Below are 72089 nucleotides of genomic sequence, written 5' to 3' on the forward strand. Positions count from 1 at the left end.
ACTGGAATATTATCCCCTGTTTATTAGTGATGACATCGAATTTAACAATTGATCGGAATATTAAAACCTGTATATTAGTGATGACATCTAATTTATCAATTAACTGGAATATTATCACTTGTGTATTAGTGATGACATCTAATTTAACAATTAACTGGAAGATTATCAACTGTGCATCAGTGATGACATCTAATTTAACAATTAACTGTAATATTATCACCTTTGTATCAGCGATGACATCTAATTTAACAATTAACTGTAATATTATCACCTGTGTATTATTGATGACATCTAATTTAACAATGAACTGGAAGATTATCACAGTGCACTAGTGATGACATCTAATTTAACAATGAACCAGAATATTATCCCCTGTGTATTTGTGATGACATCTAATTTAACAATTAAGTGGAATATTATCCCCTGTGTATTAGTGATGACATCAAATTTAACAATTAACAGGAATATTATCCCCTGTGTATTAGTGATGACATCTAATTTAACAATTAATCGGATATTATCCCCTGTGTATTAGTGATGACATCTAATTTAACAATTAACTGGAATATTATCACCTGTGTATTAGTGATGACATCTAATTTTACAATTAACAGGAATATTATCCCCTGTGTATTAGTGATGACATCTAATTTAACAATTAATCGGAATATTATCCACTGTGTATTAGTGATGACATCTAATTTAACAATTAACTGGAATATTATCCCCTTTGTATTAGTGATGACATCTAATTTAACAATTAACTGGAATATTATCACCTTTGTATTAGCGATGACATCTAATTTAACAATTAACTGGAATACAATCCCCTGTGTATTAGTGATGGCATCTTATTTAACAATTAACTGGAATATTATCACCTGTGTATTATTGATGACTTCTAATTCAACAATGAACTGGAAGGTTATCACAGTGCACTAGTGATGACATCTAAGTTAACAATGAACCACAATATTATCCCCTGTGTATTCGTGATGACATCTAATTTATCAATTAACTGGAATATTATCCCCTGTGCATTTGTGATGACATCTAATTTAACAATTAACTGGAATATTATCACCTGCGTTTTGTCGATGACATGTAATTTATCAATTATCTGGAATATTATCCCCTGTGTATTATTCATGACATCTAATTTAGCAATGAACTGGAAGATTATCACAGTGCACTAGTGATGACATCTAATTTAACAATGAACCAGAATATTATCCCCTGTGTATTTGTGATGACATCTAATTTAACAATTAAGTGGAATGTTATCAGCTGTGTATTCGTGATGACATCAAATTTAACAATTAACAGGAATATTATCCCCTGTGTATCAGTGATGACATCTAATTTAACAAATAATCGGAATATTATCCCCTGTGTATTAGTGATTACATCGAATTTAACAATTAACTGGAATTATTATCGCCTGTGCATTAGTGATGACATCTAATTTAACAATTAACTGGAATATTATCCCCTGTGCATTTGTGATGACATCTAATTTAACAATTAACTGGAATATTATCCGCTGTGTATTAGTGATGACATCTAATTTAACAATTAACTGGAATATTATCATTGGGGATTTGTGATGACATCTAATTTAACAATTAACCGGAATATTATCCCCTGTGCATTTGTGATGACATCTAATTTGAACAATTAACTGGAATATTATCCCCTGTGTATTAGTGATGATATCTAATTTAACAATTAACTGGAATATTATCACCTGTGTATTAGTGATGACATCGAATTTAACAAGTAACTGGAATATTATCACCTGTGTATTAGTGATGATATCTAATTTAACAATTAACTGGAATATTGTCAGCTGTGTATTAGTGATGATATCTAATTTAACAATTAACTGGAATATTATCACCTGTGTATTAGTGATGATATCTAATTTAACAATTAACTGGAATATTATCACCTGTGTATTAGTGATGACATCAAATTTAACAATTAACTGGAATATTATCACCTGTGTATTAGTGATGACATCTAATTTAACAATTAACAGGAATATTATCCCCTGTGTATTAGTGATGACATCTAATTTAACAATTAATCGGAATATTATCCCCTGTGTATTAGTGATGACATCTAATTTAACAATTAAAAGGAATATTATCACCTGTGCATTAGTGATGACATCTAATTTAACAATTAACTGGAATATTATCACTTGTGTATTAGTGATGACATCTAATTTAACAATTAACTGGAATATTATCACCTGTGTATTAGTGATGACATCTAATTGAACAATTACCTGGAATATTATCCCCTGTGTACTAGTGATGACATCAAATATAACAATTAACTGGAATATTATCCCCTGTGTGTAAGTGATGACATCAAATTTAACAATTAACTGGAATATTATCCCCTGTGTATTTTTGATGACATCTAATTTAACAATTAATCGGAATATTAAACCCTGTATATTAGTGATGACATCTAATTTATCAATTAACTGGAATATTATCCCTTGTGTATTAGTGATGACATCTAATTTAACAATTAACTGGAAGATTATCAACTGGGCATCGGTGATGACACCTAATATAACAATTAACTGGAATATTATCACCTTTGTATTAGCGATGACATCTAATTTAACAATTAACTGGAATACAATCCCCTGTGTATTAGTGATGACATCTTATTTAACAATTAACTGGAATATTATCACCTGTGTATTATTGATGACTTCTAATTCAACAATGAACTGGAAGGATATCACAGTGCACTAGTGATGACATCTAATTTAACAATGAACCAGAATATTGTCCCCTGTGTATTTGTGATGACATCTAATTTAACAATTCAGTGGAATATTATCACCTGTGCGTTAGTGATGACATCTAATTTAACAATTAACTGGAATATTATCACCTGTGCATTAGTGATGACATCTAATTTAATAATTAATCGGAATATTATCTCCTGTGTATTAGTGATTACATCTAATTTAACAATTAACTGGAATTATTATCACCTGTGCATTAGTGATGACATCTAATTTAACAATTAACTGGAATATTATCACTTGTGTATTAGTGATTACATCTAATTTAACAATTAACTGGAATGTTATCCCCTGTGTATTTGTGATGACATCTAATTTAACAATTAACTGGAATATTATCACCTGTGCATTAGTGATGACATCTAATTTAATAATTAATCGGAATATTATCTCCTGTGTATTAGTGATTACATCTAATTTAACAATTAACTGGAATTATTATCACCTGTGCATTAGTGATGACATCTAATTTAACAATTAACTGGAATATTATCACTTGTGTATTAGTGATTACATCTAATTTAACAATTAACTGGAATGTTATCCCCTGTGTATTTGTGATGACATCTAATTTAACAATTAACTGGAATATTATCCCCTGTGTATTCTTGATGACATCTAATTTATCAATTAACTGGAATATTATCCCCTGTGCATTAGTGATGACATCTAATTTAACAATTAACTGGAATATTATCACCTGCGTTTTGTCGATGACATGTAATTTATCAATTATCTGGAATATTATCCCCTGTGTATCAGTGATGACATCTAATTTAACAATTAACTAGAATATTATCACCTGTGTATTATTCATGACATCTAATTTAGCAATGAACTGGAAGATTATCACAGTGCACTAGTGATGACATCTAATTTAACAATGAACCAGAATATTATCCCCTGTGTATTTGTGATGACATCTAATTTAACAATTAAGTGGAATGTTATCAGCTGTGTATTCGTGATGACATCAAATTTAACAATTAACAGGAATATTATCCCCTGTGTATTAGTGATGACATCTAATTTAACAATTAATCGGAATATTATCCCCTGTGTATTAGTGATTACATCGAATTTAACAATTAACTGGAATTATTATCGCCTGTGCATTAGTGATGACATCTAATTTAACAATTAACTGGAATATTATCCCCTGTGCATTTGTGATGACATCTAATTTAACAATTAACTGGAATATTATCCGCTGTGTATTAGTGATGACATCTAATTTAACAATTAACTGGAATATTATCATTGGGGATTTGTGATGACATCTAATTTAACAATTAACCGGAATATTATCCCCTGTGCATTTGTGATGACATCTAATTTGAACAATTAAACGGAATATTATCCCCTGTGTATTAGTGATGATATCTAATTTAACAATTAACTGGAATATTATCACCTGTGTATTAGTGATGACATCGAATTTAACAAGTAACTGGAATATTATCACCTGTGTATTAGTGATGATATCTAATTTAACAATTAACTGGAATATTGTCACCTGTGTATTAGTGATGATATCTAATTTAACAATTAACTGGAATATTATCACCTGTGTATTAGTGATGACATCAAATTTAACAATTAACTGGAATATTATCACCTGTGTATTAGTGATGACATCTAATTTAACAATTAACAGGAATATTATCACCTGTGTATTAGTGATGACATCAAATTTAACAATTAACTGGAATATTATCACCTGTGTATTAGTGATGACATCTAATTTAACAATTAACTGGAATATTATCACCTGTGTATTAGTGATGATATCTAATTTAACAATTAACTGGAATATTATCACCTGTGTATTAGTGATGACATCAAATTTAACAATTAACAGGAATATTATCCCCTGTATATTAGTGATGACATCTAATTTAACAATTAATCGGAATATTATCCCCTGTGTATTAGTGATGACATCTAATTTAACAATTAAAAGGAATATTATCACCTGTGCATTAGTGATGACATCTAATTTAACAATTAACTGGAATATTATCACTTGTGTATTAGTGATGACATATAATTTAACAATTAACAGGAATATTATCCCCTGTGTATTAGTGATGACATCTAATTGAACAATTACCTGGAATATTATCCCCTGTGTACTAGTGATGACATCAAATATAACAATTAACTGGAATATTATCCCCTGTGTGTAAGTGATGACATCAAATTTAACAATTAACTGGAATATTATCCCCTGTGTATTTTTGATGACATCTAATTTAACAATTAATCGGAATATTAAACCCTGTATATTAGTGATGACATCTAATTTATCAATTAACTGGAATATTATCCCTTGTGTATTAGTGATGACATCTAATTTAACAATTAACTGGAAGATTATCAACTGGGCATCGGTGATGACACCTAATTTAACAATTAACTGGAATATTATCACCTTTGTATTAGCGATGACATCTAATTTAACAATTAACTGGAATACAATCCCCTGTGTATTAGTGATGACATCTTATTTAACAATTAACTTGAATATTATCACCTGTGTATTATTGATGACTTCTAATTCAACAATGAACTGGAAGGTTATCACAGTGCACTAGTGATGACATCTAATTTAACAATGAACCAGAATATTGTCCCCTGTGTATTTGTGATGACATCTAATTTAACAATTCAGTGGAATATTATCACCTGTGCGTTAGTGATGACATCTAATTTAACAATTAACTGGAATATTATCACCTGTGCATTAGTGATGACATCTAATTTAATAATTAATCGGAATATTATCTCCTGTGTATTAGTGATTACATCTAATTTAACAATTAACTGGAATTATTATCACCTGTGCATTAGTGATGACATCTAATTTAACAATTAACTGGAATATTATCACTTGTGTATTAGTGATGACATCTAATTTAACAATTAACTGGAATGTTATCCCCTGTGTATTTGTGATGACATCTAATTTAACAATTAACTGGAATATTATCCCCTGTGTATTCGTGAGGACATCTAATTTATCAATTAACTGGAATATTATCCCCTGTGCATTTGTGATGACATCTAATTTAACAATTAACTGGAATATTATCACCTGCGTTTTGTCGATGACATGTAATTTATCAATTATCTGGAATATTATCCCCTGTGTACCAGTGATGACATCTAATTTAACAATTAACTGGAATATTATCACCTGTGTATTATTCATGACATCTAATTTAGCAATGAACTGGAAGATTATCACAGTGCACTAGTGATGACATCTAATTTAACAATGAACCAGAATATTATCCCCTGTGTATTTTGTGATGACATCTAATTTAACAATTAATCGGAATATTATCCCCTGTGTATTAGTGATTACATCGAATTTAACAATTAACTGGAATTATTATCGCCTGTGCATTAGTGATGACATCTAATTTAACAATTAACTGGAATATTATCCCCTGTGTATTAGTGATGACATCTAATTTAACAATTAATCGGAATATTATCCCCTGTGTATTAGTGATTACATCGAATTTAACAATTAACTGGAATTATTATCGCCTGTGCATTAGTGATGACATCTAATTTAACAATTAACTGGAATATTATCCCCTGTGCATTTGTGATGACATCTAATTTAACAATTAACTGGAATATTATCCGCTGTGTATTAGTGATGACATCTAATTTAACAATTAACTGGAATATTATCATTGGGGATTTGTGATGACATCTAATTTAACAATTAACCGGAATATTATCCCCTGTGCATTTGTGATGACATCTAATTTGAACAATTAACTGGAATATTATCCCCTGTGTATTAGTGATGATATCTAATTTAACAATTAACTGGAATATTATCACCTCTGTATTAGTGATGATATCTAATTTAACAATTAACTGGAATATTATCACCTGTGTATTAGTGATGACATCAAATTTAACAATTAACTGGAATATTATCCCTTGTGTATCAGTGATGACATCTAATTTAACAATTAATTGGAATATTATCCACTGTGTATTAGTGATGACATCTAATTTAACAATTAACTGGAATATTATCACCTGTGTATTAGTGATGACATCAAATTTAACAATTAACTGGAATATTAGCCCTTGTGTATCAGTGATGACATCTAATTTAACAATTAACTGGAATATTATCCCCTGTGTATTAGTGATGACATCTAATTTAACAATTAACTGGAATATTATCCCCTGTGTATTGGTGATGATATCTAATTTAACAATTAACTGGAATATTATCACCTTTGTATTAGTGATGATATCTAATTTAACAATTAACTGGAATATTATCCCCTGTGTATTGGTGATGACATCAAATTTAACAATTAACTGGAATATTATCACCTGTGTATTAATGATGACATCTAATTTAACAATTAACTGGAATATTATCACCTGTGTATTAGTGATGATATCTAATTTAACAATTAACTGGAATATTATCACCTGTGTATTAGTGATAACATCTAATTTAACAATTAACTGGAATATTATCACCTGTGTATTAGTGATGACATTTAATTTAACAATTAACTGGAATATTATCACCTGTGTATCAGTGATGACATCTAATTTAACAATTCACTGGAATATTATCACCTGTGTATTAGTGATGATATCTAATTTAACAATTAACTGGAATATTATCACCTGTGTATTATTGATGACATCTAATTTAACAATTAACTGGAATATTATCACCTGTGTATTAGTGATGACATCTAATTTAACAATTAACTGGAATATTATCACCTGTGTATTAGTGATGACATCTAATTTAACAATTAACTGGAATATTATCCCCTGTGTACTAGTGATGACATCAAATTTAAGAATTAACTGGAATATTATCCCCTGTGTGTAAGTGATGACATCAAATGTAACAATTAACTGGAATATTATCACCTGTGTATTAGTGATGACATCTAATTTAACAATTAACTGGAATATTATCCCCTGTGTACTAGTGATGACATCAAATTTAACAATTAACTGGAATATTATCCCCTGTGTGTAAGTGATGACATCAAATTTAACAATTAACTGGAATATTATCCCCTGTGTATTATTGATGACATCTAATTTAACAATTAATCGGAATATTAAACCCTGTGTATTAGTGATGACATCTAATTTAACAATTAACTGGAAGATTATCAACTGTGCATCGGTGATGACACCTAATTTAACAATTAACTGGAATATTATCACCTTTGTATTAGCGATGACATCTAATTTAACAATTAACTGGAATGCTATCCCCTGTGTATTAGTGATGACATCTAATTTAACAATTAACTGGAATATTATCACCTGTGTATTATTGATGACATCTAATTTAACAATGAACTGGAAGGTTATCACAGTGCACTAGTGATGACATCTAATTTAACAATGAACCAGAATATTGTCCCCTGTGTATTTGTGATGACATCTAATTTAACAATTCAGTGGAATATTATCACCTGTGCATTAGTGATGACATCTAATTTAACAATTAACTGGAATATTATCACCTGTGCATTAGTGATGACATCTAATTTAACAATTCAGTGGAATATTATCACCTGTGCATTAGTGATGACATCTAATTTAACAATTAACTGGAATGTTATCACCTGTGTATTAGTGATGACATCTAATTTAACAATTAATCGGAATATTATCCCCTGTGTATTAGTGATTACATCTAATTTAACAATTAACTGGAATTATTATCACCTGTGCATTCGTGATGACATCTAATTTAACAATTAACTGGAATATTATCACTTGTGTATTAGTGATGACATCTAATTTAACAATTAACTGGAATGTTATCCCCTGTGTATTAGTGATGACATCTAATTTATCAATTAACTGGAATATTATCCCCTGTGTGTAAGTGATGACATCAAATTTAACAATTAACTGGAATATTATCCCCTGTGTATTATTGAAAACATCTAATTTAACAATTAATCGGAATATTATCAGCTGTGTATTCGTGATGACATCAAATTTAACAATTAACAGGAATATTATCCCCTGTGTATTAGTGATGACATCTAATTTAACAATTCTACGGAATATTATCACCTGTGTATGAGTGATGACATCTAATTAAACATTTAACTGGTATATTAACACCTGTGCATTAGTGATGACATCTGATTTCACAATGAACCAGAATATTATCCCCTGTGTATTAGTGATGACATCTAATTTAACAATTAATCGGAATATTATCCCCTGTGTATTAGTGATGACATCAAATTTAACAATTAACAGGAATATAATCCCCTGTGTATTAGTGATGACATCTAATTTAACAATTAATCGGAATATTATCCCCTGTGCATTTGTGATGACATCTAATTTGAACAATTAACTGGAATATTATCCCCTGTGTATTAGTGATGATATCTAATTTAACAATTAACTGGAATATTATCACCTGTGTATTAGTGATGACATCGAATTTAACAAGTAACTGGAATATTATCACCGGTGTATTAGTGATGATATCTAATTTAACAATTAACTGGAATATTGTCACCTGTGTATTAGTGATGATATCTAATTTAACAATTAACTGGAATATTATCACCTCTGTATTAGTGATGATATCTAATTTAACAATTAACTGGAATATTATCACCTGTGTATTAGTGATGACATCAAATTTAACAATTAACTGGAATATTATCCCTTGTGTATCAGTGATGACATCTAATTTAACAATTAATTGGAATATTATCCACTGTGTATTAGTGATGACATCTAATTTAACAATTAACTGGAATATTATCACCTGTGTATTAGTGATGACATCAAATTTAACAATTAACTGGAATATTATCCCTTGTGTATCAGTGATGACATCTAATTTAACAATTAACTGGAATATTATCCCCTGTGTATTAGTGATGACATCTAATTTAACAATTAACTGGAATATTATCCCCTGTGTATTGGTGATGATATCTAATTTAACAATTAACTGGAATATTATCACCTTTGTATTAGTGATGATATCTAATTTAACAATTAACTGGAATATTATCCCCTGTGTATTGGTGATGATATCTAATTTAACAATTAACTGGAATATTATCCCCTGTGTATTAGTGATGATATCTAATTTAACAATTAACTGGAATATTATCACCTGTGTATTAGTGATGACATCTAATTTAACAATTAACTGGAATATTATCACCTGTGTATTAGTGATGATATCTAATTTAACAATTAACTGGAATATTATCACCTGTGTATTAGTGATGACATCTAATTTAACAATTAACTGGAATATTATCACCTGTGTATTAGTGATGACATCTAATTTAACAATTAACTGGAATATTATCACCTGTGTATTAGTGATGACATCTAATTTAACAATTCACTGGAATATTATCACCTGTGTATTAGTGATGATATCTAATTTAACAATTAACTGGAATATTATCACCTGTGTATTATTGATGACATCTAATTTAACAATTAACTGGAATATTATCACCTGTGTATTAGTGATGACATCTAATTTAACAATTAACTGGAATATTATCACCTGTGTATTAGTGATGACATCTAAGTTAACAATTAACTGGAATATTATCACCTGTGTATTAGTGATGATATCTAATTTAACAATTAACTGGAATATTATCACCTGTGTATTAGTGATGACATCTAATTTAACAATTAACTGGAATATTATCACCTGTGTATTAGTGATGATATCTAATTTAACAATTAACTGGAATATTATCACCTGTGTATTAGTGATGACATCTAATTTAACAATTAACTGGAATATTATCACCTGTGTATTAGTGATGACATCTAATTTAACAATTAACTGGAATATTATCACCTGTGTATTAGTGATGACATCTAATTTAACAATTCACTGGAATATTATCACCTGTGTATTAGTGATGATATCTAATTTAACAATTAACTGGAATATTATCACCTGTGTATTATTGATGACATCTAATTTAACAATTAACTGGAATATTATCACCTGTGTATTAGTGATGACATCTAATTTAACAATTAACTGGAATATTATCACCTGTGTATTAGTGATGACATCTAATTTAACAATTAACTGGAATATTATCACCTGTGTACTAGTGATGACATCAAATTTAACAATTAACTGGAATATTATCCCCTGTGTGTAAGTGATGACATCAAATTTAACAATTAACTGGAATATTATCACCTGTGTATTAGTGATGACATCTAATTTAACAATTAACTGGAATATTATCCCCTGTGTACTAGTGATGACATCAAATTTAACAATTAACTGGAATATTATCCCCTGTGTGTAAGTGATGACATCAAATTTAACAATTAACTGGAATATTATCCCCTGTGTATTATTGATGACATCTAATTTAACAATTAATCGGAATATTAAACCCTGTGTATTAGTGATGACATCTAATTTAACAATTAACTGGAAGATTATCAACTGTGCATCGGTGATGACACCTAATTTAACAATTAACTGGAATATTATCACCTGTGTATTAGTGATGACATCTAATTTAACAATTAACTGGAATATTATCACCTGTGTATTATTGATGACATCTAATTTAACAATGAACTGGAAGGTTATCCCCTGTGTATTAGTGATGACATCTAATTTATCAATTAACTGGAATATTATCACCTGTGAATTAGTGATGACATCTAATTTAACAATTAACTGGAATACTATCCCCTGTGTATTAGTGATGACATCTAATTTAACAATTAACTGGAATATTATCACCTGTGTATTATTGATGACATCTAATTTAACAATGAACTGGAAGGTTATCCCCTGTGTATTAGTGATGACATCTAATTTATCAATTAACTGGAATATTATCACAGTGCACTAGTGATGACATCTAATTTAACAATGAACCAGAATATTGTCCCCTGTGTATTTGTGATGACATCTAATTTAACAATTCAGTGGAATATTATCACCTGTGCATTAGTGATGACATCTAATTTAACAATTAACTGGAATATTATCACCTGTGCATTAGTGATGACATCTAATTTAACAATTAATCGGAATATTATCCCCTGTGTATTAGTGATTACATCTAATTTAACAATTAACTGGAATTATTATCACCTGTGCATTAGCGATGACATCTAATTTAATAATTAACTGGAATATTATCACTTGTGTATTAGTGATGACATCTAATTTAACAATTAACTGGAATGTTATCCCCTGTGTATTAGTGATGACATCTAATTTATCAATTAACTGGAATATTATCCCCTGTGTGTAAGTGATGACATCAAATTTAACAATTAACTGGAATATTATCCCCTGTGTATTATTGAAAACATCTAATTTAACAATTAATCGGAATATTATCAGCTGTGTATTCGTGATGACATCAAATTTAACAATTAACAGGAATATTATTCCCTGTGTATTAGTGATGACATCTAATGTAACAATTCTACGGAATATTATCACCTGTGTATGAGTGATGACATCTAATTAAACAATTAACTGGTATATTAACACCTGTGCATTAGTGATGACATCTGATTTCACAATGAACCAGAATATTATCCCCTGTGTATTAGTGATGACATCTAATTTAACAATTAATCGGAATATTATCCCCTGTGTATTAGTGATGACATCAAATTTAACAATTAACAGGAATATAATCCCCTGTGTATTAGTGATGACATCTAATTTAACAATTAATCGGAATATTATCCCCTGTGTATTAGTGATTACATCTAATTTAACAATTCACTGGAATTATTATCGCCTGTGCATCAGTGATGACATCTAATTTAACAATTAACTGGAATATTATCACTTGTGTATTAGTGATGACATATAATTTAACAATTAACAGGAATATTATCCCCTGTGTATTAGTGATGACATCTAATTGAACAATTACCTGGAATATTATCCCCTGTGTACTAGTGATGACATCAAATATAACAATTAACTGGAATATTATCCCCTGTGTGTAAGTGATGACATCAAATTTAACAATTAACTGGAATATTATCCCCTGTGTATTTTTGATGACATCTAATTTAACAATTAATCGGAATATTAAACCCTGTATATTAGTGATGACATCTAATTTATCAATTAACTGGAATATTATCCCTTGTGTATTAGTGATGATATCTAATTTAACAATTAACTGGAAGATTATCAACTGGGCATCGGTGATGACACCTAATTTAACAATTAACTGGAATATTATCACCTTTGTATTAGCGATGACATCTAATTTAACAATTAACTGGAATACAATCCCCTGTGTATTAGTGATGACATCATATTTAACAATTAACTGGAATATTATCACCTGTGTATTATTGATGACTTCTAATTCAACAATGAACTGGAAGGATATCACAGTGCACTAGTGATGACATCTAATTTAACAATGAACCAGAATATTGTCCCCTGTGTATTTGTGATGACATCTAATTTAACAATTCAGTGGAATATTATCACCTGTGCGTTAGTGATGACATCTAATTTAACAATTAACTGGAATATTATCACCTGTGCATTAGTGATGACATCTAATTTAATAATTAATCGGAATATTATCTCCTGTGTATTAGTGATTACATCTAATTTAACAATTAACTGGAATTATTATCACCTGTGCATTAGTGATGACATCTAATTTAACAATTAACTGGAATATTATCACTTGTGTATTAGTGATGACATCTAATTTAACAATTAACTGGAATGTTATCCCCTGTGTATTTGTGATGACATCTAATTTAACAATTAAGTGGAATATTATCCCCTGTGTATTCGTGATGACATCTAATTTATCAATGAACTGGAATATTATCCCCTGTGCATTTGTGATGACATCTAATTTAACAATTAACTGGAATATTATCACCTGCGTTTTGTCGATGACATGTAATTTATCAATTATCTGGAATATTATCCCCTGTGTACCAGTGATGACATCTAATTTAACAATTAACTGGAATATTATCTCCTGTGTATTATTCATGACATCTAATTTAGCAATGAACTGGAAGATTATCACAGTGCACTAGTGATGACATCTAATTTAACAATGAACCAGAATATTATCCCCTGTGTATTTGTGATGACATCTAATTTAACAATTAAGTGGAATGTTATCAGCTGTGTATTCGTGATGACATCAAATTTAACAATTAACAGGAATATTATCCCCTGTGTATTAGTGATGACATCTAATTTAACAATTAATCGGAATATTATCCCCTGTGTATTAGTGATTACATCGAATTTAACAATTAACTGGAATTATTATCGCCTGTGCATTAGTGATGACATCTAATTTAACAATTAACTGGAATATTATCCCCTGTGCATTTGTGATGACATCTAATTTAACAATTAACTGGAATATTATCCGCTGTGTATTAGTGATGACATCTAATTTAACAATTAACTGGAATATTATCATTGGGGATTTGTGATGACATCTAATTTAACAATTAACCGGAATATTATCCCCTGTGCATTTGTGATGACATCTAATTTGAACAATTAACTGGAATATTATCCCCTGTGTATTAGTGATGATATCTAATTTAACAATTAACTGGAATATTATCACCTGTGTATTCGTGATGACATCGAATTTAACAAGTAACTGGAATATTATCACCTGTGTATTCGTGATGATATCTAATTTAACAATTAACTGGAATATTGTCACCTGTGTATTAGTGATGATATCTAATTTAACAATTAACTGGAATATTATCACCTCTGTATTAGTGATGATATCTAATTTAACAATTAACTGGAATATTATCACCTGTGTATTAGTGATGACATCAAATTTAACAATTAACTGGAATATTATCCCTTGTGTATCAGTGATGACATCTAATTTAACAATTAATTGGAATATTATCCACTGTGTATTAGTGATGACATCTAACTTAACAATTAACTGGAATATTATCATCTGTGTATTAGTGATGACATCAAATTTAACAATTAACTGGAATATTATCCCTTGTGTATCAGTGATGACATCTAATTTAACAATTAACTGGAATATTATCCCCTGTGTATTAGTGATGACATCTAATTTAACAATTAACTGGAATATTATCCCCTGTGTATTGGTGATGATATCTAATTTAACAATTAACTGGAATATTATCACCTTTGTATTAGTGATGATATCTAATTTAACAATTAACTGGAATATTATCCCCTGTGTATTGGTGATGATATCTAATTTAACAATTAACTGGAATATTATCACCTGTGTATTAGTGATGACATCTAATTTAACAATTAACTGGAATATTATCACCTGTGTATTAGTGATGATATCTAATTTAACAATTAACTGGAATATTATCACCTGTGTATTAGTGATGACATCTAATTTAACAATTAACTGGAATATTATCACCTGTGTATTAGTGATGACATCTAATTTAACAATTAACTGGAATATTATCACCTGTGTATTAGTGATGACATCTAATTTAACAATTCACTGGAATATTATCACCTGTGTATTAGTGATGATATCTAATTTAACAATTAACTGGAATATTATCACCTGTGTATTATTGATGACACCTAATTTAACAATTAACTGGAATATTATCACCTGTGTATTAGTGATGACATCTAATTTAACAATTAACTGGAATATTATCCCCTGTGTATTAGTGATGACATCTAATTTAACTATTAACTGGAATATTATCACCTGTGTATTAGTGATGACATCTAATTTAACAATTAACTGGAATATTATCCCCTGTGTACTAGTGATGACATCAAATTTAACAATTAACTGGAATATTATCCCCTGTGTACTAGTGATGACATCAAATTTAACAATTAACTGGAATATTATCCCCTGTGTATTATTGATGACATCTAATTTAACAATTAATCGGAATATTAAACCCTGTGTATTAGTGATGACATCTAATTTAACAATGAACTGGAAGGTTATCACAGTGCACTAGTGATGACATCTAATTTAACAATGAACCAGAATATTGTCCCCTGTGTATTTGTGATGACATCTAATTTAACAATTCAGTGGAATATTATCACCTGTGCATTAGTGATGACATCTAATTTAACAATTAACTGGAATATTATCACCTGTGCATTAGTGATGACATCTAATTTAACAATTAATCGGAATATTATCCCCTGTGTATTAGTGATTACATCTAATTTAACAATTAACTGGAATTATTATCACCTGTGCATTAGTGATGACATCTAATTTAACAATTAACTGGAATATTATCACTTGTGTATTAGTGATGACATCTAATTTAACAATTAACTGGAATGTTATCCCCTGTGTATTAGTGATGACATCTAATTTATCAATTAACTGGAATATTATCCCCTGTGTGTAAGTGATGACATCAAATTTAACAATTAACTGGAATATTATCCCCTGTGTATTATTGAAAACATCTAATTTAACAATTAATCGGAATATTATCAGCTGTGTATTCGTGATGACATCAAATTTAACAATTAACAGGAATATTATCCCCTGTGTATTAGTGATGACATCTAATTTAACAATTCTACGGAATATTATCACCTGTGTATGAGTGATGACATCTAATTAAACAATTAACTGGTATATTAACACCTGTGCATTAGTGATGACATCTGATTTCACAATGAACCAGAATATTATCCCCTGTGTATTAGTGATGACATCTAATTTAACAATTAATCGGAATATTATCCCCTGTGTATTAGTGATGACATCAAATTTAACAATTAACAGGAATATAATCCCCTGTGTATTAGTGATGACATCTAATTTAACAATTAATCGGAATATTATCCCCTGTGTATTAGTGATTACATCTAATTTAACAATTCACTGGAATTAATATCGCCTGTGCATTAGTGATGACATCTAATTTAACAATTAACTGGAATATTATCACTTGTGTATTAGTGATGACATCTAATTTAACAATTAACTGGAATATTATCCCCTGTGCATTTGTGATGACATCTAATTTAACAATTAACTGGAATATTATCCCCTGTGTATTAGTGATGACATCAACTTTAACAATTAACTGGAATATTATCCCTTGTGTATCAGTGATGACATCTAATTTAACAATTAACTGGAATATTATCCCCTGTGTATTAGTGATGACATCAAATTTAACAATTAAGAGGAATATTATCCCCTGTGCATTCGTGATGACATGAAATTTAACAATTAATCGGAATATTATCCACTGTGTATTAGTGATGACATCTAATTTAACAATTAACTGGAATATTATCATCTGTGTATTAGTGATGACATCTAATTTAACAATTGATAGGAATATTATCACCTGTGTATTAGCGATGACATCTAATTTAACAATTAACTGGAATATTGTCCCCTGTGTATTAGTGATGACATCTAATTTAACAATTAACTGGAATATTATCCCTTGTGTATTACTGATGACATCTAATTTAACAATTAACAGGAATATTATCCCCTGTGCATTAGCGATGACATCTAATTTAACAATTAACTGGATTATTATCACCTGTGTATTAGTGATGATATCTAATTTAACAATTAACTGGAATATTAACACCTGTGTATTAGTGATGACATCAAATTTAACAATTAAGAGGAATATTATCCCCTGTGCATTCGTGATGACATCTAATTTAACAATTAACTGGAATATTATCATCTGTGTATTAGCGATGACATCTAATTTAACAATTGATAGGAATATTATCACCTGTGTATTAGCGCTGACATCTAATTTAACATTTAACTGGAATATTATCCCCTGTGTATTAGTGATGACATCTAATTTAACAATTAACTGGAATATTATCCCTTGTGTATTACTGATGACATCTAATTTAACAATTAACAGGAATATTATCCCCTGTGCATTAGCGATGACATCTAATTTAACAATTAATCGGAATATTATCCACTGTGTATTAGTGATGACATCTAATTTAACAATTAACTGGAATATTATCATCTGTGTATTAGTGATGACATCTAATTTAACAATTAACTGGAATATTGTCCCCTGTGTATTAGTGATGACATCTAATTTAACAATTAACTGGAATATTATCCCCTGTGCATTAGCGATGACATCTAATTTAACAATTAACTGGATTATTATCACCTGTGTATTAGTGATGATATCTAATTTAACAATTAACTGGAATATTAACACCTGTGTATTAGTGATGACATCTAATTTACCAATTAAGTGGAATATTTTCACCTGTGCATTAGTGATGACATCTGATTTCACAATGAACCAGAATATTATCCCCTGTGTATTAGTGATGACATCAAATTTAACAATTAACAGGAATATAATCCCCTATGTATTAGTGATGACATCTAATTTAACAATTAATCGGAATATTATCCCCTGTGTATTAGTGATGACATCTAATTTAACAATTATACGGAATATTATCACCTGTGTATGAGTGATGACTTCTAATTAAACAATTAACAGGAATATTATCCCCTGTGTATTAGTGATGACATCTAATTTAACAATTAACTGGAATATTATCCCCTGTGTATTCGTGATTACAACTAATTTAACAATTAACTGGAATATTATCACCTGTGTATTAGTGATGACATCTAATTTAACAATTAACTGGCATATTATCCCCTGTGTATGAGTTATGACATCTAATTAAACAATTAACTGGAATATTATCACCTGTGTATTAGTGATGACATCTAATTTAACAATTAACTGGAATATTATCCCCTGTGTATTAGTGATTACACCTAATTTAACAATTCACTGGAATTATTATCGCCTGTGCATTAGTGATGACATCTAATTTAACAATTAACAGGAATATTATTGCCTGTGTATTAGTGATGACATCTAATTTAACAATTAACTGGAATATTATCACCTGTGTATTAGTGATGACATCTAATTTAACAATTAACTGGAATATTATCACCTGTGTATTAGTGATGACATCTAATTTAACAATTATACAGAATATTATCACCTGTGCATGAGTGATGACATCTAATTAAACAATTAACAGGAATATTATCCCATGTGTATTAGTGATGACATCGAATTTAACAATTAACAGGAATATTATCCCCTGTGTATTAGTGATGACATCTAATTTAACAATTAACTGGAATATTATCCCCTGTGCATTTGTGACGACATCTAATTTAACAATTAACAGGAATATTATCACCTGTGTATTAGTGATGACATCTAATTTAACAATTAACAGGAATATTATCCGCTGAGTATTAGTGATGACATCTAATTTAACAATTAACAGGAATATTATCCCCTGTGTATTAGTGATGACATCTAATTTAACAATTTTACGGAATATTATCACCTGTGTATGAGTGATGACATCTAATTAAACAATTAACTGGTATATTAACACCTGTGCATTAGTGATGACATCTGATTTCACAATGAACCAGAATATTATCCCCTGTGTATTAGTGATGACATCTAATTTAACAATTAATCGGAATATTATCCCCTGTGTATTAGTGATGACATCAAATTTAACATTTAACAGGAATATAATCCCCTGTGTATTAGTGATGACATCTAATTTAACAATTAATCGGAATATTATCCCCTGTGTATTAGTGATTACATCTAATTTAACAATTCACTGGAATTATTATCGCCTGTGCATTAGTGATGACATCTAATTTAACAATTAACTGGAATATTATCCCCTGTGCATTTGTGATGACATCTAATTTAACAATGAACCAAAATATTATCCCCTGTGTATTAGTGACGACATCAACTTTAACAATTAACTGGAATATTATCCCTTGTGTATCAGTGATGACATCTAATTTAACAATTAACTGGAATATTATCCCCTGTGTATTAGTGATGACATCTAATTTAACAATTAACTGGAATATTATCACCTGTGTATTAGCGATGACATCTAATTTAACAATTAACTGGAATATTGTCCCCTGTGTATTACTGATGACATCTAATTTAACAATTAACAGGAATATTATCCCCTGTGCATCAGTGATGATATCTAATTTAACAATTAACTGGATTATTATCACCTGTGTATTAGTGATGATATCTAATTTAACAATTAACTGGAATATTATCACCTGTGTATTCGTGATGACATCTAATTTAACAATTAACTGGAATATTATCACCTGTGTATTGGTGATGACATCTAATTCAACAATTAACTGGAATATTATTCCCCTGTGTATTAGTGATGACATCTAATTTAACAATTAACTGGAATATTATCACCTTTGTATTAGTGATGAAATCTAATTTAACAATTAACAGGAATATTATCCCCTGTGTATTAGTGATGACATCTAATTTAACAATTAATCGGAATATTATCCCCTGTGTATTAGTGATGATATCTAATTTAACAATTAACTGGAATATTATCACCTGTGTATTCGTGATGACATCTAATTTAACAATTAACTGGAATATTATCACCTGTGTATTGGTGATGACATCTAATTCAACAATTAACTGGAATATTATTCCCCTGTGTATTAGTGATGACATCTAATTTAACAATTAACTGGTATATTAACACCTGTGTATTAGTGATGACATCTAATTTAACAATTAACTGGAATATTATCCCCTGTGCATTAGTGATGACATCTAATTTAACAATTAACTGGAATATTATCACCTGTGTATTAGTGATGACATCTAATTTAACAATGAACCAGAATATTATCCCCTGTGTATTAGTGATGACAATTAATTTAACAATTATTCGGAATATTATCCCCTGTGTATTAGTGATGACATCAAATTTAACAATTAACTGCAATATTATCCCCTGTGTATTACTGATGACATCTAATTTAACAATTAAACGAAATATTTTCACCTGTGTATTAGTGATGACATCTAATTAAAAAATTAACTGGTATATTATCACCTGTGTATCAGTGATGACATCTAATTTAACAATTAACTGGAATATTATCCCCTGTGTATTAGTGATGACATCTAATTTAACAATTAACTGGAATATTCTCACCTGTGTATTAGTGATGACATCTAATTTAACAATTACCTGGAAGATTATCACCTGTCTATTAGTGATGACATCTAATTTAACAATTAATCGGAAGATTGTCCCCTGTGTATTTGTGATGACTTCTAATTTATCAATTAACTGTAATATTATCCCCTGTGTGTAAGTGATGACATCAAATTTAACAATTAACTGGAATATTATCCCCTGTGTATTAGTGATGACATCAAATTTAACAATTGATCGGAATAGTATACCCTGTGTCTTTGTGATGACTTCTAATTTAACAATAAACTGGAATTTTATCCCCTGTGTATCAGTGATGACATCTAATTTATCAATTAACTGGAATATTATCACTTGTGTATTAGTGATGACATCTAATTTAACAATTAACTGGAATGTTATCCCCTGTGTATTTGTGATGACATCTAATTTAACAATTAACTGGAATATTATCACCTGTGTATTAGTCATGACATCTAATTTATCAATTAACTGGAATATTATCTCCTGTGTATTAGTGATGACATCTAATTTAACAATTAACTGGAATGTTATCCCCTGTGTATTAGTGATGACATCTAATTTATCAATTAACTGGAATATTATCCCCTGTGTGTAAGTGATGACATCAAATTTAACAATTAACTGGAATATTATCCCCTGTGTATTATTGATGACATCTAATTTAACAATTAATCGGAACATTATCAGCTGTGTATTCGTGATGACATCAAATTTAACAATTAACAGGAATATTATCCCCTGTGTATTAGTGATGACATCTAATTTAACAATTATACGGAATATTATCACCTGTGTATGAGTGATGACATCTAATTAAACAATTAACTGGTATATTAACACCTGTGCATTAGTGATGACATCTAATTTAACAATTAACTGGAATGTTATCCCCTGTGTATTAGTGATGACATCTAATTTATCAATTAACTGGAATATTATCCCCTGTGTGTAAGTGATGACATCAAATTTAACAATGAACCAGAATATTATCCCCTGTGTATTATTGATGACATCTAATTTAACAATTAATCGGAATATTATCAGCTGTGTATTCGTGATGACATCAAATTTAACAATTAACAGGAATATTATCCCCTGTGTATTAGTGATGACATCTAATTTAACAATTAATCGGAATATTATCCCCTGTGTATTAGTGATTACATCTAATTTAACAATTCACTGGAATTATTATCGCCTGTACATTAGTGATGACATCTAATTTAACAATTAACTGGAATATTATCACTTGTGTATTAGTGATGACATCTAATTTAACAATTAACTGGAATATTATCCCCTGTGCATTTGTGATGACATCTAATTTAACAATTAACAGGAATATTATCCCCTGTGTATTAGTGATGACATCAACTTTAACAATTAACTGGAATATTATCCCTTGTGTATCAGTGATGACATCTAATTTAACAATTAACTGGAATATTATCCCCTGTGTATTAGTGATGACATCAAATTTAACAATTAAGAGGAATATTATCCCCTGTGCATTCGTGATGACATCTAATTTAACAATTAATCGGAATATTATCCACTGTGTATTAGTGATGACATCTAATTTAACAATTAACTGGAATATTATCATCTGTGTATTAGTGATGACATCTAATTTAACAATTGATAGGAATATTATCACCTGTGTATTAGCGATGACATCTAATTTAACAATTAACTGGAATATTGTCCCCTGTGTATTAGTGATGACATCTAATTTAACAATTAACTGGAATATTATCCCTTGTGTATTACTGATGACATCTAATTTAACAATTAACAGGAATATTATCCCCTGTGCATTAGCGATAACATCTAATTTAACAATTAACTGGATTATTATCACCTGTGTATTAGCGATGACATCTAATTTAACAATTAACTGGAATATTATCATCTGTGTATTAGTGATGACATCTAATTTAACAATTGATAGGAATATTATCACCTGTGTATTAGCGATGACATCTAATTTAACAATTAACTGGAATATTGTCCCCTGTGTATTAGTGATGACATCTAATTTAACAATTAACTGGAATATTATCCCTTGTGTATTACTGATGACATCTAATTTAACAATTAACAGGAATATTATCCCCTGTGCATTAGCGATGACATCTAATTTAACAATTAACTGGATTATTATCACCTGTGTATTAGTGATGATATCTAATTTAACAATTAACTGGAATATTAACACCTGTGTATTAGTGATGACATCTAATTTACCAATTAAGTGGAATATTATCACCTGTGCATTAGTGATGACATCTGATTTCACAATGAACCAGAATATTATCCCCTGTGTATTAGTGATGACATCAAATTTAACAATTAACTGGAATATAATCCCCTATGTATTAGTGATGACATCTAATTTAACAATTAATCGGAATATTATCCCCTGTGTATTAGTGATGACATCTAATTTAACAATTATACGGAATATTATCACCTGTGTATGAGTGATGACATCTAATTAAACAATTAACAGGAATATTATCCCCTGTGTATTAGTGATGACATCTAATTTAACAATTAACTGGAATATTATCCCCTGTGTATTCGTGATTACACCTAATTTAACAATTAACTGGAATATTATCACCTGTGTATTAGTGATGACATCTAATTTAACAATTAACAGGAATATTATCCCCTGTGTATGAGTTATGACATCTAATTAAACAATTAACTGGAATATTATCACCTGTGTATTAGTGATGACATCTAATTTAACAATTAACTGGAATATTATCCCCTGTGTATTAGTGATTACACCTAATTTAAGAATTCACCGGAATTATTATCGCCTGTGCATTAGTGATGACACATAATTTAACAATTAACAGGAATATTATTGCCTGTGTATTAGTGATGACATCTAATTTAACAATTAACTGGAATATTATCACCTGTGTATTAGTGATGACATCTAATTTAACAATTAACTGGAATATTATCACCTGTGTATTAGTGATGACATCTAATTTAACAATTATACGGAATATTATCACCTGTGTATGAGTGATGACATCTAATTAAACAATTAACAGGAATATTATCCCCTGTGTATTAGTGATGACATCGAATTTAACAATTAACTGGAATATTATCCCCTGTGTATTAGTGATGACATCTAATTTAACAATTAACTGGAATATTATCCCCTGTGCATTTGTGATGACATCTAATTTAACAATTAACAGGAATATTATCCCCTGTGTATTAGTGATGACATCTAATTTAACAATTAACAGGAATATTATCCGCTGTGTATTAGTGATGACATCTAATTTAACAATTAACAGGAATATTATCCCCTGTGTATTAGTGATGACATCTAATTTAACAATTTTACGGAATATTATCACCTGTGTATGAGTGATGACATCTAATTAAACAATTAACTGGTATATTAACACCTGTGCATTAGTGATGACATCTGATTTCACAATGAACCAGAATATTATCCCCTGTGTATTAGTGATGACATCTAATTTAACAATTAATCGGAATATTATCCCGTGTATTAGTGATGACATCAAATTTAACAATTAACAGGAATATAATCCCCTGTGTATTAGTGATGACATCTAATTTAACAATTAATCGGAATATTATCCCCTGTGTATTAGTGATTACATCTAATTTAACAATTCACTGGAATTATTATCGCCTGTGCATTAGTGATGACATCTAATTTAACAATTAACTGGAATATTATCACTTGTGTATTAGTGATGACATCTAATTTAACAATTAACTGGAATATTATCCCTTGTGTATCAGTGATGACATCTAATTTAACAATTAACTGGAATATTATCCCCTGTGTATGAGTTATGACATCTAATTAAACAATTAACTGGAATATTATCACCTGTGTATTAGTGATGACATATAATTTAACAATTAACTGGAATATTATCCCCTGTGTATTAGTGATTACACCTAATTTAAGAATTCACCGGAATTATTATCGCCTGTGCATTAGTGATGACATCAAATTTAACAATTAACAGGAATATTATCCCCTGTGTATTAGTGATGACATCTAATTTAACAATTAATCGGAATATTATCCACTGTGTATTAGTGATGACATCTAATTTAACAATTAACTGGAATATTATCACCTGTGTATTAGCGATGACATCTAATTTAACAATTAACTGGAATATTGTCCCCTGTGTATTAGTGATGACATCTAATTTAACAATTAACTGGAATATTATCACCTGTGTATGAGTGATGACATCTAATTTAACAATTAACAGGAATATTATCCCCTGTGCATTAGTGATGACATCTAATTTAACAATTAACTGGATTATTATCACCTGTGTATTAGTGATGATATCTAATTTAACAATTAACTGGAATATTATCACCTGTGTATTCGTGATGACATCTAATTTAACAATTAACTGGAATATTATCACCTGTGTATTAGTGATGACATCTAATTCAACAATTAACTGGAATATTATTCCCCTGTGTATTAGTGATGACATCTAATTTAACAATTAACTGGAATATTATCACCTGTGCATTAGTGATGAAATCTAATTTAACAATTAACAGGAATATTATCCCCTGTGTATTAGTGATGGCATCTAATTTAACAATTAATCGGAATATTATCCCCTGTGTATTAGTGATGACATCTAATTTAACAATTTTACGGAATATTATCAACTGTGTATGAGTGATGACATCTAATTAAACAATTAACTGGTATATTAACACCTGTGCATTAGTGATGACATCTGATTTCACAATGAACCAGAATATTATCCCCTGTGTATTAGTGATGACATCTAATTTAACAATTAATCGGAATATTATCCCGTGTATTAGTGATGACATCAAATTTAACAATTAACAGGAATATAATCCCCTGTGTATTAGTGATGACCTCTAATTTAACAATTAATCGGAATATTATCCCCTGTGTATTAGTGATTACATCTAATTTAACAATTCACTGGAATTATTATCGCCTGTGCATTAGTGATGACATCTAATTTAACAATTAACTGGAATATTATCACTTGTGTATTAGTGATGACATCTAATTTAACAATTAACTGGAATATTATCCCTTGTGTATCAGTGATGACATCTAATTTAACAATTAACTGGAATATTATCCCCTGTGTATGAGTTATGACATCTAATTAAACAATTAACTGGAATATTATCACCTGTGTATTAGTGATGACATATAATTTAACAATTAACTGGAATATTATCCCCTGTGTATTAGTGATTACACCTAATTTAAGAATTCACCGGAATTATTATCGCCTGTGCATTAGTGATGACATCAAATTTAACAATTAACAGGAATATTATCCCCTGTGTATTAGTGATGACATCTAATTTAACAATTAATCGGAATATTATCCACTGTGTATTAGTGATGACATCTAATTTAACAATTAACTGGAATATTATCACCTGTGTATTAGCGATGACATCTAATTTAACAATTAACTGGAATATTGTCCCCTGTGTATTAGTGATGACATCTAATTTAACAATTAACTGGAATATTATCACCTGTGTATGAGTGATGACATCTAATTTAACAATTAACAGGAATATTATCCCCTGTGCATTAGTGATGACATCTCATTTAACAATTAACTGGATTATTATCACCTGTGTATTAGTGATGATATCTAATTTAACAATTAACTGGAATATTATCACCTGTGTATTCGTGATGACATCTAATTTAACAATTAACTGGAATATTATCACCTGTGTATTAGTGATGACATCTAATTCAACAATTAACTGGAATATTATTCCCCTGTGTATTAGTGATGACATCTAATTTAACAATTAACTGGAATATTATCACCTGTGCATTAGTGATGAAATCTAATTTAACAATTAACAGGAATATTATCCCCTGTGTATTAGTGATGGCATCTAATTTAACAATTAATCGGAATATTATCCCCTGTGTATTAGTGATGACATCTAATTTAACAATTATACGGAATATTATCACCTGTGTATGAGTGATGACATCTAATTAAACAATTAACTGGTATATTATCACCTTTGTATTAGTGATGACATCTAATTTAACAATTAACTGTAATATTATCCCCTGTGCATTAGTGATGACATCTAATTTAACAATTTATCGGAATATTATCCACTGTGTATTAGTGATGACATCTAATTTAACAATTAACTGGAATATTATCACCTGTGTATTAGCGATGACATCTAATTTAACAATTATCTGGAATATTGTCCCCTGTGTATTAGTGATGACATCTAATTTAACAATTAACTGGAATATTATCACCTGTGTATTACTGATGACATCTAATTTAAAAATTAACAGGAATATTATCCCCTGTGCATTAGTGATGACATCTAATTTAACAATTAACTGGATTATTATCACCTGTGTATTAGTGATGATATCTAATTTAACAATTAACTGGAATATTATCAACTGTGTATTCGTGATGACATCTAATTTAACAATTAACTGGAATATTATCACCTGTGTATTAGTGATGACATCTAATTCAACAATTAACTGGAATATTATTCCCCTGTGTATTAGTGATGACATCTAATTTAACAATTAACTGGAATATTATCACCTGTGCATTAGTGATGAAATCTAATTTAACAATTAACAGGAATATTATCCCCTGTGTATTAGTGATGGCATCTAATTTCACAATTAATCGGAATATTATCCCCTGTGTATGAGTGATGACATCTAATTAAACAATTAACTGGTATATTATCACCTGTGTATTAGTGATGACATCTAATTTAACAATTAACTGGAATATTATCACCTGTGTATTAGTGATGACATCTAATTCAACAATTAACTGGAATATTATTCCCCTGTGTATTAGTGATGACATCTAATTCAACAATTAACAGGAATATTATCACCTGTGTATTAGTGATGATATCTGATTTAACAATGAACCAGAATATTATCCCCTGTGTATTAGTGATGACATTTAATTGAGCAATTAATCGGAATATTATCCCCTGTGTATTAGTGATGACATCAAATTTAACAATTAACTGCAATATTATCCCCTGTGTATTACTGATGACATCTAATTTAACAATTAAACGAAATATCATCACCTGTGTATTAGTGATGACATCTAATTAAACAATTAACTGGTATATTATCACCTGTGTATTAGTGATGACATCAAATTTAACAATTAACTGGAATATTATAACATGTGTATTAGTGATGACATCTAATTTAACAATTAACTGGAATATTCTCACCTGTGTATTAGTGATGACATCTAATTTATCAATTACCTGGAAGATTAACACCTGTCTATTAGTGATGACATCTAATTTAACAATTAATCGGAAGATTGTCCCCTGTGTATTTGTGATGACTTCTAATTTAACAATTAATCGGAATATTATCTCCTGTGCATCAGTGATGACATCAAATTTAACAATTGATCGGAATAGTATAACCTGTGTCTTTGTGATGACTTCTAATTTAACAATTAACTGGAATTTTATCCCCTGTGTATCAGTGATGACATCAAATTTAACAATTAATCGGAATATTATCCCCTGTGTATGAGTGATGACATCTAATTTAACAATTAACTGGAAGATTATCCCCTGTGTATTAGTGATTACATCTAATTTAACAATTAACAGGAATATTATCACCTGTGTATTAGTGATGACATCTAATTTAACAATTAAATGGAATATTATCCCCTGTGTATTAGTGATGACATCTAATTTAACAATTAACTGGAATATTATCAACTGTATATTAGTGATGACGTGAAATTTATAAATTAACTGGAAGATTATCACCTGTCCATTAGTGATGACATCTAATTTAACAATTAACTGGAATATTATCCCCTGTGTATTTGTGTTGACAACTAATTTAACAATTAAGTGGAAGATTATCACCTGTGCATTTGTGTTGACATCTAATTTACCAATTAATCGGAATATTATCCCCTGTGCATTAGTGATGACTTGAAATTTAACAATTAACTGGAATATTATCACCTGTGTATTTGTGTTGACAACTAATTTAACAATTAAGTGGAAGATTATCACCAGTGCATTTGTGTTGACATCTAATTTAACAATTAATCGAAATATTATCCCCTGTGTATTAGTGATGACATTAAATTTAACAATTAACTGGAATATTATCCCGTGTATTAGTGATGACATCTAATTTAACAATTATCTGGAATATTATCACCTGTGTATTAGTGATGACATCTAATTAAACAATTAACAGGAATATTATCACCTGTGTATTAGTGATGACATCTAATTGAACAATTAATCGGAATATTATCACCTGTGTATTAGTGATGAACTCTTATATAACAATTAATCAGAATATTATCACCTGTGCCTTTGTGATGACATCTAATTAATCAATTAACTGGAATATTATCCCCTGTGTATTAGTGATGACATCTAATTTAACAATTAACTGGAATATTATCACCTGTGTATTGGTGAGGACATCTAATTTAACATTTAAGTGGAATATTATCATCAGTGTTTTAGGGATGACATCTAATTTAACGATTAACTGGAATATTATCCCCATTGTATTTGTCATGACAACTAATTCAACATTTAAGTGGAATATTATCCCCTGTGTATTAGTGATGACATCTAATTTAAGAATTAACTGGAATATTATCACCTGTGTATGAGTGATGACATCTAATTTAACAATTAACAGGAATATTATCCCCTGTGTATTAGTGATTACATCTGATTTAACAAATAACTGGAAGATTTTCACCTGTGCATTAGTGATGACATCTAATTAAACAATTAACTGGAATATTATACCCTGTGTATTAGCGATGACATCTAATTTAACAATTAGCTGGAATATTATCACCTGTGTATTAGTGATGACATCTAATTAAACAATTAACTGGAATATTATCCCCTGTGTATTAGTGATGACATCTAATTTAACATTTAACTGGAATATTATCCCCTGTTTATTAGTGATGACATATAATTTAACAAATAACTGGAATATTATCCCCTGTGTATGAGTGATGACATCTAATGTAACAATTAACAGGAGTATTATCCCCTGTGTATTAGTCATGACATCTAATTTAACAGTTAACTGGAATATTACAATAAAAGCAAAATACTGCGGATGCTGGAAATCTGAAACAAAAAGAAGTAATGCTGGATTCACTCAGCAGGTCTGGCAGCATCTGTGGAAAGAGAAGCAGAGTTAACGTTTCGGGTCAGTGACCCTTTTTCGGAACTGACAAATATTAGAAAAGTCACAGATTATAAACAAGTGAGGTGGGGGTTGGGCAAGATATAACAAAGGAGAAGGTGCAGATTGGACCAGGCCACATAGCTGACCAAAAGGTCACAGAGCAAAGGCAAACAATATGTTAATGGTGTTTTGAAAGACAAAGCATTAGTACAGATTAGGTGTGAATATACTGAATATAGAACATCAGCAAGTGCAAACCTGAAGAAAAACAACCTGAAAAAAACAGTGGGTAAGCAAACTGAACAAACTAAGATGAAATGAAATAAATGCAAAAAATGTAAAAAGGAATGCAAAAAAAAAGGAAGAAAAAATAACTAAAAATGACTAAAAATGAAAGTAAAGTGGGGGGCTGTCATGCTCTGAAATTATTGAACTCAATGTTCAGTCCGGCAGGCTGTAGTGTGCCTAATCGGTAGATGAGATGCTGTTCCTCGAGCTTGCGTTGATGTTCACTGGAACACTGCAGCAATCCCAGGACAGAGATGTGAGCATGAGAGCAGGGGGGAGTGTTGAAATGGCAAGCAACCGGAAGCTCAGGGTCCTGCTTGCGGACTGAGCGGAGATGTTCCGCAAAGCGGTCACCCAGTCTGCGCTTGGTCTCCCCAATGTAGAGGGGGGCTGTCATGCTCTGAAATTATTGAACTCAATGTTCAGTCCGGCAGGCTGTAGTGTGCCTAATCGGTAGATGAGATGCTGTTCCTCGAGCTTGCGTTGATGTTCACTGGAACACTGCAGCAATCCCAGGACAGAGATGTGAGCATGAGAGCAGGGGGGAGTGTTGAAATGGCAAGCAACCGGAAGCTCAGGGTCCTGCTTGCGGACTGAGCGGAGATGTTCCGCAAAGCGGTCACCCAGTCTGCGCTTGGTCTCCCCAATGTAGAGGAGACCACACTGTGAGCAGCGAATACAGTATACTACATTGAAAGAAGTACAAGTAAATCGCTGCTTCACCTGAAAGGAGTGTTTGGGGCCTGGGATAGTGAGGAGAGAGGAGGTAAATGGGCAGGTATTACACCTCCTGCGATTGCAAGGGAAGGTGCCCTGGGACGGGGACGAGGTGGTGGGGGTAATGGAGGAGTGGACCAGGGTGTCGCGGAGGGAACGATCCCTTCGGAATGCTGACAGGGGAAGGGAGGGGAAGATGCGACTGGTAGTGGCATCACGCTGGAGGTGGCGAAAATGGCGGAGGATGATCCTTTGGATATGGAGGCTGGTGGGATGAAAAGTGAGGACAAGGGGAACCCTGTCACGGTTCTGGGAGGGAGGGGAAGGGGTGAGGGTAGAGGTGCGGGGAATGGGTCGGACACGGTTGAGGGCCCTGTCAACCACAGTGGGGGGAAATCCTCGGTTGAGGCAAAAGGAGGTCATATCAGAAGCACCGTCATGGAAGGTAGCATCATCAGAGCAGATGCGTCGGAGACGGAGAAACTGGGAGAATGGAATGGAGTCCTTACAGGAGGTAGGGTGTGAAGAAGTGTAGTCGAGGTAGCTGTGGGAGTCAGTGGGCTTATAATGGATATTGGTAGACAACCTATCCCCAGAGATGGAGACAGAGAAGTCGAGGAAGGGAAGGGAAGTGTCAGAGATGGACCATGTAAAGGTGAGAGAAGGGTGGAAATTGGAAGCAAAGTTGATAAAGTTTTCGAGTTCGGGGCGGGAGCAGGAAACGGCACCGATACAGTCATCAATGTACCGGAAAAAGAGTTGGGGGAGGGGGCCTGAGTAGGACTGGAACGAAGAATGCTCGACATATCCCACAAAAAGACAGGCATAACTAGGACCCATGCGGGTACCCATAGCGACACCTTTTACTTGAAGGAAGTGCGTGGAGTTGAAGGAGAAGTTGTTCAATGTGAGAACAAGTTCAGCCAGGCGGAGGAGGGTGATGGTGGATGGGGACTGGTTGGGCCTCTGTTCCAGGAAGAAGCGGAGAGCCCTCAAACCATCCTGGTGGGGGATGGAGGTGTAGAGCGATTGGATGTCCATAGTGAAGAGGTGGCGGTTGGGACCAGGAAACTGGAAATTGTCAAAATGACGTAGGGCGTCAGAAGAGTCACGGATGTAGGTGGGAAGAGACTGCACCAGCGGAGAAAAGATAGAGTCTAGATAGGAAGAAATAAGTTCAGTTGGGCAGGAGCAGGCTGACACAATGGGTCTGCCGGGACAGTCCCGTTTGTGGATTTTGGGAAGGAGATAGAAGCGGGCTGTCCGGGGTTGCAGGACTATGAGGTTGGAAGCTGTAGAGGGAAGATCTCCAGAGGAGATGAGGTCAGTGACAGTCCTTTGGACGGTGGCTTGATGTTCGGTGGTGGGGTCATGGTCCAGAGGGAGGTAGGAAGAGGCGTCTGTGAGTTGGCGTTGAGCTTCTGCAAGGTAGAGGTCGGTACGCCATACAACAACAGCACCACCCTTGTCTGCAGGTTTGATGACCATGTCGGGGTTAGACCTGATAGAACGGAGTGCCTCAAGTTCAGAGGGGGACAGGTTAGAGTGAGTGAGGGGGGCAGAGAAATTGAGACGACCAATGTCTCGCCGACAGTTTTCAATGAAGAGATCAAGAGCGGGTAAGAGGCCAGGGTGAGGGGTCCAGGTAGAGGGAGAATACTGGAGGCGGGTGAATGGGTCTGCTGGTCGGGGGGAGGACTCCTGGTCAAAGAAGTGAGCCCGGAGGCGGAGGCGATGGAAGAAGAGCTCAACGTCATGCCGAGCGCGAAATTCATTGAGGTGGGGGCGTAAGGGGATAAAACTGAGACCTTTGCTGAGTACAGAACGCTCAGCATCAGAGAGGGGGAGGTCAGAGGGTATAGTGTATACACGGCAAGGGGTCAGATCAGAAGGGGTGGGGTCAGAGGGAAGTGAAGCGGAAGGAGGATCTGGAGGGGCATTAGTCCCCATCAGCTGCTGGAGCTTGCGTTCCTTAACACCTGAAAGGAAGAAAAAAAGTTTTTTGTTAATGCGTCGGATGAGACGTAAGATGAGATGCAACTGCGGAGTAGAACAGATTTGAGATAAGGTGAGACGGTGCTGCTGGAGAGAGAGGTCCAGTGTGTGCATATGGCGGCGCATAGCACTGAGTGTGGATCTCAGGATGCGGCGAGAGTAGCAGTCCGAGGAACGTTGTATTTCTCGGAGATACCAGTGATCCTGGGTAGTTTCAAAGCATGATGGGTGAAACTGCAGTTGGAATCCACGTGGAATCAGTCGGAGCCGGAGACAGTCACTGAGGAAGGAGATGTGGCTGTGAAAACGAGTTTTGGTAGACACCTTATCAAACACCAGGAGGGAAATAGAAAGCAATGAAGGTGAACAAGGTAAAAGAGACAAACGAAAATCCCGTCGGAGAGAAGAGCAGAACTTCTTCAAGGTAGGCATTCCTGGAAGAGAAGTGGCAGTGAATTAACCACTAAAATAAAAGCAAAATACTGCGGATGCTGGAAATCTGAAACAAAAACAAGAAATGCTGGATTCACTCAGCAGGTCTGGCAGCATCTGTGGAAAGAGAAGCAGAGTTAACGTTTCGGGTCAGTGACCCTTCTTCGGAACTGACAAATATTAGAAAAGTCACAGATTATAAACAAGTGAGGTGGGGGTTGGGCAAGAGATAACAAAGGAGAAGGTGCAGATTGGACCAGGCCACATAGCTGACCAAAAGGTCACAGAGCAAAGGCAAACAATATGTTAATGGTGTTTTGAAAGACAAAGCATTAGTACAGATTAGGTGTGAATATACTGAATATAGAACATCAGCAAGTGCAAACCTGAAGAAAAACAACCTGAAAAAAACAGTGGGTAAGCAAACTGAACAAACTAAGATGAAATGAAATAAATGCAAAAAATGTAAAAAGGAATGCAAAAAAAAAGGAATAAAAAATAACTAAAAATGACTAAAAATGAAAGTAAAGTGGGGGGCTGTCATGCTCTGAAATTATTGAACTCAATGTTCAGTCCGGCAGGCTGTAGTGTGCCTAATCGGTAGATGAGATGCTGTTCCTCGAGCTTGCGTTGATGTTCACTGGAACACTGCAGCAATCCCAGGACAGAGATGTGAGCATGAGAGCAGGGGGGAGTGTTGAAATGGCAAGCAACCGGAAGCTCAGGGTCCTGCTTGCGGACTGAGCGGAGATGTTCCGCAAAGCGGTCACCCAGTCTGCGCTTGGTCTCCCCAATGTAGAGGAGACCACACTGTGAGCAGCGAATACAGTATACTACATTGAAAGAAGTACAAGTAAATCGCTGCTTCACCTGAAAGGAGTGTTTGGGGCCTGGGATAGTGAGGAGAGAGGAGGTAAATGGGCAGGTATTACACCTCCTGCGATTGCAAGGGAAGGTGCCCTGGGACGGGGACGAGGTGGTGGGGGTAATGGAGGAGTGGACCAGGGTGTCGCGGAGGGAACGATCCCTTCGGAATGCTGACAGGGGAAGGGAGGGGAAGATGCGACTGGTAGTTGCATCACGCTGGAGGTGGCGAAAATGGCGGAGGATGATCCTTTGGATATGGAGGCTGGTGGGATGAAAAGTGAGGACAAGGGGAACCCTGTCACGGTTCTGGGAGGGAGGGGAAGGGGTGAGGGTAGAGGTGCGGGGAATGGGTCGGACACGGTTGAGGGCCCTGTCAACCACAGTGGGGGGAAATCCTCGGTTGAGGAAAAAGGAGGTCATATCAGAAGCACCGTCATGGAAGGTAGCATCATCAGAGAAGATGCGTCGGAGACGGAGAAACTGGGAGAATGGAATGGAATATTATCACCTGTGTATTCGTGATGACATCTAATTTAACAATTAACTGGAATATTATCACCTGTGTATTAGTGATGACATCTAATTTAGCAATTAACTGGAAGATTATCATCTGTGCATTAGAGATGACATCTAATTTAACAATTAACTGGAATATTCTGCCCTGTGTATTAGTGATGACATCTAATTTAACAATTAACTGGAATATTATCACCTGTGTATTAGTGATGACATCTAATTTAACAATTAACTGGAATATTATCACCTGTGTATTAGTGATGACATCTAATTAAACAATTAACTGGTATATTATCACCTGTGTATTAGTGATGACATCTAATTTAACAATTAACTGGAATATTCTCCCCTGTGTATTAGTGATGACATCTAATTAAACAATTAACTGGAATATTATTCCCTGTGTATTAGTGATGACATCTAATTTAACAATTAACTGGAATATTATCCACTATGTATTTGTGATGACATCTAATTAAACAATTAACTGGAATATTATTCCCTGTGTATTATTGATGACATCTAACCTAACAATTAACTGGAATATTAAAACCTGTGTATTAGTGATGACATCTAATTTAACATTTAAGTGGAATATTATCCCCTGTGTATCAGTGATGACATCTAATTTAACAATTAACTGGAATATTATCACCTGTGCATTAGTGATGACATCTAATTTAACAATTAACTGGAATATTATCACCTGTGTATTAGTGATGACATCTAATTTAACAATTAACTGGAATATTATCACCTGTGTATTAGTGATGACACCTAATTTAACAATTAACTGGAATATTATCACCTGTGTATTAGTGATGATATCTAATTTAACAATTAACTGGAATATTATCACCTGTGTATTAGTGATGACATCTAATTTAGCAATTAACTGGAAGATTATCATCTGTGCATTAGTGATGACATCTAATTTAACAATTAACTGGAATATTCTGCCCTGCGTATTAGTGATGACATCTAATTAAACAATTAACTGGAATATTATTCCCTGTGTATTAGTGATGACATCTAATTTAACAATTAACTGGAAGATTATCACCTGTGCAATAGTGATGACACCTAACTTAACAATTTACTGGAATATGATCCCCTGTGTATTAGTGATGACATCTAATTTAACAATTAACTGGAATATTATCCCTTGTGTATTTGTGATGACATCTAATTAAACAATTAACTGGAATATTATCCCCTGTGTATTAGCGATCACATCTAATGTAACAATTAACAGGAGTATTATACCCTGTGTATTAGTCATGACATCTAATTTAACATTTAACTGGAATATTATCCCCTGTTTATTAGTGATGATATCCAATGTAACAATTGACAGGAGTATTATCCCCTGTGTATTAGTCATGACATCTAATTTAACAGTTAACTGGAATATTATCACCTGTGTGTTAGTGATGACATCTAATTTAACAATTAGCTGGAATATTATCACCTGTGTATGAGAGATGACATCTAATTTAACAATTAACTGTAATATTATCACCTGTGTATTAGTGATGACATCTAATTTAGCAGTTTACTGGAAGATTATCATCTGTGCATTAGTGATGACATCTAATTTAACATTTAACTGGAACATTATCCTCTGTTTATTAGTGATGACATCTAATTTAACAAATAACTGGAATATTATCCCCTGTGTATGAGTGATGACATCTAATGTAACAATTAACAGGAGTATTATCCCCTGTGTATTAGTCATGACATCTAATTGAACAATTAACTGGAATATTATCACCTGTGTATTAGTGATGACATCTAATTTAGCAATTAACTGGAAGATTATCATCTGCGCATTAGTGATGACATCTAATTTAACAATTAACTTAAATATTATCCCCTGTGTATTAGTGATGACATCTAATTTAACAATTAACCGGAATATTATCCCCTGTGAATTAGTGATGACATCTAATTTAACAATTAACAGGAATATTATCCACTGTGTATTAGTGATGACATCTAATTTAACAATTAAGTGGAATATTATCCCCTGTGTATTAGTGATGACATCTAATTTAACAATTAAGTGGCAGATTATCACCTGTGCATTAGTGATGACATCTAATTTAACAATTAACCGGAATATTATCACCTGTGCATTAGTGATGACATCTAATTTAACAATTAAATGGAAGATTATCACCTGTGCATTCGTGATGATATCTAATTTAACAATTAACTGGAATATTCTCCCCTGTGTATTAGTGATGACATCTAATTAAACAATTAACTGGAATATTATCCCCTGTGTATTAGTGATGACATCTAATTTAAAAATTTACTGGAATATTATCCCCTGTGTATTAGTGATGATATCTAATTAAACAATTAACTGGAATATTATCCCCTGTGTATTAGAGATGACATCTAATTTAAAAATTTACTGGAATATTCTCCCCTGTGTACTAGTGATGACATCTAATTTAACAATTAACTGGAAGATTATCACCTGTGCAATAGTGATGACATCTAACTTAACAATTAACTGGAATATTATCCCCTGTGTATTAGTGATGGCATCTAATTTAACAATTAACTGGAATATTCTCCCCTGTGTATTAGTGATGACATCTAATTAAACAATTAACTGGAATATTATTCCCTGTGTATTAGTGATGACATCTAACTTAATAATTAACTGGAATATTATCACCTGTGTATTAGTGATGACATTTAATTTAACAATTAACTGGAATATTATCCACTACGTATTTGTGATGACATCTAATTTAACAATTAACTGGAATATTCTCCCCTGTGTATTAGTGATGACATCTAATTTAACAATTAACTGGAATATTATTCCCTGTGTATTAGTGATGACATCTAACTTAACAATTAACTGGAATATTATCCACTGTGTATTAGTGATGACATCTAATTTAACATTTAAGTGGAATATTATCCCCTGTGTATTAGTGAAGACATCTAATTTAACAATTAACTGGAATATTATCCGCTTTGTATTTGTCATGACAACTAATCTAACATTTAACTGGAATATTATCCCCTGGGTACCAGTGATGACATCTAATTTAACAATTAACTGGAATATTATCACCTGTGTATGAGTGATGACATCTAATTTAACAATTAACAGGAATATTATCCACTGTGTATTAGTGATGATATCTAATTTAACAATTAACTGGAATATTATCACCTGTGTATTAGTGATGACACCTAATTTAACAATTAACTGGAATATTATCCCCTGTGTATTAGTGATGACATCTAATTTAACAATTAACTGGAATATTCTCCCCTGTGTATTTGTCATGACAACTAATTTAACATTTAAGTGGAATATTATCCCCTGTGTATCAGTGATGACATCTAATTTAACAATTAACTGGAATATTATCCCCTGTGTATCAGTGATGACATCTAATTAAACAATTAACTGGAATATTATCCCCTGTGTATTAGTGATGACATCTAATTTAACAATTAACCGGAATATTATCCCCTGTGTATTTGTCATGACAACTAATTTAACATTTAAGTGGAATATTATCCCCTGTGTATCAGTGATGACATCTAATTTAACAATTAACTGGAATATTATCCCCTGTGTATCAGTGATGACATCTAATTAAACAATTAACTGGAATATTATCCCATGTGTATTAGTGATGACATCTAATTTAACAATTAACTGGAATATTTTCACCTGTGCATTAGTATTGACATCTAATTAAACAATTAACTGGACTATTATCACCTGTGTATTAGTGAAGAAATCTAATTTAACAATTAACTGGAATATTATCCCCTGTGTATTTGTCATGACAACTAATTTAACATTTAAGTGGAATATTATCCCCTGTGTATCAGTGATGACATCTAATTTAACAATTAACTGGAATATTATCCCCTGTGTATCAGTGATGACATCTAATTAAACAATTAACTGGAATATTATTCCCTGTGTATTAGTGATGACATCTAATTTAACAATTAACTGGAATATTATCCACTATGTATTTGTGATGACATCTAATTTAACATTTAAGTGGAATAGTATCCCCTGTGTATTAGTGAAGACATCTAATTTAACAATTAACTGGAATATTATCCCCTGTGTATTTGTCATGACAACTAATTTAACATTTAAGTGGAATATTATCCCCTGTTTATCAGTGATGACATCTAATTTAACAATTAACTGGAATATTATCCCTGTGTATCAGTGATGACATCTAATTAAACAATTAACTGGAATATTATCCCATGTGTATTAGTGATGACATCTAATTTAACAATTAACTGGAATATTTTCACCTGTGCATTAGTGATGACATCTAATTAAACAATTAACTGGAATATTATCCCCTGTGTATTAGTGATGACATCTAATTTAACAATTAACTGGAATATTATCCCCTGTGTATTAGTGATGACATCTAATTTAACAATTAACTGGAATATTATCCCTTGTGTATTTGTGATGACATCTAATTAAACAATTAACTGGAATATTATCCCATGTGTATTAGTGATGACATCTAATTTAACAATTAACTGGAATATTATCCCCTGTGTATTAGTGATGACATCTAATTTAACAAATGACTGAAATATTATCCCCTGTGTATTAGCGATCACATCTAATGTAACAATTAACAGGAGTATTATCCCCTGTGTATTAGTCATGACATCTAATTTAACATTTAACTGGAATATTATCCCCTGTTTATTAGTGATGACATCTAATGTAACAAATAACAGGAGTATTATCCCCTGTGTATTAGTCATGACATCTAATTTAACAGTTAACTGGAATATTATCACCTGTATGTTAGTGATGACATCTAATTTAAGAATTAACTGGAATATTATCACCTGTGTATGAGTGATGACATCGAATTTACCAGTTAACTGGAATATTATCACCTGTGTATTAGTGATGACATCTAATTTAGCAATTTACTGGAAGATTATCATCTGTGCATTAGTGATGACATCTAATTAAACAATTAACTGGAATATTATCACCTGTGTATTAGTGATGATATATAATTTAACAATTAACTGGAATATTATCACCTGTGTATTAGTGATGACATCTAATTAAACAATTAACTGGAATATTATCCCCTGTGTATTAGTGATGACATCTAATTTAACAATTAATCGGAATATTATCCCCTGTGTCTTTGTGATGACATCTAATTTAACAATTAACTGGAATATTATCACCTGTGTATTAGTGATGTTATCTAATTTAACAATTAACTGGAATATTATCACCTGTGTATTAGTGATGACATCTAATTTAACAATTAACTGGAATATTATCCCCTGTGTATTAGTGATGACATCTAATTTAACAATTAACCGGAATATTATCCCCTGTGTATTAGTGATGACATCTAATTTAACAATTAACTGGAATATTATCACCTGTGTATTAGTGATGACATCTAATTTAACAATTAACAGGAATATTATCCACTGTGTATTAGTGATGACATCTAATTTAACAATTAAGTGGAATATTATCCCCTGTCTATTCGTGATGACATCTAATTTAACAATTAACTGGAATATTATCCACTGTGTATTAGTGATGAAATCTAATTTAACAATTAAGTGGAATATTATCCCCTGTCTATGTGTGATGACATTCAATGTAACAATTAAGAGGCAGATTATCACCTGTGTATTAGTGATGACATCTAATTTAACAATTAAGCGGAATATTATCACCTGTGCCTTAGTGATGAAGTCTAATTTAACAATTAACGGGAAGATTATCACATGTGCATTCGTGATGACATCTAATTTGACAATTAACTGGAATATTCTCCCCAGTGTATTAGTGATGACATCTAATTAAACAATTAACCGGAATATTATCACCTGTGCATTAGTGATTAAATCTAATTTAACAATTAACGGGAAGATTATCACCTGTGCATTCGTGATGACATCTAATTTAACAATTAACTGGAATATTCTCCCCAGTGTATTAGTGATGCCATCTAATTTAACAATTAACCGGAATATTATCCCCTGTGTATTAGTGATGACATCTAATTTAACAATTAACTGGAATATTCTCCCCTGTGTATAAGTGATGACATCTAATTAAACAATTAACTGGAATATTATCACCTGTGTATTAGTGATGACATCTAATTAAACAATTAACCGGAATATTATCACCTGTACATTAGTGATGAAATCTAATTTAACAATTAACGGGAAGATTATCATCTGTGCATTCGTGATGACATCTAATTTAACAATTAACTGGAATATTCTCCCCAGTGTATTAGTGATGCCATCTAATTTAACAAATAACCGGAATATTATCCCCTTTGTATTAGTGATGACATCTAACTTAACAATTAAATGGAATATTCTCCCCTGTGTATTAGTGATGACATCTAACTTAACAATTAACTGGAATATTATCCACTGTGTGTATTTGTGATGACATCTAATTTAACATTATAAGTGGAATATTATCCCCTGTGTATTAGTGAAGACATCTAATTTAACAATTAACTGGAATATTATCACCTGTGTATTTGTCATGACAACTAATTTAACATTTGAGTAGAATATTATCCCCTGTGTATTAGTGATGACATCTAATTTAACAATTAACTGGAATATTATCACCTGTGTATGAGTGATGACATCTAATTTAACAATTAACAAGAATATTATCCCCTGTGTATTAGTGATGACATCTAATTTAACAAATAACTGGAAGATTTTCACCTGTGCATTAGTGATGACATCTAATTAAACAATTAAATGGAATATTACCCCTGTGTATTAGTGATGACATCTAATTTAACAATTAACTGGAATATTATCCCCTGTGTATTAGTGATGACATCTAATTTAATAATTAACTGGAATATTATCCCCTGTGCATTTGTGATGACATCCAATTAAACAATTAACTGGAATATTACCCCATGTGTATTAGTGATGACATCCAATTAAACAATTAACTGGAATATTACCCCATGTGTATTAGTGATGACATCTAATTTAACAATTAACTGGAATATTACCCCATGTGTATTAGTGATGACATCTAATTTAACAAATAACTGGAATATTATCCCCTGTGTATTAGTGATCATATCTAATGTAACAATTAACAGGAGTATTATCCCCTGTGTATTAGTCATGACATCTAATTTAACAATTAACTGGAATATTATGCCCTGAGTATTAGTGATGACATCTAATGAAACAATTAAATGGAATATTCTTCCCTGCGTATTAGTGATGATATCTAATTAAACAATTAAGCGGAATATTATCACCTGTGCATTAGTGATGAAATCTAATTTAACAGTTAACGGGAGGATTATCACCTGTGCATTCGTGATGACATCTAAGTTAACAATTAACTGGAATATTATCCCCTGTGTATTAGTGATGATATCTAATTTAACAATTAACCGGAATATTATCCCCTGTGTATTAGTGATGACATCTAATTTAACAATTAACTGGAATATTCTCCCCTGTGTATTAGTGATGACATCTAATTAAACAATTAACTGGAATATTATCACCTGTGTATTAGTGATGACATCTAATTAAACAATTAACCGGAATATTATCCCCTGTGTATTAGTGAAGACATCTAATTTAACAATTAACTGGAATATTATCACCTGTGTATTTGTCATGACAACTAATTTAACATTTGAGTAGAATATTATCCCCTGTGTATTAGTGATGACATCTAATTTAACAATTAACTGGAATATTATCACCTGTGTATGAGTGATGACATCTAATTTAACAAATAACTGGAAGATTTTCACCTGTGCATTAGTGATGACATCTAATTAAACAATTAAATGGAATATTATCCCCTGTGTATTAGTGATGACATCTAATTTAACAATTAACTGGAATATTATCCCCTGTGTATTAGTGATGCCATCAAATTTAATAATTAACTGGAATATTATCCCCTGTGTATTTGTGATGACATCCAATTAAACAATTAACTGGAATATTACCCCATGTGTATTAGTGATGACATCTAATTTAACAATTAACTGGAATATTATCCCCTGTGTATTAGTGATGACATCTAATTTAACAAATAACTGGAATATTATCCCCTGTGTATTAGTGATCACATCTAATGTAACAATTAACAGGAGTATTATCCCCTGTGTATTAGTCATGACATCTAATTTAACAATTAACTGGAATATTATCCCCTGTGTATTAGTGATGACATCTAATGAAACAATTAAATGGAACATTCTTCCCTGCGTATTAGTGATGATATCTAATTAAACAATTAAGCGGAACATTATCACCTGTATATTAGTGATGATATCTAATTAACCAATTAACTGGAATATTATCCCCTGTGTATTAGTGATGACATCTAATTTAAAAATTTACTGGAATATTCTCCCCTGTGTATTAGTGATGACATCTAATTTAACAATTAACTGGAAGATTATCACCTGTGCAATAGTGATGACATCTAACTTAACAATTAACTGGAATATTATCCCCTGTGTATTAGTGATGGCATCTAATTTAACAATTAACTGGAATATTCTCCCCTGTGTATTAGTGATGACATCTAATTAAACAATTAACTGGAATATTATTCCCTGTGTATTAGTGATGACATCTAACTTAACAATTAACTGGAATATTATCACCTGTGTATTAGTGATGACATCTAATTTAACAATTAACTGGAATATTATCCACTACGTATTTGTGATGACATCTAATTTAACAATTAACTGGAATATTCTCCCCTGTGTATTAGTGATGACATCTAATTTAACAATTAACTGGAATATTATTCCCTGTGTATTAGTGATGACATCTAACTTAACAATTAACTGGAATACTATCCCCTGTGTATTAGTGATGACATCTAATTTAACATTTAAGTGGAATATTATCCCCTGTGTATTAGTGAAGACATCTAATTTAACAATTAACTGGAATATTATCCGCTGTGTATTTGTCATGACAACTAATCTGACATTTAACTGGAATATTATCCCCTGGGTACCAGTGATGACATCTAATTTAACAATTAACTGGAATATTATCACCTGTGTATGAGTGATGACATCTAATTTAACAATTAACAGGAATATTATCCACTGTGTATTAGTGATGATATCTAATTTAACAATTAACTGGAATATTATCACCTGTGTATTAGTGATGACACCTAATTTAACAAATAACTGGAAGATTTTCACCTGTGCATTAGTGATGACATCTAATTAAACAATTAACTGGAATCTAATCCCCTGTGTATTAGTGATGACATCTAATTTAACAATTAACTGGAATATTATCCCCTGTGTATTAGTGATGACATCTAATTTAACAATTAACTGGAATATTCTCCCCTGTGTATTAGTGATGACATCTAACTTAACAATTAACTGGAATATTATCACCTGTGTATTCGTGATGATATCTAACTTAACAATTAACTGGAATATTATCCACTATGTATTTGTGATGACATCTAATTTAACATTTAAGTGGAATATTATCCCCTGTGTATTAGTGAAGACATCTAATTTAACAATTAACTGGAATATTATCCCCTGTGTATTTGTCATGACAACTAATTTAACATTTAAGTGGAATATTATCCCCTGTGTATCAGTGATGACATCTAATTTAACAATTAACTGGAATATTATCCCCTGTGTATCAGTGATGACATCTAATTAAACAATTAACTGGAATATTATCCCATGTGTATTAGTGATGACATTTAATTTAACAATTAACTGGAATATTTTCACCTGTGCATTAGTATTGACATCTAATTAAACAATTAACTGGAATATTATCACCTGTGTATTAGTGAAGAAATCTAATTTAACAATTGACTGGAATATTATCCCCTGTGTATCAGTGATGACATCTAATTTAACAATTAACTGGAATATTATCCCCTGTGTATCAGTGATGACATCTAATTAAACAATTAAGTGGAATATTATCCCCTGTGTATTAGTGAAGACATCTAATTTAACAAATAACTGGAATATTATCCCCTGTGTATTTGTCATGACAACTAATTTAACATTTAAGTGGAATATTATCCCCTGTGTATCAGTGATGACATCTAATTTAACAATTAACTGGAATATTATCCCTGTGTATCAGTGATGACATCTAATTAAACAATTAACCGGAATATTATCCCATGTGTATTAGTGATGACATCTAATTTAACAATTAACTGGAATATTTTCACCTGTGCATTAGTGATGACATCTAATTAAACAATTAACTGGAATATTATCCCCTGTGTATTAGTGATGACATCTAATTTAACAATTAACTGGAATATTATCCCCTGTTTATTAGTGATGACATCTAATTTAACAATTAACTGGAATATTATCCCTTGTGTATTTGTGATGACATCTAATTAAACAATTAACTGGAATATTATCCCATGTGTATTAGTGATGACATCTAATTTAACAATTAACTGGAATATTATCCCCTGTGTATTAGTGATGCCATCTAATTTAATAATTAACTGGAATATTATCCCATGTGTATTAGTGATGACATCTAATTTAACAAATAACTGGAAGATTTTCACCTGTGCATTAGTGATGACATCTAATTAAACAATTAAATGGAATATTATCCCCTGTGTATTAGTGATGACATCTAATTTAACAATTAACTGGAATATTATCCCCTGTGTATTAGTGATGCCATCTAATTTAATAATTAACTGGAATATTATCCCCTGTGTATTAGTGATGACATCTAATTTAACAATTAACTGGAATATTCTCCCCTGTGTATTAGTGATGACATCTAACTTAACAATTAACTGGAATATTATCCACTATGTATTTGTGATGACATCAAATTTAACATTTAAGTGGAATATTATCCCCTGTGTATTAGTGAAGACATCTAATTTAACAATTAACTGGAATATTATCCCCTGTGTATTTGTCATGACAACTAATTTAACATTTAAGTGGAATATTATCCCCTGTGTATCAGTGATGACATCTAATTTAACAATTAACTGGAATATTATCCCCTGTGTATCAGTGATGACATCTAATTAAACAATTAACTGGAATATTATCCCATGTGTATTAGTGATGACATCTAATTTAACAATTAACTGGAATATTTTCACCTGTGCATTAGTATTGACATCTAATTAAACAATTAACTGGAATATTATCACCTGTGTATTAGTGAAGAAATCTAATTTAACAATTAACTGGAATATTATCCCCTGTGTATCAGTGATGACATCTAATTTAACAATTAACTGGAATATTATCCCCTGTGTATCAGTGATGACATCTAATTAAACAATTAAGTGGAATATTATCCCCTGTGTATTAGTGAAGACATCTAATTTAACAAATAACTGGAATATTATCCCCTGTGTATTTGTCATGACAACTAATTTAACATTTAAGTGGAATATTATCCCCTGTGTATCAGTGATGACATCTAATTTAACAATTAACTGGAATATTATCCCTGTGTATCAGTGATGACATCTAATTAAACAATTAACTGGAATATTATCCCATGTGTATTAGTGATGACATCTAATTTAACAATTAACTGGAATATTTTCACCTGTGCATTAGTGATGACATCTAATTAAACAATTAACTGGAATATTATCCCCTGTGTATTAGTGATGACATCTAATTTAACAATTAACTGGAATATTATCCCCTGTTTATTAGTGATGACATCTAATTTAACAATTAACTGGAATATTATCCCTTGTGTATTTGTGATGACATCTAATTAAACAATTAACTGGAATATTATCCCATGTGTATTAGTGATGACATCTAATTTAACAATTAACTGGAATATTATCCCCTGTGTATTAGTGATGCCATCTAATTTAATAATTAACTGGAATATTATCCCATGTGTATTAGTGATGACATCTAATTTAACAAATAACTGGAAGATTTTCACCTGTGCATTAGTGATGACATCTAATTAAACAATTAAATGGAATATTATCCCCTGTGTATTAGTGATGACATCTAATTTAACAATTAACTGGAATATTATCCCCTGTGTATTAGTGATGCCATCTAATTTAATAATTAACTGGAATATTATCCCCTGTGTATTTTTGATGACATCCAATTAAACAATTAACTGGAATATTACCCCATGTGTATTAGTGATGACATCTAATTTAACAATTAACTGGAATATTATCCCCTGTGTATTAGTGATGACATCTAATGAAACAATTAAATGGAATATTCTTCCCTGCGTATTAGTGATGATATCTAATTAAACAATTAAGCGGAATATTATCACCTGTGCATTCGTGATGACATCTAATTTAACAATTAACTGGAATATTATCACCTGTGTATTAGTGATGACATCTAATTTAACAATTAACTGGAATATTATCCCCTGTGTATTAGTGATGCCATCTAATTTAATAATTAACTGGAATATTATCCCATGTGTATTAGTGATGACATCTAATTTAACAAATAACTGGAAGATTTTCACCTGTGCATTAGTGATGACATCTAATTAAACAATTAAATGGAATATTATCCCCTGTGTATTAGTGATGACATCTAATTTAACAATTAACTGGAATATTATCCCCTGTGTATTAGTGATGCCATCTAATTTAATAATTAACTGGAATATTATCCCCTGTGTATTAGTGATGACATCTAATTTAACAATTAACTGGAATATTCTCCCCTGTGTATTAGTGATGACATCTAACTTAACAATTAACTGGAATATTATCCACTATGTATTTGTGATGACATCAAATTTAACATTTAAGTGGAATATTATCCCCTGTGTATTAGTGAAGACATCTAATTTAACAATTAACTGGAATATTATCCCCTGTGTATTTGTCATGACAACTAATTTAACATTTAAGTGGAATATTATCCCATGTGTATCAGTGATGACATCTAATTTAACAATTAACTGGAATATTATCCCCTGTGTATCAGTGATGACATCTAATTAAACAATTAACTGGAATATTATCCCATGTGTATTAGTGATGACATCTAATTTAACAATTAACTGGAATATTTTCACCTGTGCATTAGTATTGACATCTAATTAAACAATTAACTGGAATATTATCACCTGTGTATTAGTGAAGAAATCTAATTTAACAATTAACTGGAATATTATCCCCTGTGTATCAGTGATGACATCTAATTTAACAATTAACTGGAATATTATCCCCTGTGTATCAGTGATGACATCTAATTAAACAATTAAGTGGAATATTATCCCCTGTGTATTAGTGAAGACATCTAATTTAACAAATAACTGGAATATTATCCCCTGTGTATTTGTCATGACAACTAATTTAACATTTAAGTGGAATATTATCCCCTGTGTATCAGTGATGACATCTAATTTAACAATTAACTGGAATATTATCCCTGTGTATCAGTGATGACATCTAATTAAACAATTAACTGGAATATTATCCCATGTGTATTAGTGATGACATCTAATTTAACAATTAACTGGAATATTTTCACCTGTGCATTAGTGATGACATCTAATTAAACAATTAACTGGAATATTATCCCCTGTGTATTAGTGATGACATCTAATTTAACAATTAACTGGAATATTATCCCCTGTTTATTAGTGATGACATCTAATTTAACAATTAACTGGAATATTATCCCTTGTGTATTTGTGATGACATCTAATTAAACAATTAACTGGAATATTATCCCATGTGTATTAGTGATGACATCTAATTTAACAATTAACTGGAATATTATCCCCTGTGTATTAGTGATGCCATCTAATTTAATAATTAACTGGAATATTATCCCATGTGTATTAGTGATGACATCTAATTTAACAAATAACTGGAAGATTTTCACCTGTGCATTAGTGATGACATCTAATTAAACAATTAAATGGAATATTATCCCCTGTGTATTAGTGATGACATCTAATTTAACAATTAACTGGAATATTATCCCCTGTGTATTAGTGATGCCATCTAATTTAATAATTAACTGGAATATTATCCCCTGTGTATTTTTGATGACATCCAATTAAACAATTAACTGGAATATTACCCCATGTGTATTAGTGATGACATCTAATTTAACAATTAACTGGAATATTATCCCCTGTGTATTAGTGATGACATCTAATGAAACAATTAAATGGAATATTCTTCCCTGCGTATTAGTGATGATATCTAATTAAACAATTAAGCGGAATATTATCACCTGTGCATTCGTGATGACATCTAATTTAACAATTAACTGGAATATTATCACCTGTGTATTCGTGATGATATCTAATTTAACAATTAACTGGAATATTATCCCCTGTGTATTAGTGATGACATCTAATTGAACAAATAACTGGAATATTATCCCCTGTGTATTAGCGATCACATCTAATGTAACAATTAACAGGAGTATTATCCCCTGTGTATTAGTCATGACATCTAATATAACATTTAACTGGAATATCATCCCATGTTTATTAGTGATGACATCTAATGTAACAATTAACAGGAGTATTATCCCCTATGTATAAGTCATGACATCTAATTTAACAGTTAACTGGAATATTATCACCTGTGTGTTAGTCATGACATCTAATTTAACAATTAACTGGAATATTATCACCTGTGTATGAGTGATGACATCTAATTTAACTATTAACTGGAATATTATCACCTGTGTATTAGTGATGACATCTAATTTAGCAATTTACTGGAAGATTATCATCTGTGCATTAGTGATGACATCGAATTAAACAATTAACTGGAATATTATCCCCTGTGTATTAGTGATGACATCTAATTTAACAATTAATCGGAATATTCTCCCCTGTGTCTTTGTGATGACATCTAATTTAACAATTAACTGGAATATTAACACCTGTGTATTAGTGATGATATCTAATTTAACAATTAACTGGAATATTATCACCTGTGTATTAGTGATGACATCTAATTTAACAATTAACTGGAATATTATCCCCTGTGTATTAGTGATGACATCTAATTTAACAATTAACTGGAATATTATCCCCCGTGTATTAGTGATGACATCTAATTTAACAATTAACTGGAATATTATCACCTGTGTATTAGTGATGACATCTAATTTAACAATTAACAGGAATATTATCCACTGTGTATTAGTGATGACATCTAATTTAACAGTTAACTGGAATATTATCACCTGTGTATTAGTGATGACATCTAATTTAACAATTAACTGGAATATTATCACCTGTGTATTAGTGATGACATCTAATTTAACAATTAAGAGGCCGATTATCACCTGTCTATTAGTGATGACATCTAATTTAACAATTAAGCGGAATATTATCACCTGTGCAATAGTGATGACATCTAACTTAACAATTAACGGGAAGATTATCACCTGTGCATTCGTGATGACATCTAATTTAACAATTAACTGGCATATTCTCCCCAGTGTATTAGTGCTGACATCTAATTTAACAATTAACCGGAATATTATCACCTGTGCATTAGTGATGAAATCTAATTTAACAATTATCGGGAAGATTATCACCTGTGCATTCGTGATGACATCTAATTTAACAATTAACTGGAAGATTCACCACATTGTATTAGTGATGACATCTAATTTAACAATTAACCGGAATATTATCCCCTGTGTATTAGTGATGACATCTAATTTAACAATTAACTGGAATATTCTCCCCTGTGTATTGGTGATGACATCTAATTAAACAATTAACTGGAATATTATTCCCTGCGTATTAGTGATGACATCTAATTTAACAATTAACTGGAATATTATCCACTGTGTATTTGTGATGACGTCTAATTTAACATTTAAGTGGAATATTATCCCCTGTGTATTAGTGAAGACATCTAATTTAACAATTGTCTGGAATATTATCCCCTGTGTATGAGTGATGACATCTAATTTAACAATTAACTGGAATATTATCACCTGTGTATGAGTGATGACATCTAATTTAACAATTAACAGGAATATTATCCCCTGTGTATTAGTGATGACATCTAATTTAACAAATAACTGGAAGATTTCCACCTGTGCATTAGTGATGACATCTAATTAAACAATTAAATGAAATATTATCCCCTGTGTATTAGTGATGACATCTAATTTAACAAATAACTGGAAGATTTTCACCTGTGCATTAGTGATGACATCTAATTAAACAATTAAATGGAATATTATCCCCTGTGTATTAGTGATGACATCTAATTTAACAATTAACTGGAATATTATCCCCTGTGTATTAGTGATGCCATCTAATTTAATAATTAACTGGAATATTATCCCCTGTGTATTAGTGATGACATCTAATTTAACAATTAACTGGAATATTCTCCCCTGTGTATTAGTGATGACATCTAACTTAACAATTAACTGGAATATTATCCACTATGTATTTGTGATGACATCAAATTTAACATTTAAGTGGAATATTATCCCCTGTGTATTAGTGAAGACATCTAATTTAACAATTAACTGGAATATTATCCCCTGTGTATTTGTCATGACAACTAATTTAACATTTAAGTGGAATATTATCCCCTGTGTATCAGTGATGACATCTAATTTAACAATTAACTGGAATATTATCCCCTGTGTATCAGTGATGACATCTAATTAAACAATTAACTGGAATATTATCCCATGTGTATTAGTGATGACATCTAATTTAACAATTAACTGGAATATTTTCACCTGTGCATTAGTATTGACATCTAATTAAACAATTAACTGGAATATTATCACCTGTGTATTAATGAAGAAATCTAATTTAACAATTAACTGGAATATTATCCCCTGTGTATCAGTGATGACATCTAATTTAACAATTAACTGGAATATTATCCCCTGTGTATCAGTGATGACATCTAATTAAACAATTAAGTGGAATATTATCCCCTGTGTATTAGTGAAGACATCTAATTTAACAAATAACTGGAATATTATCCCCTGTGTATTTGTCATGACAACTAATTTAACATTTAAGTGGAATATTATCCCCTGTGTATCAGTGATGACATCTAATTTAACAATTAACTGGAATATTATCCCTGTGTATCAGTGATGACATCTAATTAAACAATTAACTGGAATATTATCCCATGTGTATTAGTGATGACATCTAATTTAACAATTAACTGGAATATTTTCACCTGTGCATTAGTGATGACATCTAATTAAACAATTAACTGGAATATTATCCCCTGTGTATTAGTGATGACATCTAATTTAACAATTAACTGGAATATTATCCCCTGTTTATTAGTGATGACATCTAATTTAACAATTAACTGGAATATTATCCCTTGTGTATTTGTGATGACATCTAATTAAACAATTAACTGGAATATTATCCCATGTGTATTAGTGATGACATCTAATTTAACAATTAACTGGAATATTATCCCCTGTGTATTAGTGATGCCATCTAATTTAATAATTAACTGGAATATTATCCCACGTGTATTAGTGATGACATCTAATTTAACAAATAACTGGAAGATTTTCACCTGTGCATTAGTGATGACATCTAATTAAACAATTAAATGGAATATTATCCCCTGTGTATTAGTGATGACATCTAATTTAACAATTAACTGGAATATTATCCCCTGTGTATTAGTGATGCCATCTAATTTAATAATTAACTGGAATATTATCCCCTGTGTATTTTTGATGACATCCAATTAAACAATTAACTGGAATATTACCCCATGTGTATTAGTGATGACATCTAATTTAACAATTAACTGGAATATTATCCCCTGTGTATTAGTGATGACATCTAATGAAACAATTAAATGGAATATTCTTCCCTGCGTATTAGTGATGATATCTAATTAAACAATTAAGCGGAATATTATCACCTGTGCATTAGTGATGAAATCTAATTTAACAATTAACGGGAAGATTATCACCTGTGCATTCGTGATGACATCTAATTTAACAATTAACTGGAATATTATCACCTGTGTATTCGTGATGATATCTAATTTAACAATTAACTGGAATATTATCCCCTGTGTATTAGTGATGACATCTAATTGAACAAATAACTGGAATATTATCCCCTGTGTATTAGCGATCACATCTAATGTAACAATTAACAGGAGTATTATCCCCTGTGTATTAGTCATGACATCTAATATAACATTTAACTGGAATATCATCCCATGTTTGTTAGTGATGACATCTAATGTAACAATTAACAGGAGTATTATCCCCTATGTATAAGTCATGACATCTAATTTAACAGTTAACTGGAATATTATCACCTGTGTGTTAGTCATGACATCTAATTTCACAATTAACTGGAATATTATCACCTGTGCATGAGTGATGACATCTAATTTAACTATTAACTGGAATATTATCACCTGTGTATTAGTGATGACATCTAATTTAGCAATTTACTGGAAGATTATCATCTGTGCATTAGTGATGACATCTAATTAAACAATTAACTGGAATATTATCCCCTGTGTATTAGTGATGACATCTAATTTAACAATTAATCGGAATATTCTCCCCTGTGTCTTTGTGATGACATCTAATTTAACAATTAACTGGAATATTAACACCTGTGTATTAGTGATGATATCTAATTTAACAATTAACTGGAATATTATCACCTGTGTATTAGTGATGACATCTAATTTAACAATTAACTGGAATATTATCCCCTGTGTATTAGTGATGACATCTAATTTAACAATTAACTGGAATATTCTCCCCTGTGTATTAGTGATGACATCTAACTTAACAATTAACTGGAATATTATCCCCTGTGTATTAGTGATGACATCTAATTTAATAATTAACTGGAATATTATCCCCTGTGTATTTGTGATGACATCCAATTAAACAATTAACTGGAATATTACCCCATGTGTATTAGTGATGACATCTAATTTAACAATTAACTGGAATATTATCCCCTGTGTATTAGTGATGACATCTAATTTAACAAATAACTGGAATATTATCCCCTGTGTATTAGTGATCACATCTAATTTAACAATTAACTGGAATATTATCCCCTGTGTATTAGTGATGACATCTAATGAAACAATTAAATGGAATATTCTTCCCTGCGTATTAGTGATGATATCTAATTAAACAATTAAGCGGAATATTATCACCTGTGCATTAGTGATGAAATCTAATTTAACAATTAACGGGAAGATTATCACCTGTGCATTCGTGATGACATCTAATTTAACAATTAACTGGAATATTATCACCTGTGTATTCGTGATGATATCTAATTTAACAATTAACTGGAATATTAACCCCTGTGTATTAGTGATGACATCTAATTGAACAAATAACTGGAATATTATCCCCTGTGTATTAGCGATCACATCTAATGTAACAATTAACAGGAGTATTATCCCCTGTGTATTAGTCAAGACATCTAATATAACATTTAACTGGAATATCATCCCCTGTTTATTAGTGATGACATCTAATGTAACAATTAACAGGAGTATTATCCCCTGTGTATAAGTCATGACATCTAATTTAACAGTTAACTGGAATATTATCACCTGTGTGTTAGTCATGACATCTAATTTAACAATTAACTGGAATATTATCACCTGTGTATGAGTGATGACATCTAATTTAACAATTAACTGGAATATTATCACCTGTGTATTAGTGATGACATCTAATTTAGCAATTTACTGGAAGATTATCATCTGTGCATTAGTGATGACATCTAATTAAACAATTAACTGGAATATTATCCCCTGTGTATTAGTGATGACATCTAATTTAACAATTAATCGGAATATTCTCCCCTGTGTCTTTGTGATGACATCTAATTTAACAATTAACTGGAATATTAACACCTGTGTATTAGTGATGATATCTAATTTAACAATTAACTGGAATATTATCACCTGTGTATTAGTGATGACATCTAATTTAACAATTAACTGGAATATTATCCCCTGTGTATTAGTGATGACATCTAATTTAACAATTAACTGGAATATTATCCCCCGTGTATTAGTGATGACATCTAATTTAACAATTAACTGGAATATTATCACCTGTGTATTAGTGATGACATCTAATTTAACAATTAACAGGAATATTATCCACTGTGTATTAGTGATGACATCTAATTTAACAGTTAACTGGAATATTATCACCTGTGTATTAGTGATGACATCTAATTTAACAATTAAGTGGAATATTATCCCCTGTCTATTAGTGATGACATCTAATTTAACAATTAAGAGGCCGATTATCACCTGTCTATTAGTGATGACATCTAATTTAACAATTAAGCGGAATATTATCACCTGTGCAATAGTGATGACATCTAACTTAACAATTAACGGGAAGATTATCACCTGTGCATTCGTGATGACATCTAATTTAACAATTAACTGGAATATTCTCCCCAGTGTATTAGTGCTGACATCTAATTTAACAATTAACCGGAATATTATCACCTGTGCATTAGTGATGAAATCTAATTTAACAATTATCGGGAAGATTATCACCTGTGCATTCGTGATGACATCTAATTTAACAATTAACTGGAAGATTCACCACATTGTATTAGTGATGACATCTAATTTAACAAGTAACCGGAAGATTATCCCCTGTGTATTAGTGATGACATCTAATTTAACAATTAACTGGAATATTCTCCCCTGTGTATTAGTGATGACATCTAATTAAACAATTAACTGGAATATTATTCCCTGCGTATTAGTGATGACATCTAATTTAACAATTAACTGGAATATTATCCACTGTGTATTTGTGATGACGTCTAATTTAACATTTAAGTGGAATATTATCCCCTGTGTATTAGTGAAGACATCTAATTTAACAATTGTCTGGAATATTATCCCCTGTGTATGAGTGATGACATCTAATTTAACAATTAACTGGAATATTATCACCTGTGTATGAGTGATGACATCTAATTTAACAATTAACAGGAATATTATCCCCTGTGTATTAGTGATGACATCTAATTTAACAAATAACTGGAAGATTTCCACCTGTGCATTGGTGATGACATCTAATTAAACAATTAAATGAAATATTATCCCCTGTGTATTAGTGATGACATCTAATTTAACAATTAACTGGAATATTATCCCCTGTGTATTAGTGATGACATCTAATTTAATAATTAACTGGAATATCATCCCCTGTGTATTTGTGATGACATCTAATTAAACAATTAACTGGAATATTACCCCATGTGTATTAGTGATGACATCTAATTTAACAATTAACTGGAATATTATCCCCTGTGGATTAGTCATGACATCTAATTTAACAATTAACTGGAAGATTATCACCTGTGCATTAGTGATGACATCTAATTTAACAATTAACTGGAATATTATCCCCTGTGTATTAGTGATGACATCAAATGAAACAATTAAATGGAATATTCTTCCCTGCGTATTAGTGATGATATCTAATTAAACAATTAAGCGGAATATTATCACCTGTGCATTAGTGATGAAATCTAATTTAACAATTAACGGGAAGATTATCACCTGTGCATTCGTGATGACATCTAATTGAACAATTAACTGGAATATTATCACCTGTGTATTAGTGATGACATCTAATTTAACAATTAAGAGGCAGATTATCACCTGTGCATTAGTGATGACATCTAATGAAACAATTAAATGGAATATTCTTCCCTGCGTATTAGTGATGATATCTAATTAAACAATTAACTGGAATATTATCACCTGTGCATTCGTGATGAAATCTAATTTAACAATTAACGGGAAGATTATCACCTGTGCATTCGTGATGACAACTAATTTAACAATTAACTGGAATATTCTCCCCAGTGTATCAGTGATGACATCTAATTTAACAATTAACTGGAATATTATCACCTGTGTATTAGTGATGACATCTAATTTAACAATTAACCGGAATATTATCCCCTGTGTATTAGTTATGACATCTAATTTAACAATTAACTGGAATATTATCCGCTGTGTATGAGTGATGACATCTAATTTAACAATTAACTGGAATATTATCCCCTGTGTATTAGTGATGACATCTAATTTAACAATTAACCGGAATATTATCACCTGTGTATTAGTGATGACATCTAATTTAACAATTAACTGGAATATTATCACCTGTGTATTAGTGATGACATCTAATTTAACAATTAACTGGAATATTATCACCTGTGTATTAGTGATGTCATCTAATTTAACAATTAACTGGAGTATTATCACCTGTGTATTAGTGATGACATCTAATTTAACAATTAACTGGAATATTATCAGCTGTGTATTAGTGATGACATCTAATTTAACAATTAACTGGAATATTATCACCTGTGTATTAGTGATGACATCTAATTTAACAATTAACTGGAATATTATCCCCTGTGTATTAGTGATGACATCTAACTTAACAATTAACTGGAATATTATAACCTGTGTATTAGTGATGACATCTAATTTAACAATTAACTGGAATATTATCACCTGTGTATTAGTGATGACATCTAATTTAACAATTAACTGGAATATTATCCCCTGTGTATTAGTGATGACATCTAACTTAACAATTAACTGGAATATTATAACCTGTGTATTAGTGATGACATCTAATTTAACAATTAACTGGAATATTCTCCCCTGTGTATTAGTGATGACATCTAATTTAACAATTAACTGGAATATTATCACCTGTGTATTAGTGATGACATCTAATTTAACAATTAACTGGAATATTATCCCCTGTGTATTAGTGATGACATCTAATTAAACAATTAACTGGAATATTATCACCTGTGTATTAGTGATGACATCTAATTTAACAATTAACTGGAATATTCTCCCCTGTGTATTAGTGATGACATCTAATTAAACAATTAACTGGAATATTATCCCCTGTGTATTAGTGATGACATCTAATTAAACAATTAACTGGAATATTATCACCTGTGTATTAGTGATGACATCTAATTTAACAATTAACTGGAATATTATCACCTGTGTATTAGTGATGACATCTAATTTAACAATTAACTGGAATATTCTCCCCTGTGTATTAGTGATGACATCTAATTTAACAATTAACTGGAATATTCTCCCCTGTGTATTCGTGATGACATTTAATTAAACAATTAACTGGAATATTATCCCTGTGTATTAGTGATGACATCTAATTTAACAGTTAACTGGAATATAATCCCCTGTGTATTAGTGATGACATCTAATTTAATAATTAACTGGAATATCATCCCCTGTGTATTTGTGATGACATCCAATTAAACAATTAACTGGAATATTACCCCATGTGTATTAGTGATGACATCTAATTTAACAATTAACTGGAATATTATCCCCTGTGGATTAGTCATGACATCTAATTTTACAATTAACTGGAAGATTATCACCTGTGCATTAGTGATGACATCTAATTTAACAATTAACTGGAATATTCTCCCCTGTGTATTAGTGATGACATCTAATTTAACAATTAACTGGAATATTATCACCTGTGTATTAGTGATGACATCTAATTTAACAATTAACTGGAATATTATCCCCTGTGTATTAGTGATGACATCTAATTAAACAATTAACTGGAATATTATCACCTGTGCATTAGTGATGACATCTAATTTAACAATTAACTGGAATATTCTCCCCTGTGTATTAGTGATGACATCTAATTAAACAATTAACTGGAATATTATCCCCTGTGTATTAGTGATGACATCTAATTAAACAATTAACTGGAATATTATCACCTGTGTATTAGTGATGACATCTAATTTAACAATTAACTGGAATATTATCACCTGTGTATTAGTGATGACATCCAATTTAACAATTAACTGGAATATTCTCCACTGTGTATTAGTGATGACATCTAATTTAACAATTAACTGGAATATTCTCCCCTGTGTATTCGTGATGACATTTAATTAAACAATTAACTGGAATATTATCCCCTGTGTATTAGTGATGACATCTAATTTAACAGTTAACTGGATATAATCCCCTGTGTATTAGTGATGACATCTAATTTAATAATTAACTGGAATATCATCCCCTGTGTATTTGTGATGACATCCAATTAAACAATTAACTGGAATATTATCCCCTGTGGATTAGTCATGACATCTAATTTTACAATTAACTGGAAGATTATCACCTGTGCATTAGTGATGACATCTAATTTAACAATTAACTGGAATATTATCCCCTGTGTATTCGTGATGACATCAAATGAAACAATTAAATGGAATATTCTTCCCTGCGTATTAGTGATGATATCTAATTAAACAATTAAGCGGAATATTATCACCTGTGCATTAGTGATGAAATCTAATTTAACAATTAACTGGTATATTATCCCCTGTGTATTAGTGATGACATCTAATTTAATAATTAACTGGAATATTATCCCCTGTGTATTTGTGATGACATCCAATTAAACAATTAACTGGAATATTACCCCATGTGTATTAGTGATGACATCTAATTTAACAATTAACTGGAATATTATCCCCTGTGGATTAGTCATGACATTTAATTAAACAATTAACTGGAATACTATTCCCTGTGTATTAGTGATGACATCTAACTTAACAACTAACTGGAATATTATCACCTGTGTATGAGTGATGATATCTAATTTAACAATTAACTGGAATATTATCCACTGTGTATTCGTGATGATATCTAATTAAACAATTAAGCGGAATATTATCACCTGTGCATTAGTGATGAAATCTAATTTAACAATTAACGGGAAGATTATCACCTGTGCATTCGTGATGACATCTAATTGAACAATTAACTGGAATATTATCACCTGTGTATTAGTGATGACATCTAATTTAACAATTAAGAGGCAGATTATCACCTGTGCATTAGTGATGACATCTAATGAAACAATTAAATGGAATATTCTTCCCTGCGTATTAGTGATGATATCTAATTAAACAATTAACCGGAATATTATCACCTGTGCATTCGTGATGAAATCTAATTTAACAATTAACGGGAAGATTATCACCTGTGCATTCGTGATGACAACTAATTTAACAATTAACTGGAATATTCTCCCCAGTGTATCAGTGATGACATCTAATTTAACAATTAACTGGAATATTATCACCTGTGTATTGGTGAAGACATCTAATTTAACAATTAACCGGAATATTATCCCCTGTGTATTAGTTATGACATCTAATTTAACAATTAACTGGAATATTATCCGCTGTGTATGAGTGATGACATCTAATTTAACAATTAACTGGAATATTATCCCCTGTGTATTAGTGATGACATCTAATTTAACAATTAACCGGAATATTATCACCTGTGTATTAGTGATGACATCTAATTTAACAATTAACTGGAATATTATCACCTGTGTATTAGTGATGACATCTAATTTAACAATTAACTGGAATATTATCACCTGTGTATTAGTGATGTCATCTAATTTAACAATTAACTGGAATATTATCACCTGTGTATTAGTGATGACATCTAATTTAACAATTAACTGGAATATTATCAGCTGTGTATTAGTGATGACATCTAATTTAACAATTAACTGGAATATTATCACCTGTGTATTAGTGATGACATCTAATTTAACAATTAACTGGAATATTATCCCCTGTGTATTAGTGATGACATCTAACTTAACAATTAACTGGAATATTATCACCTGTGTATTAGTGATGACATCTAATTTAACAATTAACTGGAATATTCTCCCCTGTGTATTAGTGATGACATCTAATTTAACAATTAACTGGAATATTATCCCCTGTGTATTAGTGATGACATCTAATTTAACAATTAACTGGAATATTATCCCCTGTGTATTAGTGATGACATCTAATTAAACAATTAACTGGAATATTATCACCTGTGTATTAGTGATGACATCTAATTTAACAATTAACTGGAATATTATCACCTGTGTATTAGTGATGACATCTAATTTAACAATTAACTGGAATATTCTCCCCTGTGTATTAGTGATGACATCTAATTTAACAATTAACTGGAATATTCTCCCCTGTGTATTCGTGATGACATTTAATTAAACAATTAACTGGAATATTATCCCCTGTGTATTAGTGATGACATCTAATTTAACAATTAACTGGAATATAATCCCCTGTGTATTAGTGATGACATCTAATTTAATAATTAACTGGAATATCATCCCCTGTGTATTTGTGATGACATCCCATTAAACAATTAACTGGAATATTACACCATGTGTATTAGTGATGACATCTAATTTAACAATTAACTGGAATATTATCCCCTGTGGATTAGTCATGACATCTAATTTTACAATTAACTGGAAGATTATCACCTGTGCATTAGTGATGACATCTAATTTAACAATTAACTGGAATATTATCCCCTGCGTATTTGTGATGACATCCAATTAAACAATTAACTGGAATATTACCCCATGTGTGTTAGTGATGACATCTAATTTCACAATTAACTGGAATATTATCCCCTGTGGATTAGTCATGACATTTAATTAAACAATTAACTGGAATAGTATTCCCTGTGTATTAGTGATGACATCTAACTTAACAACTAACTGGAATATTATCACCTGTGTATGAGTGATGACATCTAATTTAACAATTAACTGGAATATTATCCACTGTGTATTAGTGATGATATCTAATTTAACAATTAACTGGAATATTATCCACTATGTATTTGTGATGACATCTAATTTAACAATTAACTGGAATATTATCCCCTGTGTATTTGTCATGACAACTAATTTAACATTTAAGTGGAATATTTTCCCCTGTGTATTAGTGATGACATCTAATTTAACAATTAACTGGAATATTATCACCTGTGTATGAGTGATGACATCTAATTTAACAATTAACTGGAATATTATCACCTGTGTATTAGTGATGACATCTAATTTAGCAATTAACTGGAAGATTATCACCTGTGCATTAGTGATGACATCTAATTAAGCAATTAACTGGAATATTATCCCCTGTGTATTAGTGATGACATCTAATTTAACAATTAATCGGAATATTATCCCCTGTGTCTTTGTGATGACATCTAATTTAACAATTAAGTGGAATGTTATCCCCTGTGTATTAGTGATGACATCTAACTTAACAACTAACTGGAATATTATCACCTGTGTATGAGTGATGACATCTAATTTAACAATTAACTGGAATATTATCCACTGTGTATTCGTGATGATATCTAATTAAACAATTAAGCGGAATATTATCACCTGTGCATTAGTGATGAAATCTAATTTAACAATTAACGGGAAGATTATCACCTGTGCATTCGTGATGACATCTAATTGAACAATTAACTGGAATATTATCACCTGTGTATTAGTGATGACATCTAATTTAACAATTAAGAGGCAGATTATCACCTGTGCATTAGTGATGACATCTAAGGAAACAATTAAATGGAATATTCTTCCCTGCGTATTAGTGATGATATCTAATTAAACAATTAAGCGGAATATTATCACCTGTGCATTAGTGATGAAATCTAATTTAACAATTAACTGGAATATTATCCCCTGTGTATTAGTGATGACATCTAATTTAATAATTAACTGGAATATTATCCCCTGTGTATTTGTGATGACATCCAATTAAACAATTAACTGGAATATTACCCCATGTGTGTTAGTGATGACATCTAATTTCACAATTAACTGGAATATTATCCCCTGTGGATTAGTCATGACATTTAATTAAACAATTAACTGGAATAGTATTCCCTGTGTATTAGTGATGACATCTAACTTAACAACTAACTGGAATATTATCACCTGTGTATGAGTGATGACATCTAATTTAACAATTAACTGGAATATTATCCACTGTGTATTAGTGATGATATCTAATTTAACAATTAACTGGAATATTATCCACTATGTATTTGTGATGACATCTAATTTAACAATTAACTGGAATATTATCCCCTGTGTATTTGTCATGACAACTAATTTAACATTTAAGTGGAATATTTTCCCCTGTGTATTAGTGATGACATCTAATTTAACAATTAACTGGAATATTATCACCTGTGTATGAGTGATGACATCTAATTTAACAATTAACTGGAATATTATCACCTGTGTATTAGTGATGACATCTAATTTAGCAATTAACTGGAAGATTATCACCTGTGCATTAGTGATGACATCTAATTAAGCAATTAACTGGAATATTATCCCCTGTGTATTAGTGATGACATCTAATTTAACAATTAAGTGGAATGTTATCCCCTGTGTATTAGTGATGACATCTAACTTAACAACTAACTGGAATATTATCACCTGTGTATGAGTGATGACATCTAATTTAACAATTAACTGGAATATTATCCACTGTGTATTCGTGATGATATCTAATTAAACAATTAAGCGGAATATTATCACCTGTGCATTAGTGATGAAATCTAATTTAACAATTAACGGGAAGATTATCACCTGTGCATTCGTGATGACATCTAATTGAACAATTAACTGGAATATTATCACCTGTGTATTAGTGATGACATCTAATTTAACAATTAAGAGGCAGATTATCACCTGTGCATTAGTGATGACATCTAATGAAACAATTAAATGGAATATTCTTCCCTGCGTATTAGTGATGATATCTAATTAAACAATTAACCGGAATATTATCACCTGTGCATTCGTGATGAAATCTAATTTAACAATTAACGGGAAGATTATCACCTGTGCATTCGTGATGACAACTAATTTAACAATTAACTGGAATATTCTCCCCAGTGTATCAGTGATGACATCTAATTTAACAATTAACTGGAATATTATCACCTGTGTATTGGTGAAGACATCTAATTTAACAATTAACCGGAATATTATCCCCTGTGTATTAGTTATGACATCTAATTTAACAATTAACTGGAATATTATCCGCTGTGTATGAGTGATGACATCTAATTTAACAATTAACTGGAATATTATCCCCTGTGTATTAGTGATGACATCTAATTTAACAATTAACCGGAATATTATCACCTGTGTATTAGTGATGACATCTAATTTAACAATTAACTGGAATATTATCACCTGTGTATTAGTGATGACATCTAATTTAACAATTAACTGGAATATTATCACCTGTGTATTAGTGATGTCATCTAATTTAACAATTAACTGGAATATTATCACCTGTGTATTAGTGATGACATCTAATTTAACAATTAACTGGAATATTATCAGCTGTGTATTAGTGATGACATCTAATTTAACAATTAACTGGAATATTATCACCTGTGTATTAGTGATGACATCTAATTTAATAATTAACTGGAATATTATCCCCTGTGTATTAGTGATGACATCTAACTTAACAATTAACTGGAATATTATCACCTGTGTATTAGTGATGACATCTAATTTAACAATTAACTGGAATATTCTCCCCTGTGTATTAGTGATGACATCTAATTTAACAATTAACTGGAATATTATCCCCTGTGTATTAGTGATGACATCTAATTTAACAATTAACTGGAATATTATCCCCTGTGTATTAGTGATGACATCTAATTAAACAATTAACTGGAATATTATCACCTGTGTATTAGTGATGACATCTAATTTAACAATTAACTGGAATATTATCACCTGTGTATTAGTGATGACATCTAATTTAACAATTAACTGGAATATTCTCCCCTGTGTATTAGTGATGACATCTAATTTAACAATTAACTGGAATATTCTCCCCTGTGTATTCGTGATGACATTTAATTAAACAATTAACTGGAATATTATCCCCTGTGTATTAGTGATGACATCTAATTTAACAATTAACTGGAATATAATCCCCTGTGTATTAGTGATGACATCTAATTTAATAATTAACTGGAATATCATCCCCTGTGTATTTGTGATGACATCCCATTAAACAATTAACTGGAATATTACCCCATGTGTATTAGTGATGACATCTAATTTAACAATTAACTGGAATATTATCCCCTGTGGATTAGTCATGACATCTAATTTTACAATTAACTGGAAGATTATCACCTGTGCATTAGTGATGACATCTAATTTAACAATTAACTGGAATATTATCCCCTGTGTATTCGTGATGACATCAAATGAAACAATTAAATGGAATATTCTTCCCTGCGTATTAGTGATGATATCTAATTAAACAATTAAGCGGAATATTATCACCTGTGCATTAGTGATGAAATCTAATTTAACAATTAACTGGAATATTATCCCCTGTGTATTAGTGATGACATCTAATTTAATAATTAACTGGAATATTATCCCCTGTGTATTTGTGATGACATCCAATTAAACAATTAACTGGAATATTATCCCCTGTGGATTAGTCATGACATTTAATTAAACAATTAACTGGAATATTATCCACTGTGTATTAGTGATGATATCTAATTTAACAATTAACTGGAATATTATCCCCTGTGGATTAGTCATGACATTTAATTAAACAATTAACTGGAATATTATCCACTGTGTATTAGTGATGATATCTAATTTAACAATTAACTGGAATATTATCCACTGTGTATTAGTGATGATATCTAATTTAACAATTAACTGGAATATTATCCACTATGTATTTGTGATGACATCTAATTTAACAATTAACTGGAATATTATCCCCTGTGTATTTGTCATGACAACTAATTTAACATTTAAGTGGAATATTTTCCCCTGTGTATTAGTGATGACATCTAATTTAACAATTAACTGGAATATTATCACCTGTGTATGAGTGATGACATCTAATTTAACAATTAACTGGAATATTATCACCTGTGTATTAGTGATGACATCTAATTTAGCAATTAACTGGAAGATTATCACCTGTGCATTAGTGATGACATCTAATTAAGCAATTAACTGGAATATTATCCCCTGTGTATTAGTGATGACATCTAATTTAACAATTAATCGGAATATTATCCCCTGTGTCTTTGTGATGACATCTAATTTAACAATTAAGTGGAATGTTATCCCCTGTGTATTAGTGATGACATCTAATTTAACAATTAACTGGAAGATTATCACCTGTGTATTAGTGATGACATCTAATTTAACAATTAACAGGAATATTATCCCCTGTGTATTAGTGATGACATCTAATTTAACAATTAAATGGAATATTCTCCCCTGTGTATTAGTGATGACATCTAATTTAACAATTAACCGGAATATTAGCCCCTGTGTATTAGAGATGACATCTAATTTAACAATTAACAGGAATATTATCCCCTGTGTATTAGTGATGACATCTAATTTAACAATTAACTGGAATATTCTCCCCTGTGTATTAGTGATGACATCTAATTTAACAATTAACTGGAAGATTATCACCTGTGCATTGGTGATGACATCTAATTTAACAATTAACTGGAATATTATCCCCCGTGTATTAGTGATGACATCTAATTTAACAATTAAGTGGAATATTATCACCAGTGTATTCGTGATGATATCTAATTGAACAATTAACTGGAATATTATCGCCTGTGTATTAGTGATGACATCTAATTTAACAATTAACTGGAAGATTATCACCTGTGCATTAGTGATGACATCGAATTTAACAACTAACTGGAAGATTATCACCTGTGCATTAGTGATGACATCTATTTTAACAATTAACTGGAACATTATCCCCCGTGTATTAGTGGTGACATCGAATTAAACAATTAACTGGAATATTATCCCCTGTGTATTAGCGATGACATCTAATTTAACAATTAACTGGAATTATTATCCGCCGTGTGTTAGTGATGACATCTAATTTAACAGCTAACTGGAAGATTATCACCTGTGCATTAGTGATGACATCTAATTTGACAATTAACTGGAAGATTTATCACCTGTGCATTAGTGCTGACATCTAATTTAACAACTAACTGGAAGATTATCACCTGTGCATTAGTGATGACATCTAATTTAACAATTAACTGGAACATTATCCCCCGTGTATTAGTGATGACATCTAATTAAACAATTAACTGGAATATTATCCCCTGTGGATTAGTCATGACATTTAATTAAACAATTAACTGGAATATTATTCCCTGTGTATTAGTGATGACATCTAACTTAACAATTAACTGGAATATTACCCCATGTGTATTAGTGATGACATCTAATTTAACAATTAACTGGAATATTATCCCCTGTGGATTAGTCATGACATTTAATTAAACAATTAACTGGAATATTATTCCCTGTGTATTAGTGATGACATCTAACTTAACAACTAACTGGAATATTATCACCTGTGTATGAGTGATGACATCTAATTTAACAATTAACTGGAATATTATCCACTGTGTATTAGTGATGATATCTAATTTAACAATTAACTGGAATATTATCCACTATGTATTTGTGATGACATCTAATTTAACAATTAACTGGAATATTATCCCCTGTGTATTTGTCATGACAACTAATTTAACATTTAAGTGGAATATTTTCCCCTGTGTATTAGTGATGACATCTAATTTAACAATTAACTGGAATATTATCACCTGTGTATGAGTGATGACATCTAATTTAACAATTAACTGGAATATTATCACCTGTGTATTAGTGATGACATCTAATTTAGCAATTAACTGGAAGATTATCACCTGTGCTTTAGTGATGACATCTAATTAAGCAATTAACTGGAATATTATCCCCTGTGTATTAGTGATGACATCTAATTTAACAATTAATCGGAATATTATCCCCTGTGTCTTTGTGATGACATCTAATTTAACAATTAAGTGGAATGTTATCCCCTGTGTATTAGTGATGACATCTAATTTAACAATTAACTGGAAGATTATCACCTGTGTATTAGTGATGACATCTAATTTAACAATTAACTGGAATATTATCCCCTGTGTATTAGTGACGACATCTAATTTAACAATTAACAGGAATATTATCCCCTGTGTATTAGTGATGACATCTAATTTAACAATTAACTGGAATATTCTCCCCTGTGTATTAGTGATGACATCTAATTTAACAATTAACCGGAATATTAGCCCCTGTGTATTAGAGATGACATCTAATTTAACAATTAACAGGAATATTATCCCCTGTGTATTAGTGATGACATCTAATTTAACAATTAACTGGAATATTCTCCCCTGTGTATTAGTGATGACATATAATTTAACAATTAACTGGAAGATTATCACCTGTGCATTGGTGATGACATCTAATTTAACAATTAACTGGAATATTATCCCCCGTGTATTAGTGATGACATCTAATTTAACAATTAACTGGAATATTATCACCAATGTACTCGTGATGATATCTAATTGAACAATTAACTGGAAGATTATCACCTGTGCATTAGTGATGACATCTAATTTAACAACTAACTGGAAGATTATCACCTGTGCATTAGTGATGACATCTATTTTAACAATTAACTGGAACATTATCCCCCGTGTATTAGTGATGACATCTAATTAAACAATTAACTGGAATATTATCCCCTGTGTATTAGTGATGACATCTAATTTAACAATTAACTGGAATTATTATCCGCCGTGTGTTAGTGATGACATCTAATTTGACAATTAACTGGAAGATTTATCACCTGTGCATTAGTGATGATATCTAATTTAACAACTAACTGGAAGATTATCACCTGTGCATTAGTGATGACATCTAATTTAACAATTAACTGGAACATTATCCCCCGTGTATTAGTGATGACATCTAATTAAACAATTAACTGGAATATTATCCCCTGTGTATTAGTGATGACATCTAATTTAACAATTAACTGGAATATTATCACCTGTGTATTAGTGATGACATCTAATTTGACAATTAACTGGAATATTATCACCTGTGTATTAGTGATGACATCTAACTTAACAATTAACTGGAATATTATCACCTGTGTATTAGTGATGACATCTAATTTAACAATTAACCGGAATATTATCCCCTGTGTATTAGTGATGACATCTAATTTAACAATTAACTGGAATATTATCACCTGTGTATTAGTGATGACATCTAATTTAACAATTAAGAGGCAGATTATCACCTGTGCATTAGTGATGACATCTAATGAAACAATTAAATGGAATATTCTTCCCTGCGTATTAGTGATGATATCTAATTAAACAATTAACCAGAATATTATCACCTGTGCATTCGTGATGAAATCTAATTTAACAATTAACGGGAAGATTATCACCTGTGCATTCGTGATGACATCTAATTTAACAATTAACTGCAATATTTTCCCCAGTGTATTAGTGATGACATCTAATTTAACAATTAACTGGAATATTCTCCCCAGTGTATTAGTGATGACATCTAATTTAACAATTAACTGGAATATTATCACCTGTGTATTAGTGATGACATCTAATTTAACAATTAACCGGAATATGATCCCCTGTGTATTAGTGATGACATCTAATTTAACAATAAACTGGAATATTATCCGCTGTGTATTAGTGATGACATCTAATTTAACAATTAACTGGAATATTATCCCCTGTGTATTAGTGATGACATCTAATTTAACAATTAACCGGAATATTATCACCTGTGTATTAGTGATGACATCTAACTTAACAACTAACTTTAAGATTATCACCTGTGCATTAGTGATGACATCTAATTTGACAATTAACTGGAAGATTTATCACCTGTGCATTAGTGATGACATCTAATTTAACAACTAACTGGAAGATTATCACCTGTGCATTAGTGATGACATCTAATTTAACAATTAACTGGAATATTATCCCCTGTGTATTAGTGATGACATCTAATTTAATAATTAACTGGAATATTATCCCCTGTGTATTTGTGATGACATCCAATTAAACAATTAACTGGAATTTTACCCCATGTGTATTAGTGATGACATCTAATTTAACAATTAACTGGAATATTATCCCCTGTGGATTAGTCATGACATTTAATTAAACAATTAACTGGAATATTATTCCCTGTGTATTAGTGATGACATCTAACTTAACAACGAACTGGAATATTATCACCTGTGTATGAGTGATGACATCTAATTTAACAATTAACTGGAATATTATCCACTGTGTATTAGTGATGATATCTAATTTAACAATTAACTGGAATATTATCCACTATGTATTTGTGATGACAACTAATTTAACATTTAAGTGGAATATTTTCCCCTGTGTATTAGTGATGACATCTAATTTAACAATTAACTGGAATATTATCACCTGTGTATTAGTGATGACATCTAATTTAGCAATTAACTGGAAGATTATCACCTGTGCATTAGTGATGACATCTAATTAAGCAATTAACTGGAATATTATCCCCTGTGTATTAGTGATGACATCTAATTTAACAATTAATCGGAATATTATCCCCTGTGTCTTTGTGATGATATCTAATTTAACAATTAAGTGGAATGTTATCCCCTGTGTATTAGTGATGACATCTAATTTAACAATTAACTGGAAGATTATCACCTGTGTATTAGTGATGACATCTAATTTAACAATTAACTGGAATATTATCCCCTGTGTATTAGTGATGACATCTAATTTAACAATTAACAGGAATATTATCCCCTGTGTATTAGTGATGACATCTAATTTAACAATTAACTGGAATATTCTCCCCTGTGTATTAGTGATGACATCTAATTTAACAATTAACCGGAATATTAGCCCCTGTGTATTAGAGATGACATCTAATTTAACAATTAACAGGAATATTATCACCTGTGCATTGGTGATGACATCTAATTTAACAATTAACTGGAATATTACCCCCGTGTATTAGTGATGACATCTAATTTAACAATTAACTGGAATATTATCAACAATGTATTCGTGATGATATCTAATTGAACAATTAACTGGAATATTATCGCCTGTGTATTAGTGATGACATCTTATTTAACAATTAACTGGAAGATTATCACCTGTGCATTAGTGATGACATCTAATTTAACAACTAACTGGAAGATTATCACCTGTGCATTAGTGATGACATCTATTTTAACAATTAACTGGAAGATTATCCCCCGTGTATTAGTGATGACATCTAATTAAACAATTAACTGGAATATTATCCCCTGTGTATTAGTGATGACATCTAATTTAACAATTAACTGGAATTATTATCCGCCGTGTGTTAGTGATGACATCTAATTTAACAACTAACTGGAATATTATCACCTGTGCATTAGTGATGACATCTAATTTGACAATTAACTGGAAGATTTATCACCTGTGCATTAGTGATGACATCTAATTTAACAACTAACTGGAAGATTATCACCTGCGCATTAGTGATGACATCTAATTTAACAGTTAACTGGAACATTATCCCCCGTGTATTAGTGATGACATCTAATTAAACAATTAACTGGAATATTATCCCCTGTGTATTAGTGATGACATCTAATTTAACAATTAACTGGAATATTATCACCTGTGTATTAGTGATGACATCTAATTTAACAATTAACTGGAATATTATCACCTGTGTATTAGTGATGACATCTAACTAAACAATTAACTGGAATATTATCACCTGTGTATTAGTGATGACATCTAATTTAACAATTAACCGGAATATTATCCCCTGTGTATTAGTGATGACATCTAATTTAACAATTAACTGGAATATTATCACCTGTGTATTAGTGATGACATCTAATTTAACAATTTAGAGGCAGATTATCACCTGTGCATTAGTGATGACATCTAATGAAACAATTAAATGGAATATTCT

This window comes from Heterodontus francisci, unplaced genomic scaffold, assembly GCF_036365525.1.
Source record: "Heterodontus francisci isolate sHetFra1 unplaced genomic scaffold, sHetFra1.hap1 HAP1_SCAFFOLD_167, whole genome shotgun sequence".
Lineage (NCBI taxonomy): Eukaryota > Metazoa > Chordata > Chondrichthyes > Heterodontiformes > Heterodontidae > Heterodontus > Heterodontus francisci.